We start from the raw sequence: 72,089 nt of genomic DNA on the forward strand, positions 1-72,089 counted from the left end.
TTGGTACAGATTCTGCACACAAATTGAAAAATCCAAATTACCTTTGGGCATGGGTATTACATCTCTCCCCCCTTATAAAAATCTCGTCCTCAAAATTTACATACCTAGATCGGTAAAAAGTTGTGGATACTTTCTCTGCATATCATCTTCTGTTTTTCAAGAAGCCTCGTGAATGCCATGATTATTCCAAAGAACTTTCACGTATGATATGGTGTGGTTCCGTAGGACTTGTTCTTTACGATCCAAAATACGAATATGGGTTTCTTCATAGGATAGGTCTTCTCTTAGCTGCAATAGCTCATAACTCAGGACGTGGGATGGGTCTGCAACATATTTTTTGAGTAAGGTGATGTGAAAGACATCATGTATTCCAGCTAAAGTTGGGGGTAGTGCAAGTCGGTAAGCTACTGGTCCAACCCTCTGCAAAATCTCGAACGAACCAATGAATCTGGGGCTAAGCTTTCCTTTCTTGCCAAATCTTACTACTCCCTTCATTGGTGCAATCTTTAAGAAAACACTGTCTCCCACATTGAATTCCAGCTCCTTCCTTTTTGTGTTAGCGTAGCTCTTCTATCTGTCTTGTGCTGCCTTGATTCTTTTCTGTATGAGCTGTATTTTCTCCTGAGCTTCTTGTTTCAATTATGGTCCCATAACTTTCCGTTCACCAACCTCATTCCAATGAAAAGGAGATCAATATTTCCTGCCATATAATGCTTTATATGGGGCCATACCAATGGTCGCCTGAAAACTATTGTTATATGCAAATTCAACCAGAGGTAAGTGTTTCTCCCAACTTCCTTTCAAGTCTAGAGCACAGGCTCTCAACATGTCTTCAAGTATCTGTATCACTCTCTCTGACTGTCCATCGGTCTGTGGGTGAAAAGTTGTACTAAACTTTAGTCTTGTCCCCAAGGCTTCATGTAGGCTCTTCCAAAATCTAGACTTGAACCTCGGGTCTCTGTCTGACACTATCGAAACTGACACTCCATGAAGTTTGACTACCACATCAACATACAACTGCGTCAACTTCTCCAGAGAATGCTTCATAGAGTAAGCAATGAAATGTACCAACTTGGTCAGACGGTCTACCACTACCCAAATTGAATCATGTCCCTTAGGGGTCTTTGGTAGTGCAGTGACAAAATCCATGCTTATATGTTCCCATTTCCATGCTTATATGTTCCCATTTCCATTGTGGAATTTTCAATGGATGCAACAATCCTGATGGTCTCTAATGCTCAGCTTTCACTTGCTAACAAGTCAAACATTTTTCTACATACAGAGCAATTTCTCTCTTCATATTATTCCACCAGTAATGTTCCTTTAGATCCCGGTACATCTTGGTACCGCCCGAATGAATGGTGTAAGGAGAATGATGAGCCTCCTTCAAAATTAAATATCTCAGCTCAGTGTCATTTGGTACACACAAGCGAGTGCCATACATCACAACCCCGTCCTCTATCAACTGGAACTGTGTTTGTTTTCCTGCTTGGATTTCACCTCTGACCTTCATCAAGTAAGGGTCTATAGTCTGAGCTGATTTAATTTGGTCAATCAATGATGGTTTGATAGTCAATTTGGTAAATAATGATATGGGGCAACTGACAATAAGTTCTAGTTCCAGGCTCCTGATGTCCTCCTAAAGTTGTATTTGTTCAGTCAAAATGGCTGCTAAAAATCCTTGTGACTTTCTGCTCAATGTATCTACAACCACATTCGCCTTCCCTGGGTGGTAGTGAATGTCACAATCATAGTCTTTTATTAGCTCTAACCGCCATCTTTGTCTCATATTCAGTTCTTTCTGGGTAAAGAAGTACTTTAGACTCTTGTGATCTGTGTAAATCTCACACTTCTCACCATACAAGTAGTGCTGCCAAATTTTTAGCGCGAACACCACCGCTGCCAGTTCTAAATCAAGTGTGGGATAGTTCTTCTCATGATTTTTCAATTGCCTCGAAGCGTAGGCTACCACCTTGCCATATTGCATAAGTACGCAGCCCAAACTTCTGTGTGAAGCATCACTATAAATAACCATCCCTCCAGTTCCTACTGATATCGTCAACACTGGTGCTATCACCAATCTGTGCTTCAATTCTTGAAAACTTTTCTCACATTCCTCTGACCAATCAAATTTCACACCCTTCTTGGTAAGTCTAGTCAAAGGTATAGCAATTTTGGAGAAGCCTTCAATAAACCTTCTATAATAACCAGCCAAACCCAAAAAGCTTCTGATCTCGGTAACTGTGGTTGGCCTGGACCAATCTGTAACTGCCTTGACTTTAGCAGGATCAACTGAAATCCCACTAGCTGATATAACATGACCCAAAAATGCAACTTGGTTGTGCCAAAAATCGTACTTGCTTAGCTTGGCATACAACTATTTTTCTCTAAGTCTCTGCAGTACAGTCCTTAAATGTTCCTCATGATCTTCCTTGCTCTTGGAATATATCAAGATATCATCGATAAACACAATAACAAATCTATCTAGGAAGTCATGGAATACCCAGTTCATCAAGTCCATAAATGCAGCTGGTGCATTAGTTAACCCAAATGGCATAACCACAAATTCATAGTGGCCATAACGGGTCTTGAATGCAGTCTTTGGTATGTCTTCATCCTTGATCTTCAACTAATGGTACCTAGATCTCAAGTCAATCTTGTAAAAGACACTTGCACCTTGCAACTGATCGAACTGTTGCGTCAGAAAATAGTTCAAGGGTCCTTTTGAGTGCCATAACCTGCAAAAGAACCAGGGGATGACAAAGGAGAACCGGTGTGGTTCCGGCCTAGGACTCTCCGATGCCTGAGCAAACAGATGAATAATAGTATTCAAGTGGGTTTAGATGGATAGAGTACCTTCCCTTTTATAGTAGAGCATGGCGGTGTGGAGAATCCCAATTGATGTAGAATAGTCTTCGTAGTTGATAGAGTCCCTAAGTAGCAGGGTTCATCCTTGATTAGTTAACTTCTCGGGAGACGTAGTGTCCTGATAGACTTGATAGTTGTCTTCCCGTGAGACGTAGTGTCATGATAAACTTGGTTTCCTTGGTGGATAGCCCTATCCTCGTGGTAGATGAGGTTCCCGGTGTATGAGTCTTTTTAGACTACGTGACTGATAGGCGATGGCCTAGAGTCCTTCGGGATCTGTCTTGTTGATGGCGGTGGCCGTCGCCGTGTGCTTGAGGGAGACTGCGTCTAGGGATGACTGCGCCCGAGGATGACTGCGATCCGCGCCCAGTGTCTTTAGTTCGCGCCCGGGGTCTACAGTCCACGCCCGAGGTTCGGTCTGCGCCCAAGGGTAGTCCGCGCCCAGGGTTCAATCCGCGCCCCTCTCCTAGGTTGGCTTGTTTGGTTCTGGTCCTGAGCTAGCCCTCCTTCTTGGATTAGGACACATGGTAGTCCCTGATTGGTCAGGGTGATTTTGGGTTTATCACAAACAAATCATCGATCCAGGGTAAAGGGTATCTGTTCTTGATGGTCACCTTGTTCAGTTCTTTGTAGTCAATGCCCAATCTCAAGGTCCCATCCTTTTTTTTCACAAATAAAACTGGTGCTCCCCAAGGAGACACACTAGGTCTAATATATCCTTTCTCTAATAATTCTTGCAATTGGTCTTTCAACTCTTCCAGTTCTAATGGTGCCATTCGGTATGGTGCTTTAGAGATCGGTGCCATACCGGGTACTAGATCAATGATAAACTCCAATTCCCTATCGGGTGGTAACCCAACAAGGTCATCAGGGAACACATCTGGAAAGTCCCTAACGATATGGATATCCTCCAACTATTGCTCCTCTTTCTTCAAATCAACTAGAAAACCCAAAAATCCATGGCAACCTTGAGCAAGTAACTTCCTTGCATGCATTGCTGATATCAGAGGCGATGCAGGTTTACCCGTCCTTAACCCACTAAACTTAAATTCTGTCTCATTCTTGGGTTGAAAAATTATCTCCTTCTCATAACATTGTATACTGGCGTGGTAAGTAGACAACCAGTCCATGCCAAGTATGACATCAAAGTCTGTCATGTCTAGAAGAATTAAGTTTGCTGGCATCTCTCTACCCTCTATCTGAACCAAACAAGACTCAAACACAGTGCCTGCAACCAATTTCTCTCCAGATGGTAGGGTCACCAATAAGGAGGGTTTCAATGGTCTAGAGTCAACACTAATCTTCTCAAAAATTGATTTAGATAGAAAGGAGTGTGTCAAACTTGAGTCAAATAATACATTGGAAGATATGGTAGAAATGTTCAGTGTACCTGAAAGATGTTCTAGGTTTTAGTTTTCATTTCCTAGTTATAGATGCAATTCATCAATCACTCAAAGAGATCATCAGTTATACTGTAAATCAAATCCTTAGATATAGGTTTACCTGCAACCACTGTGGGTGAAGCCTCAACATCCTCTGTCGTCAAAGCAAAAACTCTGGCATGAGCCTTCTATGTTTCAACTGTCTGTGGAGTCTGATGTATCTGCTTTTGTTGATGCCTTGAGGGCTGTTGTTGTCCTTGTTGTGTTTGATGTGGATGTTGCCCCTGATAAGGTAACCTCTATAGTATCTGCTGCTGCCCATACAGTTGTATCTGATGCTGCCTCTGCGGTGGTGTTGTTTGTTGTCCAAGTCTTGGTGCTTCACGAGGTAATGACGTAGGGCAGTCCTTTACCATGTGACCTCGTCCTCCACATCTATAGCAATTATCAAAATTCTGCCTGCACTACCCACTGTGATGCTTGCCACAAGTACGACAAGGAGTCTGTGTGGTCTGCTCATAGTGAGTCCTCTGATGCCTCTGGGGTCTATCATCCCTAGAGTGCTGACTGTCAATAAGCCTCTTTCCCTGTACCTTACTCGAGTTGTCCTGTATAGTACCCCTCTGACTATCCTCCAATAATAGTGCTCCCTCTAACATCTCAGCATATGATCTCAGCTTCAATACTACTGATGAGCACATTTATGTGTGAAATCTTAGGGCCATAGAGCATGCATTTTTATACTTGGAACGGAGCTACTCGAGGTTTTTGTTTGTGTTTTCAGGTTTTAGGTGAATTCTTGTGAAAATGGAGCAAATGATGCTAAGAAAACGTTTTTAAGCTGTTTAGTGGTGTTTGGCAGTAGCCGGAAGCGCTCAGGAGTCGAGAAAATCAAGTTTGGATTGAGCACTGAAAGAATCATGCCAATCAGTCAAATTTGAATGTGAGTACAGTGGGCCCCTTAGTATAATTTTGAGGTGTTAATAGTATGGATGCGTATCCCATCGAGTCAGCTTCGTAACGAGTCAGCTTCTTAACGTTTCAAACGGCACTTGATTCCGAGTTGAAACGAAGAAGTTACGGCCGTTTCTGTAATGACACACGAAAATGGCATGCCACTGTTTCAATTTTTATGACGGGGGTGTGTTTGTAATTATTGACTATCGACCGGGGACAAAGTAAAGAGGAAATTTTGATTCGAGGGGCCATATTGAGATTATCAGAAGTTATCTTTTCTGTTAGCCGAAAGATTCCATTTGGAAGGCTCTGGAGCAATCCAACTTTAACTTGAGATATCTTGGGCTCCCGAATTCCAAATTGGACGAAATTTGGGTCTATTTTGGATGATTTTTCACAGGAAACGCAATAGTGAGGCCTATATAAGCACCCCATGCTCCACATTTTTTGAAAGACAGAATGGATATTTTATTTATTGTGAGTGGAATCCTAGTCATCACTCTCTCTCTCCTCCAACTTTTCAAGGGTACTTTTGGGATTTTACTTTGGATAGATTTCTTTGAAGAAGATTCTCTCATCCTTTAAAAGTTGAAAAGTCAAAGATGCCTTGATCTCATTGCTTGGAGAAGACACCTGCAAAGAAAAAGAAGTACAGAATTAAATTAGAAAGTCCACTTTTTAGAAAATAGAAGGTCTATGTAGCTAAGATTTTTATCTCTCCCACTTTCTATTTTTTTTATTTTTTTTTTGGGATTCAATTTTTTTGTAAAGGAAGAAAAAGGGAATATTTCTCCTACCTCTTCTCTCTTCTCCCTTCTCCTCTCCTTCCCCTTATAGATACCCCTTGCCCTTTGGGTTGTAACTAGTTAATTTCTAGTTAGTTCTAGTTCAGTTTTAGTTTAATTTTTATACAATTTCTAGTTCAATTTATTAGTGAAATTTCATCTTCTCTTCTTCTAGTTTTTGGCTTTCTAAGTTCTAGTTTGATTTTATGATTTCAATTCCATGGTTGTAATGCTTTTGATTCATGCTTTAATTTTATGTCTTCAATTGAGTTGTAATAATTTAATTCTAGTTTAGTTTTAAAGCTTTCTAGTCTAGGCTTCTAATTCTAGTGAGAAGATTTAGAAGACTTGGAAGAGGAAGCCATGCAAGGACTGTTCAAGTGTTCAAGCTTCATCAAATTACATTCATGCAAAGCCTAATTAGTTTATACACTTTCAACTTTGGTAGAAGGGAGTATCAAGTTCTTATTTTTTATTTTTATGTTCTTCTTGTTCTTAACCTCTTAATGCTTCTAGTTTCTAATTTCTTCTTCTTATTCTCTACCTCTTTCTTCTTCTATTAGTTTTATTTTATTAGTATTCTCATCTCCATTCATCCCTCCATTCTATTAGGAATTTTCATTCTCCATTATTTTTTATTTTTATTCTCATTCTCTACCTCTTTAATTCAATCCTGCTTTTAGGACTTCATTTTTTATTCACTATTATTATCATGCATGTTAGGATTTTAATTTAATTATTTTTGTTTTAATTTCAGATTTAGCAGCATCATTTCAAGTGTGAGAAGCAAGCAATTTCAACCCGGTTCAAGCCCCTTCGGGTTTTACATCTCTAATCTCTTCTTTGTTTTTTTTATGTGGTTGTGATGTGTGGCTGCAATTTATTCCTTCGAATCTACGTTAGTATTGATAGGTTAGATGCTTATGTGTTAGGACGCCAATTCAATTCCTTAGATGCGTAGTTTCAATAGATGCTTGTGAGTTAGGACACGTTAATTTAATTATCATTAGTTTAATTTCACCCTTTTAATTAATTTGATTCACTTTGCATTGCTTTTAAATGAGTAAAATAGAGTGGCGTACATCTCCATGAGTTCGACCCGTAGCTACGATTGATTCGTACGCTTGCGGTTGTTATTTCTTACAAACAACTACGATTGATCCCTTCAATTGGGGTTTCAAACCTCTCAAAAACTTCTTAGCCTTCTTAGCATTAGTATCAATGCGTTCAAGTGCAAACCAAACTAATCATTCAAATTTCTTTTTGTAGGCCATCACTGAATCTGATCCCTGAGTCAATTGTAAAAACTCCACATCCTTTCTCTCCCTAAGGCTTTCAGGGAAGAAGTTCTCGTAGAAGGCCTCTAAGAATCTCACCTATGTAATTACTGGATCTTGAGCTTCCAGAATCTGCCTAGAAGTCTTCCACCACATATTGACTTCTCCCTGCAGCATGAATGTGACGCAAGTGACCTTCTGGTGGTCGGTGCACTCCAAGACTCTGAAGATCTTCTCCATCTCGTCAACCCAAACTGATGGCCACAAGGGATCAGTATTCACTCTCTTGAATACAAGTGGTCCCAATTTCTCAAACTTTTCCATCACCCTGTTGGTATCTTCTCTCCTTGGGGCTTGTTGCCTTAGTTGTGGTTGGTTACAGCCAACTGTAGCCTGTTGTTGCATAAAATTCATAAAATTTGTAAAGGCTCCCATAAAATCTTGTAGCGTAACCCCAGGTACAATAGGTGGTGGTGGGGGAAAATTCTCCTCAGCTGGTGGTGGTGGTGGAGGAATTGAGCGTCCTCTGCAGGGAGGCATTGTACCTAACAATAAGAGGTACACTTTAGTCCAAAGCAGTATGTCACTCCCACGCCGAAATTTCTAGTACACAAGAAACCAAGACAAACTACCCTATTGATAGGGGTTTAATCCTAGGTGTAATATCTCTATGATTTCCTATGCCACCAATTCTAGTTCATACTCTACTCTAAAACTCCGCTCTGATACTACCGCTGTAACGCCCCCAAATCAGCCTAGGGGTAAGGGTCGTCACACAAATCCACAAGATCGAAATGGTTTTAGATAGATGAACCAAAATTGAACCATTAGTCATAATCTCCAAATAAATCCTCAATAATACCATCATAAAACACACCAGAAGACTTAAATAGTTAAATTCAACATTCGATTAATATGAATTAGAATATCAAAACTAAGGTGTTGGTGGCATCACAACTAAAAGTAAGAATAAATTCCTATTACATCCATCCATCCAAATATTAAAATAAACCATATATCAAGATCAAATCCAAATCCAAAATCATTACAACCGTTCCTAATAAAAGAAGGTAAAGGATTCCATAAATTTTTTAATCATCCTCAATCTGAGTATCATCTCCTCCAACAACTCCAGTGCACTCATCACATGAGCATGACTCCTGACTCTCATTCCAAGTGTAGTTAAATAAAGGGGTAAGCTTGGGGAAAGCTTAATGAGTAAGGGGAAACAGAACATAAATATCAGTAAACAAATGCATAACCAGAAATGTAATAGAATCTCAAAACAAATGTTATATAAATCTGAAAATATCTCAAATTCCAGTAAAACATGCCATGAGTTCAAATGTTCATAACACCAATTCCAATTAATAGCCTCAATAGGTTCATAAAGTGACACTGCTAAAAATTAACATATCACCAATATGATCAACGGGATGGGACTCAGGCTCTTGGTTCATAGAACTGATAACGGGCTCCTATGGAGGGGAAATCACGTTCCTTAAACGTCACGCTCTTGCCTCACTCCTTGATCCACATACCTAAATATAATGGAATTGTGAGTTTCGAGCTCTTGACTCACAGAATCGGACCATGTCCTTAAACGTCACGCTCTTGCCTCACTCCTGTGCTCAACAATCCACCCCAACACATAACCCCCTGTTGGAAGGGTTGCTGTCAATGTAATAATAGTTTATAAAATGAAAAGTCTCATCATGCTTTTAATAAATTAAAAATCATGCATTTTTTCCATAGAAATCAAATTATATTTCAAAACATGTATAATACTTCAAAATAGACTTCAAAACAATTATGCACAAATAATCATGTTGTTTTAAATTATGAAATTTTATAAAACGGCAAATCAAAGAAAAGAGATTTGTATACGAAAATAATACATAGGTTCTGCGGGGTCTCACTCACCTTTTCACTTCTCACTGCAGTTCAAATTACAAAAATAACGATCCAATATCCCCTACATAGATCATAGGTTTATGTACCCTTACACAGCTGTACCCAACTTGTAAACACGGACAGCCCTCAAAATGTAATATTTTCCCCACTTGTACATATCTAGAGACTCTTAAAATTTACAGGGGACTAATTTACCCTAATACCAAGATCTCCACCAAAATTCATCTCTAAATTCTCATATTTTATATTTAAATCATTTGTTTCAATCTTAGTGCACAGATTCAGCCAGAATCTGCGCAACATATTTAAAAGATACATAAATACCATATCCCAAACCTAATTTAACCCGAATTTTTTTTTTATTAAACTAAACTATATAATAATGATTCACACCAAATTTCAAGCAAGTATTAATTGGGCTTTCATTATTCTTAAGTTCAGGTTCAAATTCTGCCAAGACAACAGACTAGTCCCAAATTCGCATTCAGGTGGGATATCAAACGAAATTGGGTGGGTCTCAAATTTGAAACAATATTCCATCTATATGTCATCCATAATCCCACCGAAATGAAGGCCCAAAATCCTCACGGATTAAGAAATACAATTCTTTTTCTAACAGCAAACAGAATCTGTCCAAAACAGTACACTGTAACAATACAACCTTAAGACTCAATCTCCTATATTCAAATGACCATGATATAGAGTATGAAAATATGAAAATATATACCTTATGGAAAATGACAAGCCCAATGAAGCCTGCTCTCTTGCTCTTTCGTGAAACTCTTTCTCCATCTCTCTTTTTTTTTCTCCTCTTTTTGTTTTTTCTTCTTCTTTATTTCTTCTTCTTCTTTATTTCTTCTTCAATCCTTCTTTAATTCTTCTTTACTTCTTCTTCTTTATTTCTTGGAATAGGTTTCAACTCCGTTTTAATAAATTTTAAGTTTTAATCTCCTAATTCATTTTACAGTTTATTAATTCATAAAACTTCAAATTTCTTAATTCTCTCTCTTCCCTTAATTTATCTCAACTTCTCGAGTACACCTTGATAAAGGAAATCTCTTTTTTCCTTTCAATATCAATTTATAATCCCTAAGTCAAATATTGTGTGGGGTCCACCAAGCTATCCAAAGCAAAACAAATAAAATTTCTTTCAATTGCTTCGCTCAAGAATTGATCCTTAGACCTCTTTAAATCCATATAAGGTCCTAACCACTATGTTAACCTCTCTTAGATGTTAATAAACGTATAAATAATTATATTTGGATACTAGTAACATATAACCATGCATAAAGAAGGGAAAATAAATAAACAAGCATACCCTGCACTGACACTAATAAAACACTAGCAAGGTTTTACCTCTAGTGTGCATGCTAACAACCAAATTTCCACCCTTCATTGGTCCATTGGTACAGATTCTGCACACAAAGTGAAAAGTCCAAATTACCCTTATATTTTGGGCATGGGTATTACATCGGGTATCCCGGTGCCGAAACCCCAAAAATTCTTATTATATTCATTACTTGCCATCCTGGTCTATATGCGCCGTGCAGTGCTAGTATCCGGGTACTAGATGGGATGAGACGTTGATGCATCCGGAATACCTCTCGGGACGATAGGACTTGCATATAGTATATCTGTGGCTAGGACTCTTATTCCCTTATGCTACAACCCTTGCCAACAGAGGTTTATGTGTTGGATAGTCTGAGCACATGTTGCCTGTGGAGGTGGGAGAAGCCAGGTTAGGGATAGTGATGGCTATCGGGGTTTGTCACTGGGTCGTCTGATGGTTTCTACCAGCGTAGACTCCCTCGTGATAATTGAGGTTTCACTGGGGCGATAAGTCAAATGACCCTCAGTGTCTCCTAAGTTATCACAGTAACATATACCATGACTTAGACTGTTTGTTAAGTGAAAAATATATTTAACATTACATGCATCATAGACTATGTGTGATTGTGTGTTTGTGCACTTCCCTTTCCCCTTACTGGCTCAGTGGAGCTAACCCCCTTTGTACACAACTTTTTAGATTTTGATGCAGATGGTGGCTATTTGGCTAGCCTAAAAGCTCAGCCGACAGATTATGACAGTATTGGCGCAGAGAAACCTGAGTTTGTGTCAGATGAACACGACGATGGTTGCCCCTGTGATGATTGTGCTTACAGGCATTAATGCTGTTAGGGATTATCCCCACTTTTGATTCTTTTGGGGCTTTGTACCCGTTATGATATTTTCTGTAATAACTTAATAATATTTTGAGTAGTTATGTCATGATCAGTTGGTAGTCAGTGTTAAACTATTATTATATCACCTAGCCTGATATAATATATATTGTAACTGTTTTATGTAAATATTACTTCTGCTCATATTAACTCTGACAATGAATGGAATATTATTTATTTTTCTCAAATGTCATTATTTGGATGGATCTTTGATTGTTGACTGTGGCTTGGGACACTATGTCGTTGATCCTAGTAAGAATTGGAGAGACGCGTGTCATCCTAATCACTCTCTTGAATATGCTTGTCTAAGCTTGGGATAGGGGCGTGAAAGTTAGTGTGTACAATATACACTCGATGGCAAAGGGAGTAATATGGGTCCCTCTACGTAGCAATTACGGAGGAGAAAATAGGACATTTTACTTTTTTGTTATTTAGAGAGTTATGTAATGTGGGAACAGTTTAATGAACTATATAATGGTCCAAGTATTCTTACGATTGTAAATTTGTGTAATTATGGGAATTTAACAAGAGATACTTAGATAATTATGAGTCCTTGTGTTTTTATTAAATTCATTGATGTCATGAAATGGACATTTTATACAATTCGATCTTGTGCGTATCCTAGAATGTCACCAGCATCTCATTTATGGCTTTAGATTTCCGTTGTATGTATATGAATCGAAGATCAGCCGTAGTCACACGATGGCCCGTGAGGACTGACCCCATACCTTTTACCAGGGTTTGGGGTGACACATGCTAAGCCACATGGCTGCGCCAGGACACCAAATTTGAAGTGTCCCCCCCCCCCCCCCCCGGCAACATTTATTCCACTGTCAACTTGCCAATTACCCATGTTGCAATTATTATCAAGTACGTTAGCGTAGGAATGGTTCCAATAGCAAGCATGTAGTATCACTTTTCCCAAGGCATTAAAAAATCAAGGAGAAGAACTACATACATGGTAAGCCATATGACACCAAACCTGAGGTGCAATATACAAGGCATCCGCCATAGATTCAACAATCAACTTGCAACTTACCCTTATTGTTGTTACTACCAGTCATATTGGACATGTGCAAATGGTTCCAAAGAAAGCATGTAGGAACCCTTTCTCTGTAAACCAATGAAAAAACAAGGTAAGGAATTGCATACATGGGGGGCAATGGTCAAATTGCCAAATTGTTCTCTCAAACAATATATCAAAAACAATGCTCACAAGAAAATCCCATATATTTTGAATTTTTCTCTCCTGCTATAGGCTAATATTTATCCATAAGAAATCTCCTTCTCAAACATGCTTTTCCAAATTGAAAACAGCACCTAATTAACAGAAACAAGCATATCATTTAATTACTACAATTTGTTGACATGGGGTAGTTGATGCTGTAGTCAAAAGCAAATGCATCTGAGGGGAAGGGTGAACAAGCCTTTGCAATACTAGAAATCACATTTTCCCTGGACATAAATTAAGCAGACATACATTGCATTAGATATCTGGTTGCTAAATAACCTTCACTGTGGCTTGCATGGACCTAGAATATTAACAAAGCATGTCACAGCAGTTTAAGCAACGAAATCATGCCACTTTTTCAGAAACCACAAAACTCCCTGGGTTAATGGTGATGCTCTTGGTGCAGTTATCAGTTTTATAAATGCCAACAAGTCGATCCGCCAACTCAAACATATTGTTTCTCAGACTGCAAACAACACAAATACAACCAAAATAATAAGGAAAAGTACATATAATCATTTGTTAATAATCCATGATTGTGGGCCCATTACCTAATAATTATAAATTGTGCATCTTTTGTGCGGTCCCTCACATAATGGCCTACAATAGAAACATTTTTGAAATCTGCAAGAAAATAAAAACAAGTGAACGAAAGGAAACTGAACAAATTTTACAGAAACAAACTAGCTGAAGAGTTGTACCCAGGGCAGCATCAATCTCATCCATTACATAAAGTGGTGTCGGTTTGTAGTGATGGAGTGCAAACACCAGAGCTAATGAGCTGAGTGTCTAAAAATTAAGAAATGAATCCAATCAGTCAACAGTACTAAAACCATAGACAACTAATATTTCATCTCAATATACAAAAATTGAGGTACAAAAATGACTAGGTATAACTGAGTATTCTCTTCATTCAATGATTAACAGACCTTCTCACCACCGGATAGGTTTGCAATGTTTTTCCAGCTCTTCTTTGGAGGCCTGACACTAAAAACAACACCCTCGGAAAAAGGATCCAGAGAGTCAACTAGCTCCAACTCTGCATCACCCCCTAGTGTGATCATCTGCAGCAAGCACATTATTCAAACTCATTACTCCAAACTAAATCATGCCAGCAGAAGACACAGGAATCCTCTTCCTTTAAGGTATTGATCTTCCCAAACAGTAACAATTTCATTTTGGACTATCAGTGAGCATTTTATCTTTTTATCTGATGAGAATTAGTTAGGAGCATCGACATTAGCATGTCAGGTAACACATTTCACAAACCTGATACATTTCCTTCAATTTCAAGGATATTGTGTTGAATCCTGCCATGAACTCATCCAACCTGAAGTCATCGCCAATTTTATCAGATGAGAATTATTTACAGAACAGGGGAGAAGAAGGAAGCAAACACGTTAGAAATGCTGAAGTATCAATTATAGAGACGATATAGTTGCCTTATTTTCCTCAATTCATCATATTGCTTCTTTAGATCATCACGTTGTTGAGTCACTGTATTCAGCTCCACTACACGCTCAGTGTATAAAGAAGCTTTTGTCCGGTACCTGTGATAACAATAATAATAAGAATAAGAATAAGAATAAGAATAACAATAACAATAACAATAACAATAATAATAATAACAATAATAATAATAATAATAATAATAATAATAATAATAATAATAAAGGCCAATTAGTTTAAGCAATTTGAACAAACTGGAGACATTATCCATAGTAATACTTAACACAAAAAGAAGCATACAGAAATGAAAATGCATACTCTGAGATAGAATCAAGATTTGGATTCATTTCTTTAAGTTGTGCTTCAAGCAATGCTACAATTTCCAGGGCCTTTTTCAGGTCGCAAGCCTCGGTTAATGCCCCGTCCATCAGTGTTGCTTGTACCAATTCATGATCTATGGCGTCTTTTTGAATTCTGCAACCACAAAATGCTGTAAAATACCATTCCGGAAAAAATACAGTTGCTACCCTGACTTGAAATACACAGTGCTTACTGCTCCATATGTTTTGTGAGTTCACTTTGCAGGTCATCAAGCCTTTTCTTGTACCCTTTCCCTTTCATTTCCCATTCCTTTAGAAGCTTCTTCATATCTTGTAATTTATAATCAATATCTACCTGTGCCATGCACAATAGACTACGAAATTTCAAGGCAGAAGATAGAAGTGGCCAGATCAAGAGACATAAAATGGAAAGTCTGCAGGCCATTCAAACCTCTAAAGCCCGCAAGTCATCCACAGTTTTCTTCAGGTTGTTGTAGTCTGCTTTCGCTTTGTCCAGTACATCTTTATGTTGATCAATGAGCTGTATATTATACAATAAAAATCATAAATATAATATAAAATAGGCTCAATCATGTAACTCACATTGATGTCTGCTAAGCCACCTCTTGTGTTTTTATGTAATTCTCTTGTACTGCAAATGCTTTCTGTTCTGTCTCTTTGAAAGTAGCAAGCAGTTTTTCCTTCTCCTCAAAAGCTTTTTCTTTTTCTTTTTTTGAATCTTCAATCCCCTTTTTCAACTTCTTTACCATTTTCTGACCTGTAACTATTTGAACTTTGTGATGGTTGATCTCCGTGCTGCTCTTATCAATATCCTGCATGAGTGACACTTGTTAGTGCAAATCCTTTTTGAAGGGTTTAGCATTGATTAGGTGATGTATATATATACTTACAGACTGAATTCTGTTGACTTTTGCCTTTTGCAATTTCAATCTTTCACCACCGGCATTTTCTATTTTCCTCTGAAGCTCAATAGCCTGAAATGCATTATAAAAAATAAAAATAAAAAAGTAATAAAATCCTGTATTTGAAAAGCATGAAGTTCTACACAAGAGTGTTTGAATCAGTTAAAACTCAGAAAACTCCACCAGAGTTTTTGTGCTACTGGTCACACGAGCTTGGATTAAGAAGAAAGGTTGGAACGTTTGGTCGGCAGCTAATGTTGTAAAAAACATCAAACAGGTCCTTTAAAAATGAGCCAATGTGTATGTTGGGATGGATGAGTGGTAAAACTAGAAAAGATAAAATAAGGAACGTACATGTTAGAAATCAGAACTAACTAACCAGCAGAAGATAGAAGAAGAAGAAGAGAATAGAGGAAGAGAAGCACACTGTCGAGAGAAGAAAACAGCAGCCTGCGATAGAAGATAACTTCTATCGCAGGCCTTGGGTTCTATTAATAATAAAATCAAACTAATTAAGGTAAGCTGGTTAGAGGGTTATTAGAAACTTACCCCTAAGCAGTCAACTATTACATCTAAACAAATAAAGACTTAAAAGATAGAAAATTTACATAGAACCCCAAAGACCCAAAATAGCAATCACAAAACTACCCCTAATTCTCAACACTCCCCCTCAAGCTCGAGCATATAGGTCTCCCATGCTCATATAGGTCTCCCATGCTCAACTTGTCACAACAGGTGTGAAAATTAGGAGCAAACAATGATTTGGTGAAGACATTAGCTAGCTGATTTGAAAACGATGGCATCGCGAACAAAGTGACAGTCCACCTCAATATGTTTAGTCCGCTCATGGTAAGCAGGATTACTAGCAATATATATAGCTGTCTAGTTATCACAATACATCTTCATCGGCGTAGGCATAGGAAATCCCATCTCAAGAAGAAGAGATCTGAACCACATCAACTCAGCTATAGTGTGAGCCATAGCCTGATGCTCCGCCTCTGCACTTGACCGCGCAACAGTAGTTTGCTTCCTACTATGCCAGGAGACAAGATTACCCCCAACAAACGTACAATAATCGGTAGTGGAACGACGATCACTTGCCGATCCAGCCCAATCTGCATCAGAATAAGCAACGAGATCCATATGCCGAATAGGACGATAAATCAACCCTTTACAGGGAGCACCCTTCAAATAACGAAGGATACGAATGGCAGCATCACAATGAGCCTTCTGAGGAGTTTGCATAAACTGGCTCAGAACGCCAACAGCAAACGAGATGTCTGGTCTCGTGACAGTAAGGTAAATCAACTTCCCAACTAAACTTCTGTACTGGTGCACATCCGTGAGGGGATCTCCATCATCTATGTTAGAGGCATGTTTGGATGGGTAAAAGGGTCCAAAACCCCTCTCGGAACTAGCGTCAAAATTCTGACACTAGTTCCAATAGGGCTCTCTCTTTTACCCCTTATGTTACTGTTTCACCCCTGTAATTTGGATGCATATAATGATATTTCCTGGCCTCTCTCAGTCATAAGAGAGACCAGCTTCCTCTCATTCTCTCTCTTTCTTTTCTCTTCTTCTATTTACATGGTATCGAAGCAGTTCTGATCAAAGAGGGCAAGCTTCCACTTCTTCTTTTCAGTTACTTTCTTGTTTCCCCAATCTAAAGGAAGAAGGTGGTATAGTCTCCATCAAGTTTTGAAGACCTTCTAGGGACCTACGCTGCTGTAGGGGGGTATTTTTACCCCATCTTTTGAAGCCTTGAAAGTGTTTGAAGGAATGTTGCAATGATTTAGAGACATCGGCTCCAATTCTAGATCAGGTTCAATGCTCTTTGTGATGTTTTAGGGTTGTTTAGGATATATTCTTGAATGTTTTTGGTGTTCTTTTTGTGGTCGATGCTCTTTGTATTGCTGGGTTAGTTCTTTTGGAATGTCTTGGCCTAGATATTGAGCTTTTCATTGCTTTCATGGACTGTTTGTTGACTATTCTGCTGTGGTTAAGCTACTGTTATGCTGTCAAACAGCTCCTATAGAGCTGGCTTGCTGTTTGAAGGGCCCTTATATATGGTTTTTTAAGTGGCTTGCTATTGATATCTATTTGAGCTGCTGGTTTGAGCTCCTATTTTCTGTCTATTTGAGGTACTGGTTTGTTGTATACACTTGTTTGAGTTGGTTTAAGTGTTGTTGAGTGCTATTGTTGCTGTTTGGTGGTGATTATGGGAGAGACATCGACAGACACCAAGGCTGTGACTGTGGTTGTATCCTCATCGCCTAATTTTCTGACCTCTAAGAAGATAGAGGGTAGTCAGAACTATCAACAATGGCACAAAATTGTGACCGTGGTTCTCATAAGAAGGGGTGACAAGTATCATTTGACTGGCACGAAACCTGCCACCATGACTACTAAGGCTAGGGAGGTTGTCGATGCTCACATCTTGGGTCAGATGCTCAACTCTACGGACAGCAATATTATAGATCTTGTGACCCATATTGACACTGTTAAGGATCTATGGGCGTATCTGGCTGTACTATACTCTGGACACAACAACCTCTCCCGGATTTATGAACTCTCTCAAGAGTTTTATCGAGTTGATAGAAAGGGTCAACCATTGACTCAACACTTTGTTGATTTCAAGAGGATGTATGAAGAATTGAATGCTTTGCTGCCCATTACCTCTGATGTTACTCACATGCAGCAATAGCATGAGCAACTAGCAGTTATGAGCTTCTTAGGCAGTTTGGGCCCTAACTTTGATTCACTCCGATCTCAGATCATTGGGGGTGTTACAGTTCCATCTCTTGCAGACACTTTTTCTCAAGTTCTTCATGTATCTCGTGACACTACTCGAGTTTATTCCGGTGATAGTTTTGCTCTTGTGAGTAGTGGTCACAGTGGGGATCGTCAGTCTACCAAGACCCCCCAGCTGCACCTTCTGCTAGTACCCATGACTTTTCTGAGAAGTCTGAGAGATCTGGTCCTCCAAGGACTTGTCATCATTGTGGCAAATCTGGTCACATTCAGCATTATTGTTGGAAGCTACATGGTAAGCCTACAGCCAAGTTGGCTAACACGGCCAGTGTCGACCCTGTAGCCCCACTTGTACTTGTTGAAGAACATCGTGTGACCTTGACTATGACAGAGGAGGAATATGCTCGCTATAACCAGGGCAAGGCTGCTCAGGACATTTCCTCCACTCTACTTTTGTCCAGAAAGGTAATGCCACTGCGTGTCTCTCCACTTCTAGGCCTTAGATCATTGATTCTAGGGCCTCAGATCATGTCTGGCATCTCAGGTATCTTTTCCTCTTTGCAACCTTCTCATTCGAGTGTCACTTTGGCTGACGGTTCCTATGCAACAGTCAGAGGCACTGGTACTGTTAAGCCCACTTCTTCCTTGTCCCTATCCACTGTTTTATATTTACCTAAATTTCCTTTTATTCTCTTGTCTGTTCATCAACTTACCAATGCCTACAACTGTTCCATAACTTTCTTTCCTGATTCTTGTGTCTTTCAGGATTTGCGGAAGAAGAGGACGACTGGTCGAGGCAGGGTCTCGGGGAGGCTCTATCTTCTTGAGGATACATCTTCGATTGTTTGTTCAGCCATAGCCACCCCATATCAGCTTCATTGTCGCCTTGGTCATCCATTTTTATAGAGTTTGCAAAAACTATTTCCTAGTTTGCGTTCTCTTTTGGTTTTAGATTGTGAGTCGTGTCAGTTTGGGAAACTCCACCGTGTGAGTTATCCCCCTCGTGTCAATAAACGGGCTTTACACCCCTTTTCTTTAGTTCACTCAGATGTTTGGGGTCCTTATCGTGTGTCTTCTAAGTTAGGTTTTGCATACTTTGTTACTTTTGTTAATGACTACTCTCGTGTGACATGGTTATACTTAATAAAAAAATCATTCTGAGTTGTTTTGTCTTTTCCTCCTTTGTTGCTGAAATTAAGAATCAATTTGGGTTTTATATTAAGGTGTTGCGCAGTGATAATGCACGTGAGCATTTTTCTGCTCCTTTTTCTGACCACTCGTGGGATCATCCATCAGTCTTCCTGTTCTAGCACATCCCAACAAAATGGTGTGGCTAAATGGAAGAATCGTCACTTGATGGAAGTGACTCGGTCGCTTCTCTTTGAAATGAAGGTGGACAAACCTTTCTGGGCTGATGCAGTGTTGACTACTTGTTATCTTATCAATCGAATGCCCTCTTCTATTCTAGGTGGGGGCATTCCTTATGCTTTGCTCTTTCCTTCTGAGCCTTTATTCCCATTGCCCCCACGTGTCTTTGGGTGTGTCTGCTTTATTCGTGACCATACTCTTGGGTTATCGAAGTTAGACCCCAAAGCTATCAAATGTATTTTTGTGGGTTATTCTCGTGTTCAGAAGGGGTATCGTTGTTATTCTCCTGTACTTCGCAAGTATTCTGTTACTGCTGATGTTTCTTTCTTTGAATCTCAATCTTATGTGCATGAGCCTGTTGAGCATCCTTCCTTGGATGAGGATCTTCCTCTTTGTGTTATTCAGCCTCTTGTTGCCCCATCTCCTGTACAGCCCCTTGTTCGGCCTCCCATCATTCATGTGTATCACCATGAACCTCATCAGAGAGAAGATGTTGCTGCCCCTATTGATGCTCCGCCTACTGCCACGTCTTTGCCGTCTGTGGATCCTACCCCTGATCCTTCCTTTTCTGATTTGGATCAACCCATTGCTCATAAAAAAGATACCCGTAGGTGTGTTACACACCCCGTTTCTTTTCATGTTTCTTATTCAGGTTTGTCCTCTAGCTTTCAAACCTGTCTTTCCACTGTTGCTTCGCATCCTATTCCTGAGAACATTACAGAAGCATTATCTGTTCTTGGCTAGAGGACAGCTATGGAGGAAGAACTCTAGGCTTTGGCACATAACCACACTTGGGATCTTGTTCCACTGCCACCTGGGAAGTCTGCAATTGGTTGTCGGTGGGTCTATGTGGTCAAGGTTAATGTTGATGGTTCTCTTGCTCGCCTGAAAGCCCGATTTGTAGCCCAAAGGCTGTGCACAGGTGTATGGTGTCGATTACTAGGATACATTTTCTCCAGTTGCCAAGCTCTCCTTTGTTCGAGTTTTGATCTCTCTTGCCGCCTCTCATGGGTAGCCCTTGCATCAGCTCGATGTTAAGAATGCCTTCCTCCATGGCAATCTCTAAGAGGAAGTATATATGGAGCAACCTCCGGGGTTTATTGCTCAGGGGGAGTGTGGTTTAGTTTGCAGATTGAAGAAATCTCTGTATGGACTGAAACAGTCTCCACGGGCCAGGTTTGGCCGATTTACAAAGGTGGTTCTTGAGTTTGTTTTGTCACGCTGCAATAGTGACTACTCTCTCTTCTACCGTCGAACAAGTGCTGGAAGCATCTTTCTGATTGTATATGTTGATGACATTGTGATTACTGGTGATGACTCTACAGGAATCGATAGTTTGAAAGCTCATCTTCAACAGAGATTTCAAACTAAAGATTTGGGAAAGCTGAATTATTTCTTAGGAGTTGAAGTAGCTCGATCCAGGAAGGGCATATCTCTCCAACATCGAGAATATACCCTTGACTTGCTTATGGAGAGTGGGATGCTAGGGTGTAAACCTCTTGAGAACCCAATGGACCCCAATATCAAGCTTGTTGCAGATAAGGGGGATCCCCTTGATGTTCCAGAAAGGTACAGAAGGTTGGTTGAAAAGTTAAATTACTTGACATTCACTCGACTTGATATTTCATTTCCGGTGAGTGTTGTAAGTCCATTCATGTCATCTCCTAGGACACCTCATTGGAATGTTGTCATTTGAATTTTAAGGTATCTCAAGAAGGCTCCTGGACGACGGTTAGTGTACACTGATCATGGTCATACTCGAATTAAGAGATTTTCTGATGCAGATTGGGCTGGATCTCCAATTGATCGGAGGTCAACTACAGGCTATTGTATATTTGTTGGAGGAAACCTTGTTTCCTGGAAAAGTAAGAAACAGAGTGCAGTGACTAGACCAAGTGCAGAATCCAAGTATTAAGCCATGACACATGCTACTTGTGAGCTGGTTTGGTTGAAGATGTTGCTGACTAAGCTAGGGTTTGAGAGCTCTACACCAATGCAATTGTGGTGTGACAACCAAGCAGCAATACACATTCCCTCAAACCCTGTATTCTATGAGAGAACCAAAAACATTGAGGTGGATTGCCACTTTATAAGAGAGAAACTCCAACAGGGCGTAATCTCTACAAAATAAGTCAAGATTGGAGAACAACTTGCTGATATCTTTACTAAGTCTCTAGTTAGTAGGAGGGGTGACTACATTTGTAACAAGTTGGGCATGATTGATATATATGCTCCAGCTTGAGGGGGAGTGTTAGAAGCATGTTTGGATGGGTAAAAGGGTCCAAAACCCCTCTCGGAACAAGCGTCAGAATTCTGGTGCTAGTTCCCATAGGGCTCTCTCTTTTACACTTTATGTTACAGTTTTACACCTGTAATTTGGATGCCTATATAATGATATTTCCTGGCCTCTCTCAGTCATAAGAGAGACCAGCTTCCTATCATTCTCTTCTCTTCTTTTCTCTTCTCTTCTCCCTCTCTTTCTCTTTCTTTTCTCCTCTTCTATTTACAATCTACACCAAACTTCTGATGAAGATCCATGGGAACATCCACTGGCTTGGACACAATCATGCATGTATCAGATAAAAGATCTAAAACATACTTCCTCTGAGAAAGGTTGATACCCTTCTTGCTTCTCACAACCTCAATGCCAAGAAAGTAGTGCAGATCACCTAAATCCTTGGTCTGAAAGTTCTGTCGTAAATAAGCCTTTACCTCAGCAATGCCTAACACATCATCAGCAGAAACAATAATATCATCAACATATACAACTAGAATAACCAACTTGCCACCACGACGACGAACAAACACAAAATGATCAGAGTAACACTGTGAGAAACCGCATGATAAAACCGTGGCACTGAACTTCTCAAACCATGCTTTGGGAGATTGTTTGAGGCCATAGATTGCTTTCTGCAATTTGCACACCCGAGTACTAGCCTCCTCCTGAGTAACATACCCAGGAGGTTGCCCCATATACACTTCCTCATGAAGATCACCATACAAGAAGGCAATTTTAATATCCAACTGAAACAAAGGCCAATCAAAATTAACTGCCATAAAAATAATTAGCCGAACAGAATTCAGCTTAGGAACAGGAGAGAAGGTCTCAAAGTAGTCTACACCATAAGTCTGTGTATACCCCTTGGCAACCAGACGGGCATTAAGCCGCTCAACAGAACCACCCGAAAGGTATTTGATTGTGTAAACCCAACAACGCTTAACAAGTTCCTTTCCAAGAGGCAGATCTACCAAACTCCAAGTATGACGAGATAAGAGAGCATCCATTTCCACATCCATGGCCTTCTTCCAACCAGGAAGACGAAGAGTCTCAGTATGATTTTTGGGAATAGGGTTAGAAGACAAGGACAAGGCAAAAGTATGAATAGAAGAGGGTAAGTGAGAAAGAGACACATACTTATCAATAGAATATAAAGCAAAAGACTTTTGAGTGCAAGAGCAAGTACCTTAACGCAAGGAAATAGGTAAGTCATCAGTTGAAGAAGGTGGAGCTTCACTAGACGAAGAAGTTGGCAGACGTAGTGAAATAGGTGAAGCCGTTGGAACCTCTTCCTGTGGTACTGTCCTGTCACACCGCTGATAAACCTGCAATGGAGGTGTAGGGAATGGGACAAGAGCAGGGACAGGAGTATCAACACGCTACTCATCCTCAGAGATAGAGGAAGAAAAATAAGAACGGTCCTCAAAGAAGGTGACATTAGCACTCACAAAATACCTATGGGTGACAGGGTCGTAACACTTGTACCCTTTCTGGGTACAAGAATATCCAAGAAAAACACACTTAGCGGACCGGGGAGAGAGTTTATCAGAATGAGTATGTAGATTGTAAACAAAATAAATACACCCAAAAACACGAGGTAAATGAAAACTAGGCTGACTAGGAAAAACAATGGAAAAGGGGCACTTATTGGCAAGAATAGAAGAAGGCATTCGATTAATCAGATAATAGGCAGCAGCACCCCTTCACACCAAAATTGCTTTGGGACATGCATATGGAACATTATAGTACGGGCAACCTCAAGTAAATGTCTATTCTTACGTTCCACCACCCCATTTTGTTGTGGAGCATAGCAACAACTAGTTTGGTGAATCATTCCATGAGAAACACAAAAAAGCAGAAATATCACACTGAACATACTCCAAAGCATTATCAGAACGAAATTTTTTAATAGGCAAACCAAACTGAGTTTTTATTTCATTATAAAATTTTGGAATACAGAGATAAACTCGGAACGATCCTTCAAGAGGTATAACCATGTGAGGCGAAAATGGTCGCCCACAAAAGTGATAAAATACATGAAACCATTCCAATTCTTAACACGACAAGGACCTCAAATATCCAAATTGACTAAAGAAAATAAAGACAAACTACAAGCCATAGTACGAGAAGGGAAAAAGGCACGGTGACGTTTTCCCAACTCACAGGCTTCACACTCTAATCGAGACAGACTTAAAAGAAGGAAGTAACAACTTTAAACTAACTAAAGACAAATGACCTAAATGACAGTGCCACTGGAACGGAGACCCCCCCATCAACAGAAGCAGCAGCGGCAGATAAGGCAGAAGCACAGTGGTCAAGGTAGTTGAGGACATCTTTTTCACACCTTCCACCAATCTTCTTCCTCGTGTGAAGATCCTGAAAAACATAATTAGGAAAGAAAGTCACAGAATAATGTAAAGCTTTAGTTATTTGACTGACAGAAAGAAGATTCAACGGTAACTGAGGGACATGTAACACAGATGAGAGACTCATGGAAAGAGTAGGTGAGATGATACCATGCCCAGAAACTAGAGTAGAAGAACCTCTTGCAAGAATAACAGGTGAAGAGGACATATGAGCAGAAGCCCCAGAGTCAATAATCCAGGATGGAGTAGTAGTGGTAAGAAGAGTAGGTGTACCTGCATGAGCTAGAGTTGCAGAAGAAGATGGACCGGTGGATGTAAGACTGGATGCCTCCAAGTGTTGTAAACGCCGCAATATCTGAGAGAGATCATCACGGTGAAGAGTTGTAGTAGAACCTCCTTGGTAGGGAAAACTGTGGAGAATCACCATGGGCAGCACCATCACTACCTCCTCCAGACGCTGCATGATTGGTAGATTGAGGTGCCCAATCGGGTTTGCCATGCTTGTCCCAACAAAAATCAACCATGTGACCAATTTTGCCACAATGAGTACACTTCTGAAAAGGCTTATCACCTAACTGACCACCAGTGCCACGACCACCACTACCACCACCACGTCATCCCTCTAAGTTACGTCCACGACCAGCCACAAAGCCAAAATTCTCTTTGGGAGTAGAGTCAGTTTTTCCAAGAGAAGAGATACGTTGTAGGCGGGAGAACGTGTCAGCAAGAGTAGGAACAATATCTCCAGCAAGGATATGTCCCTTGACAGACTTCAAATCAAAATCTAGTCCAGCCAGGAATTTAGACACAAAAAATTCATTCCGCTGTGCTTTTAATTTGTCAATATCGGTGATGAGGGGCTAAAAAACATTTAATTCCTCAACACGGCCTTTAAAAGTGTTGTAGTAGTCTTGGAGAGGCTTGTTGGACTACCGGAGCTGAAAAAGTTTCTCATTTAAGTCATAGACTCGATTCATATTTTTCTCCTATGAATAGGTATCCTTTAAATCATCCCACACACCTTTAGCAATGGTGTGAAACATCACGTTTGCAGCAATCTCTGGTTCCATGCTGTTCCATAACCAAATCAAAATAATGGCATTGTCTTGCATCCAATCCTCATAATCTTTTGAATCAAAGGTAGGTGGATCGGAGGTACAAAACTTGAGCTTTTTCTTAGCCATAATGTAAACCTTCACAGCTTGAGCCCATGACAAATAATTCGAACTCCCTTTCAGCTTGATAGAGGTAATAGTGACATTTACATTGTCGGTTTGAGATGTAACCACTGGATTATTTTTATTCTCTCCCATAGCGCCAAAAGGGAAAAATAAAACCAGTCAAATAAAAGTACCACAAGGGAACAGCTAGCCAACAAAGGGGACAGCAACCACACACAAATAAGTCACCAACTGTTGCAGAATTCCAAAGTAATAGGCAGCAGAGAAAACAAAAAATAAAGGAGGCCCAATCTCAAGCAGGGTAGAAGCCTGGAACTAGCAGAACCATCTAATCAGAAGAACCAAAAAAAAAACAGGGCACTTACGGCAGTAATAGGAGTGATTTTTCAGAACTTATAACCAGCAGGGTGAAAAAGCCTGAAAGAGAGATCGAAGCTAGTACCTGGATAGGAGAATGAAATCCCAAAAAATCAGCCTGAGCAAACAAGTGAAACAGACACAGGGAAGCCAACTGTAGGGCTCGAAAGTGCTCAGAAAACAGAGCATCCGCAGGTGTGAAGAAGAAACTCAGAAGCACTCGATCAATTCACCAGAACTGGATAAAAAAACAAGCAGCCCTCAAAAAATCAGAACCAGCCGATACACAAATCTGAAAGAAAATCTCTTGTTTCTATTTTCTGAAAATAGAAGCATAACCAGGAATTCCAGAAAATAGTAACTTTCCATCCTTCAATCGAATCTTCAAGGGATGATCTCCAAATCACCAACTAATATCACAACTAAACACTCCATTCATGTGTATATGGAGTCTTCAATCCATCACAAAAACAGAAGCAGCAATAGGTGGCTGCACACCAGAGAACCAAAACCGAGAGAGAGATCAGCAAAAGGAGATGAAAGAAGATCCTTCAGTTGATCAGTATAGCTCTGATACCATGTTAGAAATCAGAACTAACAAACCAGCAGAAGGTAGAAGAAGAAGAAGAAGAGAATAGAGGAAGAGAAGCAGACTACTGAGGGAAGAAAACAGCCGCCTTCGATAGAAGAAGATAACTTCTATCGCAGGCCTTAGGTTCTATTAATAAATAAAGTCAAACTAATTAAGGTAAGCTGGTTAGGGGGTTATTAGATACTTACCCCTAAGCCCTCACCTATTAAATCTTAACAAATAAAGACTTAAAAGATAGAAATTTACATAGAACCCCAAAGACCCAAAATAACAATGACAAAACTACCCCTAATTCTCAACCGAACACATTTGAGGTAATTCAGGAATAGTTACAATACATGAAAAGTTGCAAGTGAAAACCAATTGAGGTGGCATAGACATGTGGAATGTAATACCTCTGTATTAACAGTGAGGAGTAATATGATTCAGATTGGAGCAGCTAAAAGAATGCAGGCTTATGAGAAAAGGTATACATGGATTAAGGCCGGCAAGTAGTATACCTATCAATCGAGTTGAAGGGGAAAACAGGATCCATGTGGCCGACATCATTTAGTTGAAATAAGGCTTATTTGAGTTGAGTTTAGTCGAATCAATTACAAATGTAAAGCATAAATCATGGTTGTTCAGGACTGACAGAAAACGAAGACGACAATGAGTCATTACATTCAGTCAAGCATTGTTTGCCAGTTCGGTGTCAAAGCAATTGTGATCCATTATGATGAATAAAATTTTACCGTGTCACACACCCACCTTCTCCTTCAGCTGTTTAGAGCCCTCAGTAAGTCTCCTAAGCTCTGTTTCTTCAATAGAAATAATGTTGTTTAGCTCTTCCAGTCTATCAAGTTCGTCCTGCCTTGGTTGTGATGCAGCTTTTAGAGAACCAAGTTGTTTTTCAATGTAACTGTACTGAGCATTCAAACTCTCCACCTGCTTAAAAAAAGAAAACTTCAATTTCACCCAGGTCTAAGTGTCTAACTAAACAAAATTGATTAAAACAAGCATTGTAAATCTGTACTCATTTTTTGACCTCCTTGTGGCCTTTTGCCAATTCCATTTCCAAATGAGAAACAGTTTTTTCTGCTTGCCGATAATGCATCATTGCATCAGCGATCCTCTGGTGTACACTAGATAGCTGATCAACCAGCTTAGCAAGATCCTTCTCAGCATTTGCAACAGCTTCTCCCGAAACACTGACAGCTCGAATAGAAGTCCCCATCCTACCACCACGTGGCTTGCTTCCCCCACCACTCATTGTCCCAGACTTCTCAAAGAGAGCACCATCAAGTGTCACCACACGCCGAAATTCGATGTTTCCGCCATATGCAATTCTTGTTGCCTAACAAAATGCACAGAAGAGAATTGTTAACACTTGCAAACTGTTACTGAGGAACATGCAAGTAAAAAGAACTCGATGCACTGAGGTAGATAGTTCACATTTAAGTACAACAATTAACTTTGTGATGAACTGAGCACTGCATCAATTTGAAAAATTAGTAGCTAAAACAGTTGGCACATAAGTAAATGCAGTAGGGGATCACTTTCTTTGAACAAGCCAATTTCTATACCAAGACATAGCATAAGGCACATAGATAGGAATATCTCCATGAAGGTGGAGTCCTTCTAACAAAAGTTAGAACTACCATGGTCCTGCAAGCAAAAACCAAGTTATTAATCTTTTAGAATGCTCCAAGATACTCTTGTAATGTCTGCTGGCTTCACATTTTGGAGTATCCGAAACAGGGATAAAAGCTTGGGATGTTATAATTTTATTTTTGTTTATCTTAGCATTTTATCTAGAACCATTTCATGCTAACTTTAGAGAAAGGGAAGCCCCATGATCTATATTTAAAGAAAGTCTACTAGACTGATGGCCAGATCTCCACTCTGGATCGCAAGGGTTTACCTAATGGATGGGACATGTGGATTTTGACCATCCATCAGTACTGTCCAACACTTAAGACAACCTGTTGTCATATGGGGTTCAAGGGTATAATTGTCCATAGGGTTTTATCTTGTGTTTCCCTAGGGGCTTTAATGTCTTTGTACTTCATATCTTATTATTATAAATAAAGAGTGGCTGTGTCTCTATGACACAAGTCACAATTCCCAAAGCTAGCATGGTACCAGAGCTTTAGGGAAAAAGAATAGACCTAAGGATTCTTGTCTCCGCCTCTCCTCTCCCTTCTCTCTTTTCTCGGTTTCCATGAGCACCACCATCACCACTGCCTCATCCCTTGTGCCCCCTCTCTCTCTCGGATCTCTTTCTAGCATATCGAGAGAGAGAGTTCCACCTCCTCTCCCTTCTGCCACCCTCAGTGGTGCTTTTCTCTACCGCCAAGGGCCCCTTTTTCCCTCTTTGTTCAATCAGCCTTTCTCATGCATTAAAAAGGCTGGATCTCTTCTTTCCGTGAAGTTTTTTGGTAGATATTTGAAGATCTAACTTTTTTTCTAGATTTGTGGTTCGTTATCCCTTTTAAGTGAAGATGTCGGATGATTCCTCTGTCACCTGTGGAATTGAAGGGCAAGTTCACAGCTCCCATGATGACTTCCCTACCTTTCTTGTTTGCTCTGTTTGATTGGACGGTAGAAACTATCTTATGTGGTCGTGGTCTTGCTATCTCAACATCAACTCCCACGGATTTTTAGGTTATCTCATTGGTGCAAAAGAGAAACCCACCACTACAAGTCCTGAACAACACAAGTGGAGTTCTTCTAACTCCCTAGTTGATGTAGAATTGCAAATACATCACTAAAAGAGGCTTATATTGATGGGAACAAGTCTAGGGCTAGGTTATATATATGTTGGGCCTTTGATCCCATGGGTTTTCTATGTAATTGGCCACTTTTATGGGCCTAAAATATGGATAATTAGGTTACATACGGGATTAGTTATTTTAGTTCCATATTTAGTTTTATTCTAGTGTTTTTGTTCATAAATTGAACTGGTTCAACCAAGTTCGATTTAAATGATTTTAGTAGTTTTCTTTTAAGTGTTTAGTGGGGCTGGATTAAAACTTTGTTTTGAGTATATTTCAGTTTCCTAGTTAGTCTAAGTTACCTAATAGGTTAAGGATTAGATTAGGCCTTTCCTTTTTAGTGTAGGAGTCTATTTTTGAGTCTTTTATATAAGGTTGTAAGGGGGGCAAGTATTGGACACTAATTAATAATAATAATAATAATAAGATTTACCTTAAGTTTGATCAAGACTGGTGGGATTGGTGTTTGATCCAATTGACACCTTGTGGTGTGAAGCCCGGGTGGTTCTCTTCAAGTACTACTGTCTAGTTCCAATCAAAGATTTAATTTTTATTCAAGTTCCTCCATCAATAAGCTGCTGCCAATAACTATTTGCAACTACAAGTAAGTTTGGAATCATCCCCATCCTCAATCTTCTTCTCCTAATCCTCTACATACCCAAGGTCTTCTTAATCAACCAGGGAAAGCTCGTACTAACATGACTATTGAGGAAAGGATTGGAACTGCAGAAATATAGAAGGGAATGCTCTTTTCAAAGATGAGAAACTTGAGGAGTACTTATGATTTATTACCCCATCCCTAACCTAATATATTTGGGTTCCCATTGTTTTCTTAATTTCCCCATATGTTTTATTTCTCATTGTTCGCCTGGTTTTACCCTAAAACTGAATCACCTTTTGGTAAAGAATTGGTAAAGCTAATACCTCAACCCTAACTTCAAACCCTAGAATCAATCAAACCCTAACCCTAATTTCACCAAAAAAACCTATTTTGACCTAGCTAATTCACCTGTTAATAACAGACCTTGGTTTGCTGGCTCCTAGTTGGTCTCCTACAAATCTAGGACTACATTAAGTGGTATCAGAGCCATGGATGAACATGGTAGACCAATGTTGTCAACAGCACCCGATCCTATGGCTACAATACTTGAGATGCTTCAAAAGTTCTCTGCTGAACAGACGACAATAGCTGGAGAAATGAGACCTATGAATGAAAAATTACAGCAAATTGAGCAACAACAACTTAATCCAATTAGGGATAGCAATCTACCCATGGAGGAGGATAGATATCAAGTCCAATCCTAAGTTCACCGACCTCATAGGAGGCACAAGGAAGACAGGAACAGAGAAAGCCAGGAAAGAAACAGAGAAGACAGAGACTACTGAGAACAGTCTAGACCTCCAGAGGCGTTAGAGTTGACGGAATATGATGGCAGACCAGATCCACAGGTATTTTATGATTGGTTAGCTGCTTTGGATGATTATTTTGATTGGAATAATTTGTCTGAGCATAGGAAGATGAGACTAGCACATACTAAACTAGTGAGACCAGCACATAATTGGTGGAGAACCCATATGAATTATCTTGACAATCGTGGTAGAGAACTCGTTACATGGGCAGAGATGAAGGAAGATCCGAGTAAAAAATATTTACCATGGACGTTCAAAGCTCTACAGCAAGGTAAATTAAATTCCCTTCGACAAAAGGCCTTCAATCTGAAGATAACTTGAAGCCACCATCCATGAGAATCAGTTTGCAAGTTGAAGAGTGTTGGAAAGCTAACATCACCAGCATTAAATCAGCAGTTGAATACAAATTTACATTGCTAAAGAAAATTGAGAGAGCACAAGTTGAAGGTGAAACCGAAGTGATCACAGTGAATTGTGATGAAAAGGAAGAGACAATGTCTGAAGCTTGAAAGACGAAAAGTCAACATGCAGAAGAATCTACTGAAGAGGTCAATGTCAAGAGAACAAAGTACACAAAGCTGAAACAGTAGAAGATGAAGAGGTGGTTGAGAACACTCCACAGTAAATCGTTGGCATTCAAGATGTTGTTCTTGAAGAGGTACAACTTGCACTCAAGTCTTAGATGAAAAGGTTACCAACGTTGGAGACTCAATGGGAAAGACATTCACCAATGATACTGATTAAGAGGTCAAGCACATAGAGTTTGTTATACAACCATGGTTCTTAGAAGAGAAAGCTCCACGCATTGAAGACTACATTCCTAAAGTCAACAAGCAACTAGAATTCTGTTTGGGAACGGTCAAGTCTACAACCACGTGTTGGACCCCTCCCATCCTTGCAAAATTCAAGGACGAATTTTTTCAAGATGGGGAGAGTTAATGCGAATACATCACCAAAAGAGGCTTATATTGATGGGAATAAGCCTACGACTAGGTTATATACATGTTGGGCTTTTGATTCCATGGGTTTTCTATGTAATAGGCCACTTTTATGGGCCTAAAATATGGGTAATTAAGTTGCATACGGATTTGTTGTTTTAGTTCCATATTTAGTTTTATTTTGGTGTTTTTGTTCATAAATTAAACCGGTTCAACCAATGGTTCAATTTAAGTGATTTTAGTACTTTCTTTTAAGTGATTAGTGGCGCTGGATTAGGACTTTGTTTTAAATCTATTTCAATTTCCTAGTCTGTCTAAATTACCTAATAGGTTAAGGATTGGGTTAGGCCTTTCCTTTTTAATGTAGAGTCTATTTTTTAGTCTTTTATATAAAGTTGTAAGGGGAGCAAGTATTGGACACGAATTTTGATAATGAAAAAGCTTTTTGCTGCTCTCTTCCATTGAAGATTTGTATTGTGTTTGATCAAGGCTGGTAGGATTGGAGTTTGATCCAATTGACGCCTTGCGGTGTGAAGCCCGGTTGGTTCTCTTCTAGTTCTACTTTCTAGTTTCAGTCAAAGGTTCAATTTTTATTCAAGTTCCTCCATCACTAAGCTACTGCCAATAACTGTTTGCAACTACAAGTTTGGAATCATCCCCATCCCCAATCTTCTCCTAATCCTCTACAACCCCAAGGCCTTCCTATTCAACTAGGACAAGCTCATAGTGACACGACTATTGAGGAAAGGATTGGAACTGTAGAAAAATAGAAGGGAATGCTCTTTTCAAAGATGAGAAACTTGAGGAGTACTTATGATTTATTACCCCATCCCTAACCTAATATATTTGGGTTCCCATTGTTCTCTTGATTTCCCCATATGATTTATTTCCCATTGTTCTTCTGGTTTTCCCTAAAGCTGAATCACCTTTTGACAAAGAATTGGTAAATCTAATACCTCAACCCTAACTTCAAACCTTAGACTCAACCAAACCCTAACCTAATTTCACCAAAAAACCTATTTTGTCCTAGCCGATTCACATAATAGATCTTGGTTTACTGGCTCCTAGTTGGTCTCCTACCAATCTAGGACTACATTACTAGTGATGTCCTATTTTCCCACATGCATGACGCCTCAACTTGCTTATGGCTATGTCCTATTAGATACGACTACAAAAATTTGGAACGTTGCTCAAGAGACTTATTCACAGGTTGGGAACAATGCCTAGGTCTATGAGTTGCGTGAGAGACTTCATGAGACCAAGCAGAAAGAACTCAGCTTGCCCCAATACTATTCTGAGTTGCGTAGCTTGTGGCAGGAGTTGGATTTTCATGATACTTTGGGCCTTTCCCCTGAAGATGTCATTAAGTTCAAGAAACGTGAAGATAAATTCAGGGTGTGTGATTTTCTTGTTGGACTTAATGTGGAGTATGATCAACACCGTGCACAGGTTCTTAGTAGAGACCCTTTTCCCACTTTGGAGCTGGCATATTCCTTAATTCAACTCGAGGACAGCTGTCGTACTGCTATGCTGCCCCTTCTTCCCAAGACCGATCGGCACTTTTGTTTGGCCCTGCTAGGAAATCCAAAGGTGGTTCCTCTCGCCCCGGTGATCATCCTGTAAGTATTGTGGAAAAGAGAGAGACACCAAGGATTTTTTATTGGAAGCTTCACGGGCACCATTCTGCCTCTTCCACCAAGGGTCGTGGTCGTGGGAAACCTTCTGCAAATCAAACTGAGGCAACTGTAGTTGACAATCCACCCAGTGCTGCTCCTTCCAATTCTCAAGATGAACTTACCAAGCTTCTCCGACATTTGGTAACCAAGCTGGACTCTACCGGCCCTTCCAGTTCTACTTCCGCTTCTTCCACCTTCGTACCTTCGGATTTTGCCACTCCAGGTATTTCTTTTGCTGGTATTTGTGCATCTACTATTTCCGAATCATGGATTCTTGACTCTGGTGCCTTAGACCATATAACCAGTAAGGCCAGTTTTTTCTCCAAATATTCCCCTTGTTCAGGTAAGGACAAAGTGTGCATTGCTAATGGCTCTCTTTCCTCGATTTCTGGGAAGGGGTCCATCACATGCTCTCCTACTTTGACCTTAAATTTTGTTTTGCATGTCCCAAATTTTACTACAAATCTCCTTTCTATTAGTCGTCTCACTTCCGACCTTAATTGTAAAGTGACTTTTTTTCCTTCTCATTGTCTATTCCAAGATCTGGTAACGGGGGAAACGATGGGCTCTGGTAAAGCGTACAATGGTCTCTATTTGCATGATGTTGCTGCCCTCCTCTCAGTCATGCTCATCCTACTATTACCAATCCTGTTGTCCCTCATGACTTATTACTTTGGCATAGACGTTTAGGACACCCTCCGATGGGTACTTTAGTTAAAGCTTTTCCTAATTTATTTTTTAAGTGTATTCCCAAGGATGTTTTTTGTGATGCTTGCAGTATAGCCAAGCAAATATTTTCTTCCTATTCTAGTTTAAATACTTGGAGTACTTCTACTTTTATGGTAATTCATTTTGATGTGTGGGGCCCTACCCGATGTTCTTCAATTTCTAGTTATAAGTGGTTTGTTTCTTTTATTGATTGTCATACTCGGTGCACTTGGATTTATTTATTACACCATAAAAGTGATGTTTTCCGTTGTTTTCAATCCTTTCATAACATTGTGCATACCCAGTTTAATGCCCAAATCAAAATTCTCCGTAGTGATAATGATACGGAGTATACCAATAGAGCATTTCAGGCTTATCTTGCATCTCATGGCATCCTCCATCAGACCAGTTGTGTTAATACACCGGTTCAGAATGAGGTGGCTGAATGTAAGAACAAGCATTTACTAGAAGTGACTCGCGCCCTGATGTTTGAAATGAATGTTCCTCCCCATTTTTGGAGTGAGGCTGTTTTGACCGTGCAGACTTGATCAACTGCATGCCTACTCGTGTGTTAAATTTTAGCTCATCCGTGAACGTTCTTCAAGACACCAATACCTTCATTATTCCACCTGTCGAGATATATTGCTATAGGGGCAAAATAGTCCTTGGTTTTATGTTAAGTCGTTTATGTAAGGGCATAATTGTACTTTTGTTATTTTTATTGATTCTAATAATTATATAGGGAGCTGACCTGCACCAGTCTATTCAATTCTGTCCGCAGATCCTCTCCTCTCTTTAGACTTGCGTGCCTCTTCTCTCCTCTCCTCTTCTCTTCTTTCTTCTTCTTTTTCTTTGTTCTCTGGTCTGATTACAAGCTTCTGATTTACTAACACCACCAAAGGTAATTGGTTGTGTCTGATATGTTCGAAATCACCAACACCCTGGTAAATTGAAGCCTCGCGGCTTGAAGTGCATTTTTGTTGGTTACTCCCCTACCCAAAAGAGTTACCGATGTTACCACCCTCCCACTCGTCGGATGTTCGTGACTATGGATGTGGTCTTTAATGAAGCTGTCCCATATTTTTCTCCTCTGGCATCTCAACAAGGGGATGATTTGGTTGGTGCCGATATGCTTGGTATGCTTGAAATGCCCATTCCTGTCATTCCTACACCACCTTCTAGTGTTGATCCTAGCCCTCCTGTCCAGGGGGAGACACCACCTACACCTGTTGTTAGTGCTCCCATTGTTCAAACATATCATCGTGCACATGCAACACAAAGAGACACCACTATAGCTGCCCCAGATCCGTCGGCTCCTATATTGGATCCATCATCTCCAAGTAAATTCTCCTTCACCTGTACCCATTGTTTCTGATACTTCTTTGGACTTTACCTATGACTGTTCGTAAAGGGGTTCGAACTTGTACACAACATCCTATCTCTCAAGTTGTTTCATATGAATCTCTTTCCCCTTCATACTGTGCCTTTGTTTCCTCTTTGTCCTTTGTTTCTCTTACCAAAACTTGGCAGGAAGCTCTTCGTGATCCAAAGTGGAAGGCAGCCATGTTGGAAGAAATGCATGCTCTGGAAAAAAATGGCACTTGGGATTTAATCCTTCCTCCTCAGAAGAAAACAGTTAGCAAGTGGGTGTTTGCAGTTAAGCAAAATATGGATGGAACTATTGATAGGTACAAGGCCTGGCTGGTTGCTAGAGGGTTCACACAAACCTATGGCCTTGATTACCAAGAAACGTATGCCCTTGTTGCAAAGATGAACACAATACGTGTTATATTGTCCTATGCAGTTAATCTTGGATGGGAGTTGCAACAATTAGTTATAAAAAATGCTTTCCTATATGGGGAATTAGAGGAAGAAGTTTATCTTGACATTCCTCCTGGTTTTTCCACTCAGGAGAATCATGGGAAGGTATGCAAACTGAAGCGTGCCTTGTATAGTTTGAAGCAGTCCCCATGGGCTTGGTTCGGCAGATTTCATGGTGCGATGGTCTAATTTGGCTACACTCAAAGCAATGCCGACCATACCCTTTTTATCAAGAGAACTGGAACCAAGATTGCTATTTTTATAGTCTATGTAGACTATATTGTGGTCACGGGCAGCGACAAGGAAGAGATCTCTAGCCTCAAGGAATATCTTGGAAAAGAATTTGAAATCAAGGACCTTGGCCTATTACGGGACTTTCATGGAATTGAGCCTGCTTTACCAAGCAAGTGTTTCTCACTCAGAGAAAATAAATCTTGGACTTATTATTTGAGACAGGCATGTTGGGATGTAAACCATCTGATACTCCTTGTGAGGCCAATGTTCATCTTTCTAGCAAAACAGATAACCCTGCAGATAAAGGGCAGTACCAGAGGTTATTTGGCAAGATAATCTATCTATCCCATACTCGGCTGGATATAGCTTTTGCAGTTAGCTTGGTCAGTCAATACATGCATGATCCTTATTCTTCCCATTGGGATGTTGTGGTCCGAATCTTGCGTTACTTGAAGGTTGCCCCAGGCAAAGGTATTTTATTTTCTCCACATGATCATCTGTGAGTAGAAGCCTTTACTAACTCTGACTGGGCTAGTTCTCCCGATGATCGACGTTCCACTTCTGGTTACTGTACACTTGTTGGAGGCAAACTGGTCACTTGGCGAAACAAAAAACAGACAATTGTTGCTCGATCAAGTGCTGAAGCTGAGTTTCGTGCCATGTCCCATGGCATTTGTGAATTGATGTGGCTCCAGGGGCTGTTGAAGGTCTTGGGACTTCCTACATCATTGCCTATGATGCTTTACTGTGACAACAAGTATGCGAACAGTATTGTCCACAATCCGGTGCAGCATGACAGAACCAAACATGTGGAAATTGATTGCCATTTTATTAAAGAGAAGTTAGAACAGGGAGAGCACTCCTTTTGTCAAGTCTAGAGATCAATTGGCTGATGCTTTCACAGAGTCTTAGTAGTAAATATTTTGGTCCCCTTGTATGCAAGTTGGGCATGTGTGATATTCATACTCCAACTTAAGGGGAAGTGTTGTAATATGGGGTTCAAGGGTACAATTGTTCATAGGGTTTTATCTTGTGTTGCCCTAGGGGCTTTAATGTCTTTGTACTTCATATCTTATTATTATAAATAAAGAGTGGGTTGTGTCTCTATGACACAAGTTACAATTCCTAAAGTTAACAACTGGACAATGACAAACAAAAGAATATGGGCATCCTAGTCCTAAACAAGAGAAAAGTTCAATACAAAACTCGAAATTGGGAGGGACAGAAAAAACAGACGTTTGTTTCTTAATGTCACAGAACATTGTATAACATTTTGATGCACGTAAAACTTGAGACATGAAATTTCATGTAATGATTGATAACAATGTTTGGATTGATTCCATATACTAACACATCAAACTTGAAACAAATTGCAATGTTTGGATTGATTTCAAAGGTAGTGTAACTTCCCTTGGACAAACCCTTACAACAAGAGTAAACCTTTGATGAATGATCAACAGGTTGCAATGTCCAAGGTACACTAGCTATTTACGGCAAATTAGAGGGTCAATTAGGTTGTTACTTGACACACTTCTGTCTACTGTATGTGTAAGATGAGAACTTTCTTCCTCCCAGCTAAGTGCCTACTTGACTGAGGTTTTTGGGGTCAGATTTAACTGTCCTCTTTGAAAAGGTAGAGTGACTGAGTTTCACTGTCTATCTGTTATCTCATACAATTGAGAGAGGAGCCCAAATAATCTCCCCAAGTAGTGAGACAAATCACTTAAGAGGGAAAAGGGATGCAAAGGACTTAAATTTTCTCTTGAGTTAAGGATGGTCTAAGACCCCATTATTCACATGAAACTGAGGGATAATTTGATTAAAGGTGAGATCATTCATGACCTGCAGTTCCTAAATTTTGGAATGAAATCTAAATTGTCTATGCAGAAAGCAGCAGAATTCTCTTGCTGGGACTTTGGACTAAAGACTTCCCCCTTTATGACCAAACAAAATGATTAAATTAGCTAGTCAATGAGTTGAGCTCTCCAGAGGCACTTAAAATTTTTGGAGTTTCTACATTTTGAGGCCCTCGAAAGTTAAAACCTTTCCCAATTTTCCCACTACTCTCTAAGCTATGGTTACTAAAGGGCTGCCTCTTATGGGCCCATTATATGCACCCAAGTAGGCCATTTTGGTTACAACCATTGCAAGGATGTAGGCCCACCTTCTTGTCATTGGCTCACTTATGGGTATAGAATATTTTGGTCATTTTGTGACCGCAAGGATGTGGAATACACTTGTAGATCCATGAGATTTAAGTTTGATGGATGTGATGCCGATTTGGTTGCATGGGTCTGTTTCATTGGTGTGGAACACTTTTGAAGCCGAGGGAGAGCATAATTTTTTTATGACTGTAGACTAGCATGGAAGATTTTTCACAGTTTGCATTGCAACATTATATAGATACAGATATAGATATAGATAGGTTGGTGTTTCATGTCTATTGAATCCGTATGTTTAATTATTTCCTTATCCAAAAGAATGAAATAAGATAGTAAGATCAATGTCCACCAAACATTATAAGCTGCAGCTGTCCAAAATGCAACATAGAACAGTATCATGTGTTTGGAAATAATTTTGAAAGAGCCAAAGCACATGAGCACAGTGACATTGAGCTGTCAAATGTCAGAATAGAATGCATGTAACATCTCTATCTACATTCTACTGGCATAAATGCCCTAGGGTTCCCGTCATGGTAAGATTTCATTCATGCTCTCCGGAATTTTTGTTTCTCTATGAGCTGTTGAGTTGCTCCTTTTATTTTTTCTTCAGGCCTCTTCTTCCTACATAAATTATGGGTTATAGATTGGAAAATAAGTGAGGAAAGAGACACAAATTACAAGTCTGATGTCTAAGTTCATACAGAAGTTTTAAAACAACCTAGATTTGAGTCAGTTTTTACTATTTTCCTGGGTCTGTTTCATTGGTGTGGAACACATTTGAAGCCGAGGGAGAGCATAATTTTTTTATGCCTATAGACTAGCATGGAAGATTTTTCACAGTATGCATTGCAACATTATATAGATACAGATATATATATAGATAGGTTGGTGTTTCATGTCTATTGAATCCCTAGGTTTAATTATTTCCTTATCCAACAGAATGAAATAAAATAGTAAGATCAATGTCCACCAAACATTATAAGCTGCAGCTGTCCAAAATGCAACATAGAACAGTATCATGTGTTTGAAAATAATTTTGAAAGAGCCAAAGCACATGAGCACAGTGACATTGAGCTGTCAAATGTCAGAATAGAATCCATGTAACATCTCTATCTACATTCTACTGGCATAAATGCCCTAGGGTTCCAGTCATGGTAAGATTTCATTCATGCTCTCCGGAATTTTTGTTTCTCTATGAGCTGTTGAGTTGCTCCTTTTATTTTTTCTCCAGGCCTCTTCTTCCTACATAAATTATGGGTTATAGATTGGAAAATAAGTGAGGAAAGGGACACAAATTACAAGTACGATGTCTAAGTTCATACAGAAGTTTTGAAACAACCTAGATTTTGGTCAGTTCTTACTATTTTCCTCCTTTTCAAATCTCAGAAAATATTACCAGATTCCTAAATGAAATTTAGACGGTCTCGGAAACAAGGTCTGGCTGACTGTATACAAAGTGCTGTCCATAAATAACAATGAACTTGAATATAAAGTAATAAAACTATGTTGTATACTTCAAGGAAGAGCAATGGACATTAAGTAAATATGAAGAGATTCTAATCCACCTGATCCAGGTCTTTAGCTACAACTGTGTTCCCCATTGCTGCAAAGAAGGCCAGCTTCATCCTGTCATCCTGAACTTTAACCAGATCAAAAAGGCGTGGAACTCCCTCAGGAGTAATAATATTCTCCTTCAACTTGGATAAGTGATTCATTTGTTTTTCCTGGACAATAAAATAGAAAAATGGAACTTTTGGCTCAGTTGGCACATCAATAGCAACGTGAATGCTCTTAGCAAAAAATTAGTTTACTGCTAATTGGTTTGCATTTGATGAAAGGTATCATAATGCATGTGCTAGCAATTAGCACTAAGACAGCTTGCGCTTATTTAGAGCCATGTGGATGGGCAATGTGGTCAATCAGAATTCAGATCCATTGGGTAAATAAATAGAGCCACCACCCTGATTCAGCCACATATTACATTTAGTAGTCCAACTCAACTATGGCCAACATTCTATTCGACTTCTCACTGATATTTTCAGACCCTACACTTTTCTGCCGTATCTTGAGTTTTAAACTACTTGTCCAAGCTTCTTTCTGCCACATGAAAACTTCATTTGGCTTGATTTTGACAGGTCGATAGAGGGTGGGCCCACGTGCGCAAAACATGGGTGCCAATCAAGATGCCATACTCATAAATGGATTTGAGCTACTGATGGCACAACAGCCATTGCCCTGTCAAATCACCAGTTAAACATACCTAAACTGCATTAGTTTTAAAGTGAAAGGAATCTGTCACTTGTTAATTTGTCAGGAGTAAATCAATTGGTAATTAGTGTTTTGTGGCTGTTTGTGACAGGTACGCCTACATCCCTGCCCCCAAAAAAAGATAGATTTTGGCATGCTTTTATTCATTTCTAAACCTGCAGGATTTAGCTATACATCTCTTACATCCATCCAGAGTCTTGTGCAGAACACATAATATATATCTCAGAGCAACCACAAAATAAGGTTGCACCAAGCTGTATATATCACCAAGGCATGGAACCTAGGGAATCAAAATTCAATATTTTATATCAAATAAAGAGTCTACAATAAATAAAATGTGTCCTTAACTATAAATAGGAAGTGGTAACTTCTAAAAGCATCACTGATCTTCTTCCCCCCCCCCCCCGAATATGGCCACCTCTTTCAGAAAACATTTAATGTAGTCCTAGATAGGTAGGAGGCCTACTAGGAGCCAAACAACAAGATCAAATAACAAAAGGGGTTGCTGGTTCGAATGGACAGCACTAGGATTTAGGTCAATTCCTAGGGTTAGGGTTGGATGTTGGGAAAGGGGTTTATAGGGTATCAATGGGCAGGTCTAGGGGGTCATATGGTATAAAAATAATAGGATTTGGGAAGGTTTTAAAATTCTTCAGTTCTGGACAGAATTGTGTTGCAGGTTTTGGATTTTAATAGAGTGAAGGAATGGAGGGGATAAAGTGGGAGTTTGGGGCTGAAACTTGGATCGAGTGTCAACAATGATGTAAGGGATGTATGCTGAAAGTTTGGTTTGAAACTGATGAACAGATTTGGAGTTATGGAAGTTTCCTAGTAGAAGTAGGAGAGAGGGGTAAAACTGTAATTTCAGACAATCGGCTGGGTGGATGGTGCTGAAATTTGAATTGAGTCTCTCTTAGGGTTTGAGAAAGACTTGATCAAATTTTTAGCAGATTCTAATGGTTAGATTTGGCTGGGCAGAATTCTCACGAAAATCACCTTGTATGTGACCTTCTAGAAGGAAGAAGAATAGTTGCAGAATTTCTTACTTGTTACAGGTCTTCAATGGCAACAACTTTGAAGATGAACAATGGGGTCTCCCGATCTTCACAATGCAAGGAGATAAGTAGCAGCCCTCCCGATCTTCACAATGCAAGGAGTCGATTGGAGATCCACCAATCCCTTCAACCTTGATATTACTCACAAGGCACACTCACGATGGAGCAAAGGCAGCAACAAAGGCAGCAAGCATAAAGCTAATTTTTATTAATCAAATTCGTGTTCAATGCTGGCCTCCCTTACAAACTTATATAGAAGACTCAAAAATAGACTTAAACACTAAAAAGGAATGGCCTAATCTTATCCCTAACCTATTAGGTAACTTAAACTGACTAGGAAACCCAAATAGACTCAAAATAGAGTCCTAATGACTTAAAACAACTTAAACTACTTAAAGTAAAGAAGATTCCCTAGTAGCCAATAGGATATAAGAACCTCTTAGCCAATAGGATCACTTCACTTAAATTAGACCAATTGAACCAATTGGATGCAACCAATTTAAACCGGTTCAATTAAAAACACAAAATAAAAACTAAGTATTGGGCTAATCCCGTATGCAACCTATATACCCCTATTTCAGGCCCACTAAAGTGGCCTAATACATAGAAAACCCTTGGGAACAAAGGCCCAACATATATATATCCCAACCCTACACTTATTCCCAATGAAACAAGCCCTATTTGATGATGAATCTGCATCAACATTCTATCACAAGCTAGGTGCATTGAGAGTTGGAACTCCAACAGCTCCAAGCCACTAACTTTGCATCTAGAAGAGAGGAGCAAATCCTCTAATGCACAAGCATCAAATCCTTCTTCTCTCATAAATAATAACCTCAAATACTGCAGCTCCCAACTTTAACTAAATTTACAAAGAAAAATCTTCTATCAAAAAATTGAATCCTGAATTAATTGCTAGTGCCAACCACCCTAGTTTTTGTGAATACATAGGAGCCAACAAGCAACCACCTCTGAGCTGTCACTCTCTTAGATCAGAATGTATGAAGTAGGCACTCCATCCAGGTAACAATTAAAACAATATTTTGGTCTCACTTCTGTACTTAAAGTCTACTGATGAACTATCAAAGTATCAATTAATGCTACTAACAACTGCAATTTTGAAATAAATGATAATTACCATTATCATGAAAGTTGCAACACCAAGATTCTTCCTCCGCAGTAGCTCCACGCATGCTTGTGCTGCACTAGTTGTTTCTACCACAATATAATCAAGTCCTGGGCATGCTGTTGATATAGCAATATCATATTTTGCTGGAAGAGAGGAAATCTCCAAATAGTGAGGCAATTAAATAAAGAACATAATTTTGAAAACTTATATTAATCATCAAGAAACAAGCTAACAAGATTATGATGCAGTTATCCATGAGAAAGCTAGCTGAACTTCTTCCAATGCACCAAATAAGAAGAAAAATACTTTGAACAAAGCAAGTTTGGTAGGCAAAAAGATTCCAATGGAACTTTATATGCATATCTTTATGTGAAAATTAAAAAAGAAAAGATAAAAAGAGTTTTATACAAGAGTTTCAATTCTAAAGGTGCAAATTTAAACGCATTTAAAAAATGACACTAGGGTTCCCTTGTTATGCATAGGACTTGCGAAACTTGCCAAAAGTAGTTAACACAAAATTATTAACACCTAAACATGCATTTGGTGCTTCAAGAAAAATAAAATACAAACTTCAACCCATGCTTTGGGGCTTCTCTACAAGTTAGCGTTTGTAAATACAAAGCTCAAATTGTTTAGGCCACCAATCAAATGGTTAAGTGTTTGAACCATTCAAGCCAATACAGGCAGAGAAGAAAAATGATAAATGATGGAAAAAGAATAAATATGTTATAGACCCCAGACAGCATGCAGGTTTTAGAATCAATTGGTAAAGTTGTTTTCACTTGACAGATTGTGAGTTTTCGAGTCATGATAAACTTCACTTCTAACATGGTTCTATAATTTTGTTTTCCTAGGCTGACCAGTCATACAATCTGGTTTACTGTTACTGTTGGATATATTGACATAAGATGTGTGTCCATCAAATCCTATTTAATGAGATTAAATAAATTAATTAATTACAATTTAATATTATGTGTTTGTTATAACTTCTCATTTATGTGCAACTCCCGATAAGTACCGCTTGCTCACTACTATGGACCGACTTGGGCGCTCTATGCTAGGGTTGTTACATTCTATATTCCCATAATAGGGATTGGAAGGGAATATAGATGTGGGCATTTTTGTCTGTCGCATATTGATCCATAGAGATTCCTGAATGGTTTACTGCCAGTTATGTATAGAAACGGGAATCCCTGGCCATTATTTTTTCCCTTTCTTGAGAAACACTTACTGTTATATTTATGTCTTGTGTGTCTGTGGTGTGCCAATGGTTGATTTCTACCGACGGGACTGACTACACACTAGCCGCTCGACATACAAGCCTACAGGGTTTGGATATGAATAGAGGTGATACTCAATAAGGTTTCCAATGCTTTATCATTAAGGATGAAATCCAAGTAAGTTTTATGACAATGACTAGTCATAGTCTGGGGCCCGGCATTTGTCATGTAAAGAATATGCAATGGATTTTATTAAAGTTAATATTAGATAAATATTATTTGAAAAATATTTTCATCCCTTTTTTGTGTCCAGTCATTGGTCATGACACTCATATTAGTGTGCAATGGATTATGGTCCATGGCGGTGATTTAAATCCATACTTGCAAGGTCCATTGTGGATGTTAGTTGCATGGGGAAGAAAATATAATAAAACTTTCTACCACTAAGGGTTTTCAAGTTAAGCCTTTGATAGCCTCAATCTAATGGCATGTTGGATCTCAATCATTTGGATGTTTGTGAATCCATAAATATCGATGCACAGCATGGGTATCAATACTTCGTCACCTTTTACTGATGACTATTCACGCTATGGATATATTTAACTAATGCAACGAAAGCCAGAAACCTTTAAAAAGTTCAAAGAGTTCCAAGCCGAGGTTGAGAACCAATTAGGAAAAAACATATCAAATGTTTTAGATCAGATCAAAGTTATGAATATTTATTTGATGAATTTGGGGACCACTTACGTGAAAGGGCATCTTATCCTAGTTGAGTGCACCAGGAACATCGCAGCAAAATGGTGTTTCAAAGAGAAGGAACAAAACCCTATTGGACATTGTTCGTTTCAAGCTCACTTACTCTCAATTGCCTCTGTCCTTTCGACATTATGCCTTAGAGACAACAATCCATATTTCAAATAGGGTTCCTAGAAAATTTGTGCACCTTATGAATTGTGGAATGGACAGAAGCCCAGTCTACAACATATTAAGGTTTGGGGTACATTGCTCATGTGAAACGGCACCATTGGGTATTGCTTTTATAAACCTATGGAGCAGAAGGTGTTTATTAGTAAACATGCGACAATCCATGAGGATGCTCAATGCATCCCTAGGTCTAAGCATGTGGTCATCCAAGAGCAAGATAACCCTGACACTCAAGCAGTCCAAGTAACACCGACCACAAATATCCCACTACTTGCGGAAAATCTAATAGAGCCTCGATGCAATGGGAGGACAGTTAGACGACCATTTTACCTTCTTTAATGAAGAGTCAAATTAAGTAAAAGAGTTCAATATAGTCACCGATTCTTCGAACTCGGATCCTAACTCTTATAAGGAATAAAGGAGATGTAATCGCTAATAGATGGATTGAAGCTATGCAAGCTAAGATGGATTCCATGCATACTAATAATGATTGTACTCTCGTGGATCCTCCTGAGGGCATTAGACCCATTGGGTGCAAATGGATCTACAAAAGGAAGAATGGCACTAATGGAAAACGTGGAACGTTTCAAGGCTAGATTGGTTGCAAAAGGCTACACCCAGCGTGAAGGTGTGGATTATGACGAGACTTTTCCCCAGTCGCAATGATAAAGTCCATTCTGATTTTATTATTCATAACATACTTTGACTGTGAGATCTGGCAAATGGATGTCAAGACAGCTTTCTTCAATAGACATCTTGATTAAGACATTTACACAACTCAGCTAGAGCAGTTCACTTCTCCGGGAGAACAAAACAAAGTGTGCAAGTGGTTGAAGTCCATTATGGACTCAAGCCAAGCATCTAAAAGTTGGAACATCAGATTCGATCAAACAGTCAAAGAGTTTGGGTTTGATCAGAACATAGATGAGCCATGTATCTACAAGAAGATCAGTGGGAGCACAGTCAACTACCTAGTCTTGTATGTAGATGATATACTGGTGATCAGGAATGATATTGGTCTCACTTCTGTAAAGAGGTGGTTGTCCATGAATTTCTCGATGAAGGACTTAGGTGATGTGCATCATGCAGATTAAGTCATGGTGGCATGAGCATTTGCATTTGCATCCATGGCCTTATGGCCCTTGAATCCTAAAAAAGATTCCTGGTTCATATCTAAGTCCATCAATGGCTTTACGGCCCTTAAATCTTGAAAAAGGTTCTTGGTTCATACGTAAGTCTAATTACGGCCTCATAGGTCCATGTGCTTAAATGGTGTATCATTTAATCTATATACAAGTCCAAAAATGGTAGTATAGTCCATTGAACTAAATTAATATATCTTTGTTTGACTGTATGTAAGACCAACCATCGTTATATAGACAATTGAACCTAATTGATAAATTCTTTTTTCGATATGTAAGACCAACCATGACTGTATGGGCTATTTGAGCAAGATTGGTCTAATCTTGACAGTCTATATATAAGTCCTTTGTTTCTTTGAATCTTAGCCTGAAAACAAACCCATGACAAATTAAAAGGGGAGAAAGTATATGATGATGTGCTAAAAGGATGGAGATTTATGTTAATGTTTGTTAGGAGTAAGGGGGAGGAATCGTGAATAGAGCTAGCGTCAGCTCCTATTCTCCTATTCCCGATTCCCCTGTAGGGGTATTTTTGTCTCTGTCTTTTAATTATTCTAAACCTATTTAATATACTGTTTTGGGTGCAGTCAAACTAACGACTGCAGCCCCCAATTGTGCAGCATCTCTTCTTCCTTCGCCTCTCTTCTTCTTCTTCTACTTTCTTCTTCTTCTTCACTAATATTACATGGTATCAGAGCTAGGACTGTAGGAGTCGATCCAACATCCTTAATCCTGTCTCTGTTCCCTGCGTTTTGATTTGAATAAGCCTACGGTTTTGAAGACCTAAGGTTTTGGGACTTCTCGGGATCTTATCTTAAAGGGGATGCAGCACCCTTTGCTGCAGTTTTGTGGTTTTATTTGAGACTAGTTCATGACTATACAAAAGAACTAGGTCTCGGTTTTTGGTATGTGTCAAGGTTGAGATCGATTCAGGTGCTGTTTGCGATTTGGATCTGGATCGAGTATTGGTGGTTATTGTTTGTTGCTGGCTGGTGTATTGATTTCTTTAAGAAATCAATTTCAGAAGTTTTTGTGATTGGTTGAAGGTCATATCTCCTTGCTGTCCATCAGTTTCACTCTGACATCGACTTCTCTGTGAAGATTCGACTTGTTTAGTTAAGCATGGGTGACGCAAAGACAACTGTGACTGAAATGTCTGCATCTTCTCATCACATTACTGAAAGAAAACTTGAAGGAATTTCTAACTTTCAGCAATGGAAGAAGGTGGTTTGATTGGCCTTGATTGGGCGTGATCAACAGGGTCACCTGACAAAATCAAAGCCTGAAGGAGACACAACATGGGATACGGTGGATGCAAGGATATTGAGTCAAAAGTTGAACTCAATGGATAACCAGATTGCAGACCTGGTTACTCACATTGACACAGTAAAGGATTTATGGGAATACTTGAATGTCCTCTATTCTGGGAAGGACAACTTGTCTCGAATTTATGACCTGTCCCAAGCCTTTTATAAAATGGATCAGAAGACCCTGACTGTTACTCAGCATTTTGCGGAGTTCAAGCGACTATATGAGGAGCCGAATTCCACTCTTCCTATTACTTCTAATGTGAAAGAGATGCAGCAACAGCGTGAGCAACTGGCCGTTATGGTATTTTTGGGTGGCCTTCGAAAAGAATTTGAGCCAGTACGGTCTCAAATCCTCGATGGGGATAGAATCACCACACTTCTAGAAGCATTTTCTAGGGTTTTACGGGTTTCCCGTGAGAGCAGCCACGATTCCACTCCTAGTAGTGAGAGTTCAGCCCTTGCAACCTTTCCCAACTGTGGGTCCAATAGTGGGACAGGTAATGGTAGCAGTGGTGGTAGCCATGGTCGTGGGTCAGGGAACAGTAAAGCACCCACATCTGGTACTTCAGAGACTTCAGGACAGGTGCGCACTTGTCATCATTGTGGCAAAGCTGGTCACATTCAGCATTTTTGTTGGAAACTTCATGGTAAACCACCTCAGTTTGCAAATTCAGCCAGCAGTGATCCGGTGGTTACCACTCCTTCCAAGCCTGAGGGTAAAACAGTGACTATGTCTGATGAAGATTATGAGTGATTCACTCAATTTCAAAATTCTCAGTCATCTCAGTTCTCCACTGCTACACTAGTTCAGCCAGGTAATGCTATTGCATGCCTATCATCTACTTCTCGTCCCTGGATCATTGATTCAGGTGCTTCAGACCATATAACTGGAGCATCAAGTATTTTTTCTTCATTTCGTGAGTCTTCTTCCAATGTTGTGTTAGCCAATGGTTCTCTTGCTAAAGTTCGGGGTACAGGCACTGTGCAAGTTACCCCCTCTTTGTCGTTGTCCTCCGTTTCTTACTTGCCTAAATTTCCTTTTAATTTATTATCTGTTAAAAAATTCACCAAAGCTAACAATTGTTCTGTTACCTTTTTTCCTGATTATTGTGAGTTTCAGGATCTCCAGTCGAGGAAGACGATTGGTACAGGTCGCGTATCTAGGGAACTGTATCTTCTTGACGACTCATCCACTGTGGCATGTTCGAGTGTGGCACTTCCTCATCAGATTCATTGTCTTTTGGATCATCCTTCGTTGCAGAATTTGAAGTTTTTAGATAGTCGATTTCAGTCCTTGTCTAGTTTACAGTGTAAGTCTTGTCAGTTTGGGAAACTTCACCGTGTAAGTTATCCCCCTCCAGTCAATAAACAGGCTGTTTAACCCTTTTCTTTAGTTCATTCTGATGTGTGGGGTCCATGTCCTGTTACTTCTATGCTGGGTTTTCGTTACTTTGTCACTTTTGTAGATGACTTTTCCATAGTTACCTGGATTTATTTAATAAAAGATCATTCTGAATTGTTTTCCATTTTCTGTACTTCTGTGCTTGAAATTCATAATCAATTTATTACTTATTTGAAAGTTCTTGGAAGTAACAATGCCAAAGAATATTTTTCTTCTCCCTTTAATGAGTTTATGGTTCAGCATGGGATCATTCATCAGTCCTCCTGTGCGGATACACCTCAACAAAATGGTGTAGCCGAAAGGAAGAACAGACATTTGATGGAAGTTACTCGATCTCTTTTATTTTAGATGAAAGTGGCTAAAAATTTTTGGGTTGATGCTGTTTTGGCTGCGTGTTATCCTTCTTCTGTTTTGAGTGGTGGTATTCCATATTCTTTGTTATTCCCTTTACATCCATTGTTTGTCTTACCACCACGTGTATTTGGGTGTGTATGTTTTATTCGGGATCATCGTCCTAGTCGCTCTAAGTTGGATCCTAGAGCTCTTAAATGTCTTTTCGTGGGGTATTCTAAAACCCAAAAGGGTTACCGTTGTTATTCTTTTAATTTAAGAAAATACTTTGTTACCACTGATGTCTCCTTCTTTGAATCTACTCCATTTGTTGCATCCTCGCTGCCTGCTTTAGAGTTGGATGATGATCTACCTCTTTATGTTGTCGATACTTCTTCTCCTGTGTAGGATCATTTGCCTCATGTGCCATCTCCAACACAACCACTAGCTGTTTTTCGTCGTCGCCCACCCGATGAGCCGACCCATCGCATTACACCTATGGAGAGATACAGTACCCAGGCAGCACCATCTCCCACGTCCTCCTCGCCTTCAGATCCCCCTCCAAGTAATTCCTCCTCGGATACTGTACCTCCTATTTCTGATCTTGATGTTCCAATTGCTACCCGTAAGGGGGTTTGGAGTTGTACCCAACACCCTATAAATCGTTTTGTGTCCTATGCTCGTTTGTCCTCTTCTCTTGTTGCTTGTTTGTCTACTATTGACAGTTATCCTGTTCTGAAGTCGGTGGTAGAGGCCTTAGCTCACCCTGGGTGGAGGGCTTCCATGACTGAGGAGTTATCTGCTCTGAAAGAAAATCAGACATGGGATCTTGTTTCTTTATCCTCTGGTAAGTCTGCTATTGGTTGTCGCTGGATATTTGTGGTGAAGGTTAATCCTAATGGGTCTGTGGCTCGGTTGAAGGCCCGTCTTGTTGCTAAAGGCTATGCCCAGGTCTATGGTGTAGACTATCTGGATACTTTCTCTCCGGTTGCAAAACTTACTTCTGTCCGCATTTTGATTTCATTAGCTGCTATACATCACTGGCCTTTGTTTCAGCTAGACGTCAAGAATGCATTCTTGCATGGGGATCTCCTTGAGGAGGTGTATATGGAGCAACCTCCTGGTTTTGTTGCTCAGGGGGAGTCTGGTAAGGTGTGTAAGTTGAGGAAATCTTCGTATGGGCTGAAACAGTCACCGCGAGCGTTGTCTGGCCGTTTTACAGATGTTGTGCTGGAATTTGGCTTGACTCGGTCTGAGAGTGATCACTCAGTGTTTTTCAGGCAGTCAGATGCAAGAAAGATATTTTTGGTAGTTTATGTAGATGATATTGTCATCACAGGGGATGACTCGTCAGATATTGAGAGCTTGAAGACATATTTGGGACAGCAATTCCAGACTAAGGACCTAGGACAACTGAAGTATTTCTTGGGTATTGAGGTAGCTCAATCAAGGAAAGGGATTTCGCTCTCACAGCAAAAGTATGTGCTTGATTTACTTTCAGAGATAGGATTACTGGGATCTAGGCCTTTGGATACTCCTATGGATCCTAATGTGAAACTTATGGCAGAGGATGGGGATGTTCTGGATGATCCAGAGAAGTATCGAAGGCTTGTAGGGAAACTCAACTATTTGACTGTGACTAGACCTGACATCTCTTTTCTTGTCAGTGTGCTGAGTCAATTTATGTCCGCCCCTCGAACAGCTCATTGGGAGGCAGTTATAAGGGTATTGCGATATAGTAAGAAGGATCCAGGGCGTGGTCTCTTATACTCTAATCATGGTCATAGAAGGATTGATGGATTTACTGATGCGGATTGGGCAGGATCTCCTATTGATTGAAAGTCTACTTCGGGCTATTGTGTCTTTGTTGGAGGGAACTTAGTTTCATGGAAGAGCAAGAAACGGACTGTGGTAGCTTGATCTAGTGCAGAGTCGAAGTATCGGGCTATGGCTCATGGCACTTGTGAACTAATGTGGATTAAACAGTTGATGACTGAACTTGGATTTGGTAATGATTCTCCTATGCTGTTGTGGTGTGACAGTCAGGCTACTATTCATATTTCTAAGAATCCTGTGTTTCATAAGAGAACAAAACACATTGAGGTTGATTGTCATTTTGTTCGTGAGAAGCTGCAGCAAGGGATTATTTCACCTCGTCATATTCGTACTGGGGAGCAGCTTGCTGATTTGTTCACCAGGCCTATGAGAAGTATGAGAGTAAATTAAATTTGTACCAAGCTGGGCTTGATTAACATCTATGCTCCAGCTTGAGGGGGAGTGTTAGGAGTAAGGGGGAGGAATCATGAATAGAGCTAGCGTCAGCTCCTATTCACGATTCCTGTCGCTGTCTTTTAATTATTCTAAACCTATTTAATATACTGTTTTGGGTGCAGTCAAACTAACGACTGCAGCCCCCAATTGTGCAGCATCTCTTCTTCCTTCTCTCTTCTTCTTCTTCACTAATATTACAATGTTCAATAAACACATAATACATATCTGAGAAGTGAGGTAATGTCTAACAACCCGTCATAAATAAGAGCTTAATAATATACATGGGATGTATGGATGTCTGATGATGTCCAACAACTCATCATATCTATCCACCCAACAAGGGGAGACTCACCCTAGATGGTTGTGATTCAAGAAGAGTTTGCAAAAACTCCATGTGCTTAAATGTGACATACCAATGTATAGCAACCTTGCTATAAGAAAGCAAAGTACAAGAAGTTGGTACGTTCAATCCAAAACTGACATTCACCTCATTTCTCCCATCCCCAAATGCAAGCCCACCAACCTAACCCACCTTGCTTTTGCTACTGATCTCATGATCTTCTCTAAGGTTGACTCTCTCTCCATCGAGTCCATCATGTCCTCCCTTCTCCTTTTTCAAAACCTCTCTGGCCTCCGCATTAACCTCCTCAAGTCCCACATCTTCCTTGCTGGAATCCCAGACACCACCAAATCCCTCCTCTCCCCCCCTTTACTGGTTTCACCATTGGCACCTTTCCTATTTGAAACTTTGGCCTCCCCCTTGTCCCCGCTGGACTCTCAGCTCACCATTGTTCTCCCATTTTAGATCTCCTTCAAGAGGTTGCAACTCTGGAAAGCCAGGCTTCTCTCCTATGCAGGTCGGCTTGAGCTCATCAAATCCGTGCTCCAATCTTGTTACATATACTGGCGTGGAGTTTTTGGCCTCCCCAAGGCCACCATCAAGGCAGCAGAGTGTATCATGTGTGCTTTCTTTTGGAAAGGAGTGGATTCAACCAGATTTCTTCACCCCAAGAGTTGGTCTCCCCTATGCCTCCCTAAATCTGAAGGAGGCCTTGGTCTTAAAAGGATTAAAGATGTCAATATTGTTGGTTCTCTCAAGCTTATTTGGAAACTTCTCACCAACAAAGGCAGTATTTGGTCTTCCTGGGTTTATGTCGGGCCTCTCCGTAGGAACACCATTTGGTCCATTAGCACCATGGTCGATACCTCCAGGGTTTGGCACAGAATTTTGCAAGTGAGACACATAGCCATTGAAGCCATCTCTTGCAAGATTGATGATGGCCTCTCTACCTCTCTTTGGTTGGACAAATGGAACCCCTCCGGTGTTCTTTCTTTAGTTGTGAGTTCTCGTGATATTTACTCCTCTGGGCTGGGCAGATCCTCCTTGGTAGCTTTCATCATCAGCAGAGGCTCTTAGTCCCCCCATCCCCCCCCCCCCTTGCAGATCTTTAGAGCTCCCTCCCCCCTATTCCTCCTAGTCAGCGAGGTAGAGGTGACACTATTCTTTGGCTCCCTTCCCCTTCCGGCAAATTCAGCTCTTACTCTGCTTGGTATATGGTTAGACACAGAGGGACCCATTGTCCTTTGGCACAAAGTTGTTTGGTTCAAAGGGCATATTCCACGCCATAGTCTCACCTCTTGGCGTACGCTCTCCAACTGCCTTCCAACTCAGGCCTCCTTATTCACCGACACATTCAGGTCTCCCTCGCTGCTGCCTCTACTGGAATGGGCAAGAAGACACAGATCACTTGTTTTTCACTTGCCCTTTTGCTTCTTCCATTTGGGCAAGAGTCCTGCGCTCTTGCTGGCCAGGTAGAAGAAGTCCCCTCCCTCTTCATCGGGAGTGGGTTTGGATTGATATGACATTTGGAGGGAATTTGGTTTATGATTCAGTTGGCAAGCTTGCCTTTTGTGCCATCATCTCCCACATTTGGATGCAGCGCAACCTTAGAAGATGGGCTTCCAACTCTCGCTCTCTCGACAAGATTTGGAATGCCATCTACTTTAATGTTGCATCTAAAATTAGCTCGCTTCCCCTCGCTGATGTAAAGAATACCCCAAGGAACAGGCTCATTGTTGTATCATGGGGCCTTCCTCTCTCCATTTTGCTGCCTAGTTAGCTCTAGGCTCTGGTTTGTTTGCCCTCGGGCCTGTATATTCCTCCTTTTTTCTTCGTAATTAAATTTTTTTCACCAAAAAAATATATTTTTGATGTTTTCCTTAAAAGTTTTTCTCAATCAACATACATGCTTAAAATGGTAAAGGCCTCACATTCAGGGGAAGTTATTACTCCCCACATCATCATGGTTTGTCATCTCGAAAAAGGGGAGATTTGTTGAACCTAAAAAGTGCTATTAATATATTGTATGTTTTGGATATGAAAACCATTGTGTGATGTGTGTTTGGGTATACTAAAATGTGTGTTAGCGTGACAAGTATTTGATCTTACCCAAGCTATTGAAGAGGTGTAGTTGAAGGAAGAACAAGGAATGTTAATTGAATGAAGAACTACTGAAAACTGTCTTCCGCGTACAGGGGACGGTCTTTCATGACTTGAAAGATCAAGGAGTCGAAAACTACATCAAGTTGAAGGCTTCTTTCAAGGAACCAGATTAGGATTGAATTAAAATTGGCATATCTTTGTAATCCTAATGTAATTGATCAACAAGATGTAAAAAGCCTAATATAGTGACATCAAAAAGAAACTAAATCGAAAAACAAAGAAACTAGGAGGTTTGACTTAGAGAAATATCTAAGTTTGTTGTCCACGGTCTTCCGTGAATAGGGACGAACAACCAAGCTTAACTAATAGAACAAAAAAGATTTTGTCTGAAATTATGGGTAACCGAGACTAAAGGTTGTTGACCGATGACCCAGTGACTAATGACCTCAACCCAGATATACTAGTGTCTAGGTTCATTATGCAGATATTGCACATGTTGATTATGTTAGGATTTATTTCTAGATTTGTAATGATTTAAGGCTGCGTACATTATGACCCTCCCCAGACCCCGCAGTTGCGGGAGCCTTGTGCATTGGGTATGCCCCTTCAAAGCGGTGGCCTCTGTCTCATTGACAAGCCAAATCATTCTCTCTTTTCTTTCTTTCTCTCAACTTGGCATCAAAGCTCAATCCCCTTAGGGATTTTTTAGAATCCGCTGGCGCCGCTACCACTGTCGAGGCTTCTGCCTTTTGGTTCAGCATGGTTGACTGAACATGTGCTAATGCATGTTGCACCATGCTAACCATTGCTGACCATAAACCACCACCATGGTACCTACCGCTGCCGCCACTACCGCCGCTGTCACCGCGACCCCCACCCCATGGCCCTTTTTGCCCTCCTTTAGGGCTTCTTTTTTGCGCCAATCACATCAGGCCTCCCATTGCCGCTGCCTGCCGGCCCTGCCTGCTTGCGCCAGGCCATCCAACCCCTGCCGATGCCTCCGCCTGGACGTGCCCAAACCTGCCGACCTATCTGCCACCTCTTCCAGGCCCTCTATCGATCTCTTTAGGCCCTGCCAACCTGCCCAAGTACCACCAGCCTTTTGCTGCCTTGTGCCGACTTCCCTAGCAATTTTTATGGTTCGTATGCTTGCTGCCTTGCTGCCTTATGAGCTTTATTTGAGGTATTTCCCATTCAACTTGTTGTGCTTATTTTTCTTAGCGCTATGACGGAAGAATCTGTTACTTCCCTTGGTACTGGGAGTGGCCCCTTGAATCGCCTTGGCACTCCACACCATTCTCTTCAGCCAGGACCCACCAAGTTGAATGGACTTCATTATCTCGTGTGGTCACGCACTTGTCTCCTTACCATTCGTGGTAATCATTTCTCGAGGTACATAACTAGTGACACCCCTATGCCTACAAAGGCTTCTGCCAAGGAAAATTGGTTAGCAAATGATGCCTTGATTATGTCCTTGCTGAATTCTATGGAACCAGCCATCAGTCAAGGCTTTGTTCTGTTGAATTCGGTAAAAGAACTATGAGACTCTGTTAAAGACACATTTATGGACAGAACAGTAATTATGCTCAGATCTATGAACTTAGTCGCCAGGTTTGTGACACCATACAGAAAGAATTGTCAGTGCCTACATATTATTCTACCCTCACTACTTTATGGCAGCAACTAGACTTCTACCACCCCGTTTGTGAAACCTGCAATAAATTTGAACTTTTGGAACCTGTGTGATTTCAGGTACTGGTTTTGTGCCTATGCTAGCCTCAATGCTATGGGCAACAACACATCAGCTTCCTGTGTCTGGCATGCTTTATTGATAGCCTACGAAACCTTACTCTATCCTAGACCGGCTTGTAGGTGAGAAACCTTTCTTGTATGTTATATATAGTAATTTTTATTTAAATAGTATATAGGGGCAGAATGGTAATTTTCTCTTGTGGGACCCACATCTCCAGTGTGGAATCCAACTTCCCGTAGTTTACCCCAGCTGGATTCCCACTTGTGTCACATGACATCACTTCCCATGACTTAAACATAAGTTTTAGGTAGTTATTTCTAATATAATTAGTTTATAGAATTAGAATTTCAAAACTAATTTTTATTAAGACCCAACCAAACAGCCCTCAGTAAGGCTAAGTATATAAACAAGCTTAGCCTTAGGATATCATTCTTAACCAAACCAGAATTCGGTTTCGGCTCTAGAGAGAAAGAAGAAGAATAGGAAGAGGAGAAGAGAAAGTGAAGAAGGAAGCGAGAAGAATGCTTGATCTTCTTGGATTTTGGTAGGAGAAGCCTTGGGAAGGACCATACGGTTGTGCACTACCACCTTCTCCATCACACATCTTGGTAGGTCACTCAACTCATTTCTGATTTCCCCAATTCCTCCCCTCTTCTTGAAATTTTGCTGAGTTCTTAACTCAATTCAGCTCAACCTTGGTAAATTGGGGATTTTGTTGTTAAATCTCTAAACCCATCATGTTTTTGAGTCGTTTTGACTAAATTGTCATGTTCTCCTTCCCCCCCCCCCCCCTATCCCAATTTTTGGTTTTCTAGCCATGCATGTCAAGATCCATGGCTGTGCAAACCCAATTCTGTTTTGGGCAGCCGGATGGAGTTGCAGGCACCAAGTGGACGTCCGGCCCCTGTGCTAGACTCCATCCGACTCCCCCCCTTCTGTGTTTTGTTTTGTTATGGTTGTTTAGGGTTTGACCTAGGGTTACTTCTACATCTAATTCATGTTATTTAATGTCTAATTAGGATTATTTATGTCAAACCCTGCACCTGACTGGTTGGATTTTTGATTGAAGGGCAGGAACCCCTGACCAGGCAACCAGGAACACTGTGGAGTATCACTCCAGTCAATGGGATCAATGTGAAGACTTTGTACAGGTTCCCCTATAGACCTGTCAAAAGATGGACAGCAGACCCCTGCACTTGCACAGCTCATAGCATGATGTATGGCCTAGACCCCAGGTAATCTCTCTCCTCCCCATGGCTGTGGGACCCACCTCTGTAAAAGTATGTAAAAACCACTATATGGCAAGTGGGGACAATTCCCTAACCAAGGGTCAAACCCCTATGCAAGCCCCACTGAGATTCAGCTTTGCTGCAATCTCTGGGCGATGCAAACAAGGCCCAGAGACATCACCCAGTGAGTGAAACAGCATATTTTAATGAATTTTAATTGTGGGGACCACCCAACATGGGCATGGGCACCCTCCATAGATAGAGGGGAGTCTGAGGGACCACCTTATACCCTTAGTTCACTATGGACCCCACCAGTGTGCCCGGAATCACTCAGAATCAATTTAAAAACTCATTTTCAAAAGGGGCCTTAAGAGCCAAACAGGTCTCAGTGTGGGCTGGGCCTATAAATAGGAAGGCCTTGGGCTCATTTAGAGCCCTTAGCAATACTAAAACCGTGAGGGGAGAAAGAAGAGAGAAAGGAGAGAAAGAAGAGGAAGGAGAAGAAGAAAGAAGAAGAAGAAAGAAGGGGAGCTGAAGGCTGCCACCCATCCAAGCTTGGATCGAGTTCTCTCACCTAGACAGGTATAAATCTTCATAAAAACCTGTTGTCCTCTTAAGATCTCTGAGTTTTGAATGGTTTCCTGCTCCCTGGGCAGCCTAGAACAGCTAGGGTTTGCCCTGAACAGCCCCAGATCTGCCATGCAAGCATAGAGCATGAAAGATCTGTGCTTTTTGATGAATTTCAATAGGCTGATATGCTGTTCTTGAGAACCGAATCTGGCTGTGCATGGCTGCACTGCCTAGATCCACTGCTAGCTTGTTATTTGGAACCCTGGATGCAAGCTAAGGCTGCACAGACCTAACCCTAGATGATTGCAGCCATGAATCATCATATCACAACTGTTTCCAGCCCTGCATGTGGCTGAAAGTGAGGTTCATGCTTGAAGAAAACCCTGTGACGCTATTCACCGGGTTGTCTGGGCAGCCTCTGGTAGCCAAATGGTGGGTCTGATGGAGGATCCATTTGGACCAAAATGGAGGTCACCCCTAGGGCTACATAGCACCCTAACATGCAGGGGAATCAAATCTAACCACTGCCTAAGAAGCACAACCTTGGAATCTCAGCCCTTGTCGATTTGCAGACTCTGGACGATGTACCCAACTCCCAGAGCCACCGCCCAGTAAAGGATATGCTGCTGTTTTTGCAGTCTGGCTTTGGGAACCTCACCCATTGGCCATGTGGCAGTGTGGGAAGTTGGGAAATGACCTAAATGCCCCTCCCCATATCTGTCTTTATAAAGGAAATGCTTTGGAACCCAAGTGGGCCCCGCAAGTGAAGGAAATCCTGCTGTGCTTAGTCCTACAGCGCAGACAAGCTGTGGACAGCACTGTGAACCTAATCTGACCTAGGGTCAGGTACAGTCACTGTTAATGACCATTTTACCCCTATGCCACTGACACTGGAAGATGCACCAGGACATGAGCCTAAGACCCAGGCAAGGCCAGTGTTTCCAAGAGAGTACCAACTGAACACCGGGTCAACCCAGTAAGCTTAGGTTAACCCTAGGACTACCAGAGATAGATTGGAAACTTAATATAACAATTTTTTATTTACATTTAGGAGTTGATCCCGTGCTCGAGGTCAACAACCAGACTGCTATTGGAACCGAGTTTGCAACCGAGGTCTTAGAACCAAACTCAGGTGAGTGAATAGTATTATCATATGTGCATGTGTGATTATAATGTTATGCCGACAATTAAGAATTTTAATTATAAATGCTATGTTACTTACTTCTATTTCAAATTACTCAAATCACTGCATAATGATTGTCTGTTGATCAACACTGTGAATTCTTATATGATGTATGTGTGTTAGACTAGATGTCGTAGTCGGCTTGGAAATGAGGCATGTGGTAGCCCGTAGAATGGGATGCGGTTGACACCACCTGACTCATACGATGCCATATAGACATGGGGTTAGAGTTTCATCACCCGTGCTGCGCACCCTTGCCAACAGGGGTTTATGTGTTGGATGCTTGTGGGGGCGACCATATGTGTATATGAGAAAAGAAAAGAAATGAAAAGAACACCGAAATGATGAATGAATGAAAAGAACACCGGAATGGTGAATATGGACTATGAGCCAGAAAAGAAAATAAAAGAAAAGAGAAAAGAAATGGATTGTCCCACGGGTTAATCACAAAGGGCTGGTAGGGCTGACCTTGGTAAACGAATGCGGGAGCTGACTAGTCCTCTCCGACAACTCAATGGGTGTATCACGGGAAGGAGTTAGAAGCCCGTACCAGGGATACATGTATTGGGGATTGTAGTAGCACAGACCTGACTTAGTTGTAATGCTAGGTGGCTAATAAATAATCCGAACTTGCATATCATGTAGGATCATGTGGATTGTGGTTGCACATGCATGCATGATGATATATTTTGCTCACGGGCTCAGTGGGAGCTCACACTCTGTTATACATTGTTTTCTTAGATGATTTTGCAGATCGACGTCGTTGTGGCATGGAGGCTCATTACGAGGAGGAGAACCCTGGTTATTATGATGATCTTAGTATGGACCCCGACAGAGGTCGTGCCGATGATGCGTGCATTCTCGTTGGTCATTGATGAAGACCATTGAGGAGCGCACTTAATGCTTTTTTTCTTGCGGACTCCTTTTTGTTTTTGTTGGGAGTTTATCCCCGTTCTGACTGTGGTTCTGTTGTAGTTTCTTTCTTTTTCTTTTTTGGGTTGAGTTTACTCACCCTGTATATATTTATGTATGTTGTAACTTTAGTTCTGCTAATGTCAGCTTCTTTTTTTAGTTCGTGGGTAGTTGGGAAATGTATCAGGACAAACTTATCTATGTATATATTATCATCATTTCCCGTATCGCTACGCTTTCTATTTTGTTATTGCAATTGTAGTTTATCTGCAGCACTCTGATCTTGCCTTTGGTAAAGTGAATGAATGTGATTCCGTGAATGTAAGCACTGCTTCTAGTTCAGTGAGATTTGGCGGATTACCGTTACGCAATTCGGGTCACCTACCTAATCCTCCCAGGGGGTGGTTTGGGGTGTGACAATTTACCCTCTCTTTGGTGAGGTCTGTGTTGGAGTTTGGATCCTTATTGTCTAGTTAGTTCTCCAACTCAGGTAAGGGGATTTTGACTTTAATTTCGGTGTGTTTATGATATTTAATTTCGGTTTGTTATGGTTGTCATGTCATGCATCATACGAATAACACTGATCATGTATTTTTGTTAGTTTTAACTTCTTTGCATTAGATGTGCATATTTTAGGTTGCATTTCCATATTGCATTTGCATTACTTGATTCTTGGAATTTATTATGATGTTGATGTTGTTGGATAGAATTGCTATATTATCTATTATGATTCATATGTCATCATGATAGTATGCATTGGGTTAGGATTGACATGAACCCAGTGCTACGACCCTTATCAACAGGGGTTGAGGTGTTGGATAACCCATGGTAGGTCCGATATATTCATACCGGAATGCCAATCACTGTCCCAGGTCCGAAGAGTGCATACCGGAATGGGAACAAACAGTAGGGTTAGCATTGGGGGTTTGCTGGGGTCCGATGTGTTCATTCCAGAACTGGCGAGTCCCCACCGTAGTAGAGTGGTATTTTGGGAAGACCGATGAGTTCATCCCGTGACTGAGAATATCATACCTATTACAATAGCACTTTTACCCCCATGAGACTTAGTATTTGATGCTAGAAGCATACTTAGATTTAAGTCATTCATCATGGACATCATACATTCCTCTTGATTTCCAAACCATTTGGTTACCATTTCCCTTTTGGTTCTCATACCAATTTGTGTATGATTGAGGTTTCCAAAGTCTTTGGCTTTGAGGTGCTTTATAGGGTCCTTGGTTCTTAGGTGGTCTTTGTACTTTTGGTGGGGTTCTAGTTGAACTTTGCCTATTAGGATAACTTTCTATTTTGACCATTATAGGGTATTTTAGGATGAAAGAAAGATTGGTCCATGTGACGACATTCCCAAATGGTATGTCCTTTCTTATTGCAATTATTACAAACAACCATTTGAGGAAAATTTGAGGTCTTCCTATTGAGATTGGTGTTCTTGGATTAAGAACTTTTCTTTCTAATGTAGCATTCCTCAATAGAGTGTCCTCTCTTTTTGCAATAGTTGCAATACTTATTCTTCTTTACCTTCTTACTTGCTGTTTTACTCGAACTTGCCTCTTTGGTTTGATTTGAACTCTTGTTCACATCATAGCCTACTCCTTCTTTGTTGAAAGGTATTTTGGAGGCATTTTCAAGTAGAATATCAAGTGTTTTCTTACCATTTGTGAATGACTCTAGGGCTTTACACAATTTCTCCTTTTCTTCTTCTAAGTTGTTCACTTGAGAAGTTAGGAATGTGTTTTGGTCTTTAAGAATGTTGATCTCATTTAAGAGATTCTTTTTGGTGGTTGCTAGTTCCAAACTATTTTGATAGAGATCTTCAAAAGCCTCTTCTAGCTTCAAAAAATCTTTATCTTTATGAGATGGAGAAGTGGGGGTTACCTCATTTTGAGATTCTTCGTCTTTAGTAGCCATGAGTATGAGATTGGTTTGTTCTTCTTCAACTTGAGATATTTCGTCATCTTCTTCTTCATCGCTTGAATCAAGAGTGTGTTCGACTTTGTAGGCCTTTTTGTACTTCTTCATTTTGGGATAATCTCCCCTAAAATGTCCTATTTTCCTACACTCATAACAAATAATATCTTTGGAAGAGGAGTCAGTGGCATCTTTTGAAAGACTCTTACCTTTCTGATCTTTCGAGAACCTCCTTTTGTTGAATGAGGTCTTGCCTTTATTCTTTAGGAACCTTGAAAACTTTTTGGTAAGATATGTAATTTTGTCCTCCGAATGCTCTTCTTCATCGTCACTTATTTCATAAGATTTGAAAGCTACAACTTTCTTCTTTGGTTCATTAGGCTCATCTTCATTGGTGTCAAGTTTAAGCTCCATTTCATGAGTTTATAGAGATCCCAAAAGCTCATCTAGGCTTAACTTGTCTATGTCTTTGGACTCTTTGATTGTCGTAGTCTTGGGTCTCCATTCTTTTGAAACAGATCTCAATATCTTTCGGACATTTTTTCCATTAGAATAAACTTTCCCTAAACCCTTCAGCTTGTTCACCATATTAGTAAAACGAGTAAACATTGCATAGATATCTTCATCATTTTTCATTTTAAACAATTCATACTCGTTTACAAGCATATCGATTTTAGATTGTTTGACTTCAGATATACCTTCATAGGTAACAACTAACTTGTCAAACATCTCCTTTGCGGAGTCACACATGCAAGTTCTATTGTACTCCTTTTCTCCTAGAGCACATTGAATATAGCTTATAGCTACAAAGTTGAGTTGCATCTTTCCTTTTTCAGCAGGGGTCCATTCTTCTTTGGGCTTATCTATGGTATTTGATCCATTTTCGATGACTACCCATGCATCGATATTGTTGGCACAAACGAAGTTCTTGAAGCGATTCTTCCAATAGGAAAATCCTTCACCTTCAAAGAAGGGTGGTCGGATAATATTGTATCCTTCAACCTTACGATTGACAGAGGATCCCATAGTCTTTACTCTTAGTTGGATTGAGAACAATCACGGTCTTGAGCTCCCACTCTGATACCAAATGTAAATTCACCTAGAGGGAGGTGAATAGGTGAAGCTATTGGAAATAGTGCAGAAATAAAACAATTGATAAAACAAAGCAAATAAATTATGAAAGTAACACAATCATTTTATAGTGGTTCGGCCAATTATGCCTACGTCCACTCCTCTCACCTTAGAGAGAATTTCACTAAAAAGAATCTTGAGAATGAGCAAGAGAACTCGTACAACTCTTGATTAGGAGCAAGAGGACTCACACCACCAACTACTCTTGATTGACGAGCAAGAGGACTCAACATATTTAACTACCCTTGATTTCGAGCAAGAGGACTCACAACATATAATAAAGAGAACTTTACTAAGTAAGGATTACCTCAACCTTAGTGAATGTGTAGCTAACTTCCACTTTGAAGCTTCAATGGTAAGTGAATATAATTAGCTAGAGAGGGAAGTGAACTTGAATGCTTTGATGAATGAATGCTTCAACACTTTGAATGTTCAAGTTCGAATGCCTTTGCGATGCTTTTGATTAGTCTTAATTGATTGTGATTAGTCCAAATGAGCTTACCTATTTATAGGCAAAGGTGCTCAAAGCATCTAAGGTTCATTACCATTTTAGGATATAATTCTGTCCTAATCCGATATACCATTTTCCAATTCGGTATGCCGGATCATGGAATCTATCCATTGTCAAACGGCTAATTCCCAATAGACATATTGTAATTCGGTATGCTAGATCTGATTCGGTATGCTGGATTCTCAATTCGGTATACCGGATCAGATGTAGCACATTTTGGTTGCTCTCTATGAGCAAACCCTGAGATTGCAAACAAACAGGTTAAGATGGATTCGGCATGCCAGATTAGGATTCGGTATGCCGGATCAGCTGATTTTGCTGAAAATGGCTAAGTCCATGTTTGGACAAGTGTGGTGCCATTAGCTTAGGTTAGGTCCATGTAAAAACACCTCCTAGGGTCACTCTACATGTATGCATGCGTGAGTGTGTGCATTACAAATGGACTTAAACTTTAACTACATCTTAATACAAAAAACATTGAACACATGCTTATAAAAACTCTTGTATTTGAGATGCTTGATCATGGTCTTTGAACATAGTCCTTCTCTCAGTCTTTTTCTTCACACCATACTTTGATACTTTGTCTAGGTTTAATAATGTTGTGAAAGCTCCCCCTTACTTGATGCTTATTTCTTGTAAGGTCTCGATACAGTAAAACACAAGTTAGTTCAACTAACTTATTTGTTGTCATCAAAACCATATAAGGTGATGTGTGGATTTTACCCCAACAACTTTAATGCTCCATTTTGGGCCAATGAAAAATCCGGGTCTCTGTGGACACGTTGAATTTCCAATATAATTTTGGCCAGCTCGAGGTCCAATGCTTGCTTCGTAATTATCTCCTCTCGTATCGACGGCTCCAGGTCCATTGCTGCTAATTGCATAGCCGCTTCTTCGATCACGAGCTCCAAATCAAATTTCCGAGCTTCCTCTATTAATTGTTCACTTACGACTAATGATGCGAGGGACGTAGTCTGAGATTTTCTGCTTAATGCATCCACCACAACATTGACCTTACCAGGGTGGTATTGGATTTCACAATCATAATCCTTTACCAATTCCAGCCACCGCCTCTGCCTCATGTTCAGCTCCTTTTGGGTGAAGAAATACTTCAGGCTTTTGTGATCACTGAAGATTTCACTTTTTTCACCGTATAGGTAGTGTCGCCAAATTTCCAATGCGAAGACTACCGCTGCTAACTCCAAATCATGAGTGGGGTAATTCTTCTCATGTTCTTTTAACTGCTAGGAGGCATAGGTGACTACTTTACCTCTCTGCATCAGGATGCCACCTAGGCCTATCCTAGATGCATCCGTACTATCATTCCTGCAGTTTCGTCTGGAATGGTTAAAATCGGAGCTGTTACTAATCGGTTCTTCAGTTCTTGAAAACTCTTCTCGCATGTCTCATTCCATTCAAACTTAGTACCCTTCCTCGTGAGTTTTGTCATGGGCGCCAAAATACGTGAGAAATTCTCAATAAATCGACGATAATAACCGGCCAATCCTAAGAAACTTTGGATCTCTGTGGCATTTTTTGGAGTCTCCCTTTCAAGAACTACCTTCACTTTGCCGGGGTCTACCTTGATGCCATCTTTGGTGATGATATGCCCCAAGAACCCAATTTGGTTGAGCCAAAATTCACACTTACTGAACTTGGCATAGAGTTGGTGTTCCCGCAGCCGTTGCAACACTAATGTAAGGTGTCACGCGTGCTCTTTCTCATTCTTAGAGTACAGCAAGATGTCATTAATAAATACTATGATGAATTTATCTAGTACGTCATGGAATGCTCTGTTCATCATATCCATAAATGCTGCCGGGGCGTTGGTTAATCCAAACGACAACATTAAGAATTCGTAATGTCCGTATCGGGTTTAAAACACTGTTTTATGAATGTCACCACTTTTGATCTTCAGTTGATGGTATCCTGACCTAAGATCAATCTTAGAGAAAACTCTTGCTCCATGTAGCTGATCAAATAGGTCATCGATACGCGACAACGGATATGGATTCTTGATTGTTAGTTTATTCAACTTGTGGTAGTCAATACACAGCCGCATGCTACCATCTTTCTTCTTTACGAACAGCACAGGTGCTCCCCAGGGTGACACACTGGGTCGAATAAATCCCTTCTTCAGCAGATCTTGAAGTTGTGTTTGCAACTCTTTCAATTCGACTGGTGCCATCCTGTATAGTGCCTTAGATACCACTGCTGCACCAAGAATCAGGTCAATCGCGAACTCTATATCGCAGTCCGGCGGCAACTGTGTCAGATCTTCTGGAAATACATCAGGAAATTCTCTAACAATGTGAAGTTCCTCCAAGGGTTTTACCTTCGCCTCCGTGTCTATCACAGTGGCCAAAAAGCCTTGGCATCCATCATCAAGCAACTTCTGCACCTGAAGTGCGGATAATGTTATTCGTCCAGACTTCCTCTTTGGTTCACTCTGATAGGTGAATTCTGACCCATCTTCTAGTTTAAACTTTATCTTTTTCTCTGCACACATGGCGTTTACACCATAGGCAGACAGCCAATCCATGCCTAGTATCACATCAAAATCATTTATATCCATTTTTATCAGTCGTGCGATTAGATTTTTTCCATAGATTTTGATTTGACAAGGGTCATAGACCTCCTTCAAACTCACAACGCTTCCTATTGGCGCCCTGACTACTAATTCATGCCCAATATCTCTTGGTTGATCTTTCATTCTACTCGCAAAGGTTGAGGAGACGAAAGAGTGGGTTGCACCCGAGTCAAATAATACTCGCGCAGGTATGGTCGAGATATTCAAGGTACCTAGGGTTTGTAGGTAATTTAGGTTTCATGAATTAAATCAATTATTCCCTATAACTTACAAGGTTCGATCACTTACCTGTCATTACATCGAAGTTTGCCTCAGCATCTTCATTAGTCAGAGCGTACACCTTTCCTTGCATCCGATTGTCACGTGGTTGAGATGGTCTAGTGTAGGGCTGATTAAATGAATTTTTACCATATCCACATGATTTGCAATCCCTAGCCATATGTCCTTCCCTGTTACATAGATAGCACTTAAAGGGCAGAGCTCCAGGTGTTGAGGCCTTGCTCGCTTGACTTGTTGCTGGTTGAGCTGGCGAAACTGCTGTCGTTGCTTGACTCGTAGTAGGTTGAGCGGATCGAGTAAATGTAGGGCGAAAAGAATTCTGACCTACGCTCGGCCTACGATACAGCGTTGGAGTAGGGCTTGAATTTGTTCCTCGATAAACCTTATTTGGCCAACCATAGGTTTGGAAATTATTTGACCTTTTGTTCAAACCAGGCGACGTCATAGCCTTTTCTTTCTCTTTTTCTTTGAATCTATCCTCCATTGTCTTCGCCTTATCAACCATTTGAGCATAATCCCGAATATCCATTATGGACAAAACTGATCCAATCTCAGTTTTCAGTCCCTTCTCAAATTTCTTGGCCTTACTAACTTCCCCTTTCAAGTGCTCTGGAGCAAAATGGAACAGATCTTCGAACCGCTATTGGTAATCTAGTACTGACTTGTTCCCTAGCACCAGTGGGCCAAACCCCTATGCAAGCACAGTGAGATACAGCTTTACTGTATTCTCTGGGTGATGCACTGGGCAATCACACATCACCCAGTGAATCGCCCAGAGTAGTAAAAATGAATATTTTAAATAGCAAAAGTGTGGGGACCACCCATACAGACCATGGACACCCTCCAGAGGTAGATGGGAGTCTTTGGCACCATAAATTACCCTTGGACCCCACCAGAGTGGCAAGAATGGCCCAGAATTAGTTTCAAAAATGCATTCTAGGGGTGCGACCAGGTTGCCAAACAGACCCTAATTATAGCTGGTCTATAAATAGGGGGTCTTAGCCTGAAATATAACCTTTTATTACTGTTCAAATCATGGGAGAAAAAGAAGAGAGAAAAGAGAGGAAAGGAGAAGGAAAAGAAGAAGAAAGGAAGGAGAAGAAGAAGGGAAGGAAGAGGGAGTGCATACCTTACCTTCGGATTCAACTCCAGCAGCATACCAAGGTCAGTTCAGGTATAAGAATCTATTCCTTACCTACTGCCTTTTCTGGTTCTCTACTCTTTTCCTTAGATCTCTGTGTTTTGGAGGTATTTCTGGTCATGGACAGCCCAGATCACCTGGGGGCTGCCATGTATTATTGCAGATCTGACATGCAACCCAATTGCATGAAAGATCTTAGCATATTAAAGTAATTTTTACTGCTATTACCTACCTAAGACTGAAACCAATCTCTATGCCAGACTGCACTGCCCGGTTGCACCTAAAACAGGCAGTCTGGGCTTGGATCTATGCATGCAAGCTAGTTCTTGCCTGGATCTTGGTAGGGACAGCTTGCTGCCATGATTTGGCACGTAAATCTGTCCTTGTATGCACCCCAAACCGTGGCTATATGCTGAGCTACTGTTCTCTGTGCTGACTGGATAGCTCCTGGCTGCCAAATGGTGGGCCCAAGTCATGATCCATGTGGACCACTAAAAACCCCTATACATGGGGTCCACAACAACCTAACATACATGTGGGATCGACCTAGGCACTGCTATGGTGAAAAATCCAAGAATTGGAGCCTATTCATGTTTCAAACAGGCTCTGGGGGATACACTAGGTGATGCACCTATCGCCTAGAGAATCACCAGAGAATTAAAATGGGCTGAATTGCCTATTGTGAAAAATCCAAGAATTAAAGCCTGTTCAGGTTTCGAACAGGCTCTGGGCAATGTACTGGGCGATGCACCTATCGCCCAGAGAATCGCCAGAGAATTAAAAAGGACTAAATTGTAGACCAGACCTTGGGGGCTTCCACAAGTGGACCATGAATAGTGTAAGGAGGTAGTAAATGACCAAAATACCCCTCCTAACATCTGTCCACCATTATTTACACTTTGGTACCCAAGTGGCCCCATAGGGCTTGGGAACCCTGCCTGAGTTGGTCCAGCTACACTGCTATCCTAAGGACTATATTATGAGACTGTCGGGACCATGAACTATGTACTACATTGGTAAAATACCATGCCCGACCCTGAACCACATTCTCCAAATGATGCACCGAGACATAGACCCAAAGCCCAGTGTAAGACCCAGAGAATTCCAAGTGATATCAGACTGAGCACCGAGTCAGACTAGTGAGCCTAGGTCAACACTAGGGCATCCAAAAATAGTTTTGAATATTAAATAACACATGTTTGATTTAATACTTTAGGATTTGATCCCGCGCTAGAGGTGCATTGCAAGACACCGGCTGGAACCAAAACAGCAACTGATCTTATCGAACCAGGCCAAGGTGAGTGGAATGTCATCGCGTATGCACGTGTAACATGAATAATATGCTGAAATTAATTTTTTATAATAATAATAATGTGATATTCAAATCTTATAAATTCATTACAACACTGTGTTGACTGTTGGACAATTCTATTTGAATATTCTATGCTAACTGAGAATGCTAGACTAGATGCCATAGCCGGCTTGGAAATGAGGCCTGTGGTAGCCCGTAGAATGGGATACAGTCGACACCGCCTGATTCATATGATGCCATATAGACATGGGGTTAGAGTTTCATCACCCGTGCTATGCACCCTTGCCAACAAGGGTTAAGGTGTTGGGTGCCTGTGGGAGTGATCGTATATATGAGAAAAGAAAAAGAAAAGAAAAGAAATGTGATTATGGGCTATATGCCGGGCTATAAGCCAGAAAAGAAAAGAAAAGAGAAAAAGGGACAGATGACTCACAGGTTAATCACAGAAGGCTGGTCGGGCTGACCTTGGTGAACGAATGCTGGAGCTGACTGGTCTTCTCCAATAGCTCAATGTGTCAAACCTGCCCCTGACTGGTTGGAATTTTTTATTGAAGGACAGGAACCCTTGACATGGCATCCAAGCACACTGTGGAGTATCACTCCAGTGGTTGAATTTAGTGGAGAACCCCCGAGGATGTCCTCCTACATACCTGTCAGAAGATGGATTATTGATCCATGCAGTTACACTGCCCACAGCATAATGTACTGCTTGGACTCCAGGTACTCTCTCTCCTCTTCATGAATGTGGGTCCCACCCCTAAAAATAGGTGCAAAAGACCTTAAGTGGCATGTGTGCCAAACCCTACCCCTGACTGACTAGAATTTTGATTGAAGGACAGGAACCCCTAATCAGGCAACCAAGAACACTGTGGAGTATCACTCCAGTGGTTTAGATTGATGAGAAAACCCTGTGTGGATCATCCTACATGCTTGTCAGTAGGTGGATAGCAGACCCCTGCAAATGTATAGCCCATTGCCTGATATATGGTTTGGATCCTGGGTAATCTCTCTCTTCCTTATAATGGTGGGACCTACCTCTATAAAAGTGTGTAAAATCTCCTATGGGGCATGTGGGGACAATACCCTGACCAAGGGTCAGACCCCTGTGCAAGCCCATTGAATTTCAGCATGCTAGAATTCTTTGGACGATGGCACTGGGCAATGCAGCAAGGCCTAGTGACATCGCCCAGTGAGTGATTCTGCATATTTAATTGACTTTTCATTATGGGGACCCCCCAATATGAACATGGGCACCCTCCACTGATAGAAGGAAGTCTGAGGGACCACCTCATACCCTAGGTTCACTGTGGACCCCACCAGTGTGCCCAGAATCAGTTTAAAAATTGATTTTCAATAGGGGCCTTCACAGCCAAACAAGCCTTAGTGTGGGCTGGGCTTATAAATAGAAGGGTCATGAGCTCATTTAGAGCTCTTATTTCTGCTGGAACCGTGTGGAGAGAAAGGAGAGAGGAAGGAGAGAAAGGAGAGGAAGGGGAAGAAGGAAGAAGAAGGAAGAAGGAAGAGGAGTTGCTGCAGCCCTGCACTAGGCCTGAACCCAAGCTCTATCAGACCTGCACAGGTATAAAAAAAAATACCTATATATACCTGCTGCCCCATTTCATCTCTGTGTTTGATGTGTTCTTGCTCTTTGGGCAGCCCTAAACAGCTAGGGTTTGCCCAAAATAGCACCTGATCTGCCATGCAAGCCTTAAGCATGGAAGACCTGAGATTTTTATGTAATTTCATAATTTGCTGTTTATGGGAACCGATTCTGGCTATGCACAGCTGCACTGCCCAGATTCACTTCTGGCTGACTGATTGGAGCCCTGGATGCAAGCCATGGCTGTAGAGACCAAACCCTAGGTGGTTGCATCCTTGAACCATTGTTTTACATCCATTTCCAGCCTTGCATGTGGCTGGAATCGAATTCCAAGTATAGAGAAAACCCTGTGACACTATTCACTGGGCTGTCTGGGCAGCCACTGGCAGCCAAATGGTTGACCAAATGGAAGATCCATTTGGACCAGTAGGAAGACCACCCCGGGGGCTACATAGCACCCTAACATGCATGGGGTGATGTTGAGCACACTGCCCAAGAAGCCCCACCTTGGAATCTCAGCCCATTTGTCGATTGCAGCCTCTGGACGATGCACTGGGCGATGTCTGCATTGCCCAGTGAATGGAAAATTGCCAAAATGCTGATCTAGCTATGGGAACCTCACCCATTGGCTGTGGGACACTGTGGGAAATTGGGAAATGACCAAAAAGCCCTTCCCCACATCTGTCCTTGGTGAAGGAATACTTTGGAACCCTAGTGGGCCCTGCAGGTGAAGGAAACTCTGCTATGCTTGGTCCTGCAGCACAGGCACACTGTGGACAGCACTATGGACCTGATCTGACCTAGGGTCAAGTACAACTATTGAAAATGACCATGTTACCCTTGTACCACTGACACTGGATCATGCACCGGGACATGAACCTAAGACCCAGTGCAAGGCCCAGTGATCCCAAATGAGTACCAATCAAGCATTGGGTCAACCTAGTAAGCTTAGGTTAACCGTAGACCTATCAAAGTCAGATTGGAAACTTAATATGAAAACTTTTGATTTATATCTAGGAATTGATCCCGTGCTCAAGGTCAACAACCAAACTGCTTTTGGAACTGAGTTTGCAACTGAGGCCTTAGAACCCAACTTAAGTGAGTGAATAATACTATCATATGTGCATGTGTAATGATGATGCTATACTGGCTAATAAGAATTGAATTATATATGCTGTGTTGTTTACTTTTGTTCAAATTACTCAAATCACTGCAAAATGACTGTCTGTTGATCAACACTATGAATTCTTTGATGATGATTGTGATTGTTAGATTAGCTGCCGTAGTTGGCTTGGAAATGAGGCCTGTGGTAGCCTGTAGAATGGGATGCGATTGACACCACCCGACTCATATGATGCCATATAGACATGGGGTTAGAGTTTCATCACCCGTGCTACGCACCCTTGCCAACAGGGGTTTAGGTGTTGGATGCCTGTGTGGGTAACCATATGAATATGGGAAAAGAAATGAAAAGAAATGAAAGAACACTGGAATGGTGAATGAAAAGAAATGAAAGAACACCGGAATGGTGAATATGGGCTATAAGCCAAAGAAAAGAAAAGAAAAGAGAAAAGAAATAGATTGTCCTACAGGTTAATCACAGAGGGCTGGTCGGGCTAACCTTGGTGAGGGAGATACGGGAACTGACTGGTCCTCTCCGATAACTCAATGGGTGTATCGCGGGAAGGGGTTAGAAGCCCGCACTAGGGATACATGTATTGGGGATTATAGTAGCACTGACCTGACTTAATTGTATTGTTAGGTGGCTAATAATAAACTGGACTTGCACATCATGTAGGATCATATGAACTGTGAATTGCGATTGCATGTGCATGCATGATTGATGTTATTTGCTCACGAGCTCAGTGGGGCTCACACTCTGTTATACATTATTTTTCTTAGATGATTTTGCAGATAGATGCCAGTGTGGCCTAGAGGGTCATCTCAAGGAGGAGAGTCCTGGTTGTTATGATGATGTTGGTGTGAACCCCGATGGAGGTCATATCGATCCTGTGTACTTTCTCGATGGTCATTGATGAAGACCTTTGAGGAGCGCATCTGATGCTTTTTGTCTTGGGGACTCTTTTTTGTTCTTGCTAGGAGTTTATCCCCGTTCTGACTGTGGACCTGTTGTAGTTTTTACTTTCTTTTCTTTTTGGGGTTGAGTATGCTCACCCTGTATATATTTATGTATATAGTTCTATTCTTGTCAGCTTTGTTTCCATGTTTGTGGGTTGGTGGGAAATGTACAAACTTTTTTATGTATATATTATCATCATTTCCCCGTATCGCTATGCTTCCTTTTATTATTGAAATTATAGTTTATCTACAGGACTCTGATCTTTCCTTTGGTAAAGTGAATGAATGTGGTTCCGTGAATGTATGCATTGCTTCTAGATCTGTGGGATTTGGCAGATTGCCGTTATGCGATTTGGGTCACCTACCCGATCCTCCTAGGGGGTGGTTTGGGGTGTGACAGAGCTTAGTATCAGAGTGTGAGGCTCTTCTTACATTCATGGAGTGCAGACTAGG

At 40.7% G+C, this 72,089-nt stretch overlaps 1 protein-coding gene across 1 annotated transcript; it reads right to left on the bottom strand.

Moving 5' to 3' along the window:
• Positions 1–12,950: 12,950 nt before the first annotated feature.
• On the bottom strand, positions 12,951–42,537 carry LOC122663391 (structural maintenance of chromosomes protein 4). The gene is made up of 15 exons (XM_043859067.1): positions 42,385–42,537; positions 39,489–39,647; positions 27,246–27,554; positions 26,969–27,145; positions 15,314–15,397; positions 15,026–15,235; positions 14,854–14,943; positions 14,636–14,757; positions 14,401–14,556; positions 14,076–14,183; positions 13,903–13,963; positions 13,563–13,697; positions 13,335–13,422; positions 13,185–13,257; positions 12,951–13,099 (listed from the first exon to the last, which is right to left on the bottom strand). The coding sequence occupies exons 1-15, from the start codon at positions 42,391–42,393 to the stop codon at positions 12,979–12,981; spliced, it is 1,902 nt and encodes a 633-aa protein (XP_043715002.1). The 5' UTR covers positions 42,394–42,537; the 3' UTR covers positions 12,951–12,978.
• Positions 42,538–72,089: the final 29,552 nt, after the last annotated feature.

Source organism: Telopea speciosissima, chromosome 5 (assembly GCF_018873765.1).
Source record: "Telopea speciosissima isolate NSW1024214 ecotype Mountain lineage chromosome 5, Tspe_v1, whole genome shotgun sequence".
Taxonomy (NCBI): domain Eukaryota; kingdom Viridiplantae; phylum Streptophyta; class Magnoliopsida; order Proteales; family Proteaceae; genus Telopea; species Telopea speciosissima.

Coding starts and splice junctions, on each gene's coding strand:
- LOC122663391 (XM_043859067.1), bottom strand. Junction 27,146..27,245: donor TGGCAAAAGGCCACAAGGAG/GTCAAAAAATGA, acceptor TTTTTTAAGCAG/GTGGAGAGTTTGAATGCTCA. Junction 14,758..14,853: donor ATGACTTGCGGGCTTTAGAG/GTTTGAATGGCC, acceptor TGCATGGCACAG/GTAGATATTGATTATAAATT.